General features: G+C 36.4%; 1 protein-coding gene across 1 annotated transcript; it reads left to right on the top strand.

Moving 5' to 3' along the window:
* Positions 1-28,796: 28,796 nt before the first annotated feature.
* On the top strand, positions 28,797-60,016 carry GFPT2 (glutamine-fructose-6-phosphate transaminase 2; the record flags this gene model as incomplete). The annotated part of the gene is made up of 18 exons (XM_044659815.1): positions 28,797-28,908; positions 31,037-31,135; positions 31,773-31,898; positions 34,881-34,939; positions 36,970-37,104; positions 39,195-39,256; positions 44,178-44,257; positions 44,709-44,826; positions 47,799-47,962; positions 49,704-49,799; positions 49,900-49,997; positions 50,585-50,705; positions 51,565-51,722; positions 52,161-52,275; positions 53,202-53,329; positions 56,798-56,965; positions 58,551-58,712; positions 59,157-60,016. Coding segments are annotated over 18 exons (2,046 nt in total), but the record flags the coding sequence as incomplete, so codon positions are not given.
* Between the last annotated feature and the right edge of the window lie 12,073 nt (positions 60,017-72,089).

Genomic DNA, 72,089 nt, shown 5'->3' with positions numbered 1-72,089 from the left:
AGAGACAAATGACACCAATCCTGCCCTAGAGGAGCCCAAGCTTAAGTAAGAGGAACAAGGCATACACACATCAATGTTTCAAGGATCTGTGCTATGCTGCCAGTAGGTGAGTCATCTATCCATTGATGCAGATTGTATGGACTCGATGGCCTTAGTAGACTTTTCTAAAGTTGCTATGGCTGAAAATGTAATGTAAGTACCCTGCAGCCAACATGACCATGATTATCTCTAAATTTAGACTGGTCCTTGGACAACATTCATGCATACAATACATAATAAAGTCCAAGTCTGAAGCCTTTGCAACTTGGGAGGACCTGCTGGGACTTGTGATCCACTGACAGAGTCTTGGAAGAGACAGGACAGCTCCCCACTCTGGTGAGGCATCTAGTGAGTAGAATGGTGAGAGATTTCACTGCAACATACCATGACTGATGGGAGTAGAGAAGGAGAGAGAAATCCCATCTGCTGCCCTTGGGTAGAGGCCCAAGGGGCACATTTCATAATTCTGCTTCCTGCCTAGGTTGACTCAATGCTCTTAGGGACAGCAATCTTTCTTTTAATGGCCACCAGAAGTACAGCCAGTTTTTGGCCAGCCTATGGCAAGCAGTCCTTCTAATTCCATTAAGGAAACATTCATACTTCACAAAGTGATAACAGAGTGTAAACAATCTTTGCATTTCATATAACACCTTAGCATATCATCTTTCTGTTACCTGTCCTTCACTGCATCAACCGGATTGAGAGGCTTGGAGAACCAACCAGCTCCCTTCCCATCCATCTCCACCTGTTGTTGTTCAGTTGTTTCAGTTGTGTCTGACTCTTTCTTACTCCAGTTGGAGTTTTCTTGAGAAAAATACTGGAGTAGTTTGCCATTTTCTTCTTCAGCTCATTTTATAGATGAGAAAACTGAGACAAACCAAGCTAAGTGATTCGCCCAGATTTGAACAGATAATTAAGTGTCTGAGGTCAAATTTGAACTCAGGTCTTCCTGACTCCAGGTCCGGCACTCTATCCATTTTGCCACCTAGCTAGTCTACCCCGACCTACGTAGGAGTTTAGTAGAGGCACATGCACACATGTGTACATATTTGCCTTGAAAAATGAGTAGGTTCATATAACAGAGGAAGAGGAAGATCATTCTGGTGGACACATAGACAGGTAATGATGACACTGGACAGAATAGAATTAATGCTCTTAGATCAATGTAATACAATAAACCAAAGGTTGTTGGAGTTCCGAAGGCAGAAAGAGTGTACCTAGCTGAATACACCATCAAGGAGAATAAACCAGAGAAAAATCTTTTGAATCCAAATAGCTAGGGATATAGCACTGGAATTGGTTGACATGACTTTGCATTTGAAATTGGATGTGTAACAGAAATGGGTAAGATAAAGGGCATTTACACTGAAAAAAGGGCCACACACACCTTAGTTTTTACTCTAATGCTTTCTGTGAATCACCTTGGTGTGTCCTGGGTGTAACAAACTAATACAAATGAGATTTCAGTGAAGAGAGAGAGAGAGACATGAGCCAAAGTGTACCTCCTTACAGGCTATTTACCAAGCTGCTTAGAAACTACCGTTTGGCTTGTTCATTCATTCAAGTGACACAATGTGCTAGGCATTGTGAAGGAGACATAGATGAGGAGTGAGGCACAGTCCATTGCCTTCAAAGGTCTCACAGGTGGTGGGGATTGGGGGGTTGGAGTGGGGAGACATGCATAAAAATAACCATAGGGTAAAGCAAAGTGTGAAAAGAGCCATAGGTTGAGGTTTGGGATGGATTCCCAGAGTGGGAAAAATCACATCTTGCTTCATGATCTGGAAAGGCTCCTGTTGCTCCTTCTGTCTAGAATGGCATTTCCCCTTCTCTCCATCCCCTTCCATTTCAGCGTGTTGAAATCCTGCCCGTCTCTGAAGATACAAAAAATGTTCTTAGTCTTCCTTGAAACCATCCTCCCAAAGATGGGATCATTTGCTACCCCAAATCTCTCTATATACATTTTTTACCACTTTTCTGTATTTATTATGCCTTGCTTTATAACACAGTAATTTGTGCAGGGGCTCCAGAACTTCAAACACATCATTTCTCACTGGCAAACACCAAGAAACAGTTTAAAAAACAAAATCACCATTGTGAAAAGAAGAACATGGCCCTAATTATTGAACTTTATAATAGATGCTTCCTATTTCTGGATATGGACTTGCATTCTGTATTTAATAAATCATACAATTTAAGAGAATTAAAATGGATATTGTTTCAAAATATTTGCAACACCTCTTAAAATATTTAGAGTCTTTCCGGGTGTGGGTCATTGACCTCTGATTTTACTTTGTCAGGATCTGATCTTCTATGGTCCTTAATATCCCTTCTGGAGGTTTTCCTTTCTTGGTTCCTCTCTACTAACTCTGTTTTCTAATTTTATTACATTATATGTTCCATAATCAAGTTCTCTGTAATACCTTGGGAAGAAAGGTTCAGGTCAGGGAACTAAAAGATAAGGAAATAAATGCCTAAGTTAAAATGGCATGAGATCTGTAGAAAATAAAATCTTTGAGTGCAGGAACTATTTTTAATTTCATCTTTGTATCCTTAGAGCTTATCACATCTTATATAGAATGGATCTTAAAAGCTTGTTGGATCATTAGGTCCTAGAATTGTGCTGTGATAATTCCTCGAACAAAGGATTATAATTCTAGAATTGGAGGGGACCTCAAAAGCCACCACATCCATCATTCATTTTACATATGAGGAAATTGAGTCCTAGGAAGGTTAAGTGAATTTCCTGAGGTCACGAAAGGAGTAAGCATGAGAAATTGATTTGGATTCCATCTTTGTATACAATTTACAGTTTTAGCCAACAAGTCAGCAAGCACTTAAGATGTGTCAGGCACCATGCCAAGCACTGGGGATACAAAACAAGGAAAAAGAAAGGCAGCCCTTGAGGAATTTGCATTCTATTGGGAGAAAACAACCCAGAAAAAAGAGCTGAAAAGATGGGGCTGGGGGAGGAACTTCCTGTGTACCTCTTCTCTCTCTCTCTCTCTCTCTCTCTCTCTCTCTCTCTCTCTCTCTCTCTCTCTCTCTCTCTCCCCTCTCTCTTCTATCCACCCCCGTTCTCCCCATTCCTAGCCTCTATCCTTTAACCCCCTCCCTGCAGTTTCTGAACCCTGCTACCTATTTTGTTTTCAGAATCATAAATCTCAGATTGAGGAGGAACCTTAGAAGTCATCTGGTCCAAACTCCCCCCCAGTGTTGCAATTCCCAGTACTATAGCCTTGACAGATAGTCATCCAGCAGCTGCTCGAACACTTCCAGTAGTGAGGGGGGAGGCATTTCCAGTCTCCCCTTGACAGTCCATTCCATTTTGGGGCCTTTCTAATTGTTTGAAAGCTCTTCCTTATGTTGAGCTAAAAATGTACCTCTCTTATTCTTTCCCCTCCCCCACATTGCTCCTACCTCTAGGACTAAACCAACTAAATCTAATCCCTCTTCCACATGAGAGCCCTTTAATCATTGGAGGACAGAGTTCATAGTTCCCTTGTCTCTTCTCTGGGATAAACATTCCATTATTTTCTCACTTTAGTGTCTTTCTTAAAATATGGCATCTGAAACCAGACACAGTACTCCCAGGTTTGATCTGATCAAGGCAAGAGGCCAGCAAGATTCACATCCCTCTTCTGAGTATCAGTTCTGTGAGCACCTAACATTCCATGAGCTTTTTTAGCAGCTGTACCTTACTGTTGGCTCATGTTGAGCTTGTGTTCACTAAAACCCCCAAGTGGCTGGGAAAACTACTTTAGATCCATTTCTGGAAAAGGTTCTGGATCTCTCATTGAGAAGTATCTGGCCTACATTAGGTCCTGAGGGAAATTATTCTTAATAACAATTTTCTGGCACTGAATGATCATATAATTGAAACAGGGTTTCCCCTTTCTTTTTTCATGAGTCTTCTACCAGTGGGGTAGGGGGAGGTGGTGGTTGGCATTCTTGCACTTGCAAAAACTACATTTTCTTTGTCTTTGAGTCCAGTTGCTATAATTAAGTACTAAAAGATAACCTAAAAACTGAGCACTCCAAACATCAAATTGTCATTCCTCTCACCTGATCCTGGGACCACCATCTTCTATGTTCCTCAAACCCTCTCCTGTCTTCCAAAGGAGAGCCATCCCAAACTAGGTAAACTAGGTAAACTGACAGCCTATGAGGCTGCCTAGGGTCTGGGCTTCTGTGAACTCTTTCATACTCCTTGGAGAGAAAATCTCAGAAAAGACAGCAAAGAGACAAAAGTGCAGTGGAATGAATGTGGGTTGGGAATCAGAATATCTGAGTTCATAGTTTATCCTTGCCACTTAATACCTGTGTGTCCTTGGGTAAGTCACTTCCTTTTTCTGTACCTTGATTCTGGAAGAAGATGGGGTTGGCCTAGATGGCCTCTTAATGTCCTCTCCACCTCTAAATTCTTGGTCATTATGCTTCAGTTGCCTTCTCCCTCCAACCATTTGGCTTCCTATCACTGGTGAATTTTCCTGGAATATAACCATCCCTCATTCTCAGAACTTTGCCACCAGGTCCCAAAATGGGTACTCCCCCACCCCCCCAGCTGGTTTTTCAGTCCTCTTTTATATATTTTCTTCTCCCAACAGACCATAAGTTCCTTGAGGGCAAGGACTATCTTTCTTTTTGCTTGTATCCTCAGTCTTAGCACAGTGCCTGGCTTAGAACAAATATTTTAAAAATGCTAGTTGATTTTACTTGACCTCCAGTGGATATTTCTATAGATAGCCACTACTTCATACAATCTGGCTGCTGACAAGATGACCCTGGAAAATCCCCTTCTGTAAATCTCATGTCCTCTCTTCAGATATAGCCTCCTTTGGATGCTCCTCCTCAAGCAGATAAGGTTAAAGGAGAGAACAGCTACAGTTATAACCTCCTAGGCCAGGCCCACAAGCAAAGTTTATTTGAACAGCAGTCTTTCACTATGCAGAAAAGAGTGAGTAAAGACCAGCCAATGGAGAGAAGAGGGGGAATTCTGACAGCTGTAATAAGATTAGTTAGAAACTCCATCACTGCTGATTCTGCACATACCATAGCTTGAAAGTTATACTTCTCAGGATGTCATTGTCACTTGGGATTCCAAAGAGATTGGTGTCATTTGTAGCTTCAGCATTCAGGATGTTTTTTGGTTTGGTTTGGTTTTTTAGGTTACAAGAGACTTTAACCCTGAGAGCATGAGCTTTATTTATTGCACCAAAGAAAAAGGCCCCATAATTATGCAGTGCCAACTGACTCCTATACATTTGCCACAAATTCACCCAGAAGTTCCTGGGACCTCTCTCCATAAAAAATTCAAGAAAAAAATTGCATATTTTATGATTATATTACCAAATTTCCAAATATCTCCCTTTCCCCTCTTCTCAAAGAACCTCTTCTTGTAACAAAGATTAGGAAAGCTGAATGGGAAAACAGTTTTAAGGGTAGGGGGGAAATGATGAGTTCTGCTTGGATTCTGCCCACTAGGTAGATACCATCGCCTTTCAGCAAAGGTTTGGAAAAATAAGTCTAGAGTTCAGGAGAGGGGTCAGGATTGAAGTAGAATATCTTCAGCAGTCCTTTACCTATCACCTAGGTAAAAACATAAATTCCTTTGTCATAGAAAACCCTCTCCCTTAACTTTCCAGCCTTATTTCATAGCATTCCCTTTTGTGAAGTTTGTGTTCCGCCATAATGGAGTACCTGTTCCCAAAACATGGCATACCATTATTTCCCTTCTTCACATCTTTGCATAGACTGTGTCCCATGCCTGAAATGAATTCCTTCCTGCCTCTTACTTTCTTTAAGGCTCAGCCCAGGCTTCCCAAATAAAGCCTTACTTAATCCCATTCCTTTCCCCAGTTATAAATGCTCTCTCCTCCATCCTGAAATGTTTGTATATATTTCTTTGTGGAACCTCCCCCAGTAGAATGCAGATTACTTGGAGGTAGGAACTGTTCCCTTGTCTTAGGACTTACTAAAAGTTGGTTGAATTTAATTGGAATGGTAGAGATGATAGTTGAAGCTACTGACGGATCCACTGTATGGAATATTCATTAGCACTTAGGTCTCACCTAGGTTAGTTAACCATAGAATTTTAGAACCACACCCCCAGGCACCAGAAAATATTCCTAGATTCCTCCTGAATAGAGATGTTTCATTCAGGATGGTTGAAAGAATGAAGGAGTGAATGTAGAATGAATCTGGTATGCATACTATGGAAAACTGGATTCTGGGAGTCTGGAGTCCAGGGCTCTGCTACGTGTTTCCCCATCGGTAAATTGAGTGGGTCTTGCTAGATGACTTCTAAACTGATATTCGGTATGTGAAGTGGGGAGGGGGTGTTAGAGAAAGATGCCCAGAGTAAACAAATCTCTCCATTTGGCCCTACCTAATCTGGAGTCCAAGCGGTGAAAGGAAGGGCTAAAAGAAGTTTCTTGCTTCATTGCCGGCCTTAGCACTGAGTCATGTGCGGGGGCTAGTGAGGGGTGCGATAGATAACGCCCTGTGGGCTGCTGAGCCAGAAACTAAGGAATATTTTCCCAGGGTGGGGGATTTTTCCCCCCAACACCAGACCGGTATATAGTACTGCTACTTTCCAAATCCCAGAGAACTATAAGAAATAGGTGTATTTAAGACAAAATTATAAAAAGATCCGGATGACGGAGGGGGGGGAGAGATTGGAATAGGAAATTCGCCCCCCAATGCTGGTACGGGTTTAGGAAGGTACTTCTCTTCTCATAGTTCCCCACTGCATCCCGCCCCATCGCCCCTCCTAGTCCAGCAGGTAAATGGGACTGACTTCCCAAGCCAGTTCAGCTCTCCCCTTGGGTGGGCTAGCTTTCTGAAGGTGCCCTGGGGGCCTGGTCCCCTCCTCCCTCCCCAGATATGTCTTGAGCTTAATTCCCAGACATTTCATAAATGCCTCCCGGGTCTCACTTCCTGACACCACCCGCCACCCCCCCCACCCCGCCCAGCCGTCCAGCCATCTGCTGTCCACTACAAGCTGCAGCACCGCCAGTGCAGACGCCACCCATTAGGCTCAGAGTTCCCGCTCCCTCTTCCCCCTCCTTGTCTTCCCTTTTCTCCTTCTCTTTCCATTTCCTTCTTTCCCCCCTCCTCTCTTTTCTCCCCTCCTCTCCTTCCCGTCTCCCTCTATTCCCTGTCTTTTCCTCCTCTTCTCTCACCCTCATTTTCAGTTGCAGGCTCTCTTACCCTTATTCTTCAATCCTTCATCTCGCCCCCCCCCTCCCCACTTCTTCCCCTGGGAAATCTTCCCTCCCACCCTTCCACCGTTCCCAAGACAACCTGCAGCCAATGAGGAGCCGGAAAAGGAGGTGCAGCCGCTGTTCTGAGCCTTCACTCCCCAATCCAACACCCCCCCCCCCCAGCACCCCCCTGCCCAACTCCACTGGCTGGCCCTGCTGCACATAAGAGGCGTGCTTCGGGGCGGGCTCGGAACGTAGTGAGGGAGTCGGAGGATCGCTAGGAGGTAGAGGGAGGGCGGGAGGAGCCTGAACCGAACCGAGCTGAGCTGAAGCTGAGCAGAGCTGAAGCTGAGCAGAGCTGAGCAAAGAGGAGCTGAGCCGAGCGGAGCTGACGATCTGACAGGAGACGCACTAGCCATAAAGCCGCCCGCACTAGACAACGAGACCAGACGAGTCAGAGCCCGAGCAGACAAGATGTGTGGTAAGTGAGGCCAAAGCGGACCAAGCCGCGTCAGTGGCGGTGGCTGCTGCTGCCTACGCCCCTGTAGCCCAGTAGCCCAGCCCGGCCCCTACCCAGCTGGTCCCTACCCTGGCCCTGGCCGGGAGCAAGAGTGCGCCGTGGGCTCCTGAGTGTCGAGATCTGCTTGCGGACAGAGCTCTGACCTGCCCAGGCCTTGGGGAGGAAGGAATTCCCAAGCCCCACTATGGAGATGTCTCCTAGCCCCCATGGAGGGATCTGTTAGTCCTCCTCCATACCGAGGAGTCTGCCTCACAGCCTCCGCAGAGGAGTATGTCTACCCCACCCAAATGAGGGGACTGCCCCTAAAAAGAGAGAGAGACCCCCCAAAAGAAGGCTTTGAACCCCTCAGCAGAGCAGCAGAGGAATAAGTCTATCCTTCCAAGCAATGTGAGACCCACCCTCCATCCCCCCTCCAATTAGAGGAGTATATCTACCCACCCAGCAAAAGCTTCTCTCTCCCCAGTAGAGGACTATGTCCAACCCACCAACAAAGGAGTCTGTTGTTCCCCCCACCCCAGAGGAGAATGTTCAGCTCTCCCTGCTAAAGGATTTGGTACCCTCCTGGAATATGTCCCTATACGTCCACCCCTACCGAATAGTAGATATATCTAGTTACAGCCCTCTCCACCTCCCCCAACAGAAGAGGTCTTGCTCTGCTCAACAGAAAGGTCTCTCCCCCTCCCCATAATGGAATACTTCCTTCACCTCTCAAGCCCTATCGCTAATAAAGGAGATACCCCCAAAATGGTCTCTATCTGTAACCAACCCAGTCTGAGGTTTTCCAGCACAAATTCCCACCAAGCCTCTCCCAAATGGGGAGATCCTTCCTACTCTTCACATCCCATGACCAGAGCTGTTGGGATCCAGCAGTGCTTTTCCTTTCTCCCTTACACACGTATTCCTGAGCCTGGAAAGGCATAACTCACCTCTTAGCCTTTATAGTGAGAGCAGTCAATGGACTTGCCCATCCCCCTAGCCTGGGAATCCCAAAGATTCTGAATTTACTCTTGCCTCACCTCTCCCCCACCCCCCACCCCCACCTCCAGAGGTGTTATTGAGCAGCCCTACATGCTGTCATTTCCCTCTTCCTCTTCTTCCTCCTTCTTTCCCCTACACTTTCTCCTCTGAATCTCCCTTCCCTTCAAGCAGGTAATGAGAGTCCCATTTTTTTTTTTTGAGAAGGGAAGCTGAGTTAAGATGAATGTTTTAGAGGCTCAGTTCTTGTTGCAAATCCAGACTTGAAATAACCCTTTTGGTTTAGTACCTTTTCATGTTATTAACATATTGCTAAACAGAGCACAGGAAATATGATGGGGGAGAAAACTGTTTCCTTTTCATAGAGATCTTGTGTGGCATTCCAGGAGGACAGTGATTCCCTTCAGGTGAAGGTACAGAATTTTGTCTCCCTCAGAATTAATAATGTGGTATCCTGGAGACTGAAGGACAGTGAAAGAAGTTCTACTGTCTGAGTTTTGAACATGTCTGTAATCCTTTTAGACTTTCCTCCTGGTGTATCTGCAGCCAGTAAGACCCTCAGGAGAGTAGGAACAGGATAACTCCTGCTGGGACAAAAGGTCACTGTGTGTCTTTTTTTCTAAAGTGGTATAAAGTTACTTAAAACCAGCAAAATATGGCTGAATACCAGGTCAAACTTTTTTAAATTATGAAAGGTCTCTTACTGAGCCTTTTTCAGTAACCTTTGTGGGTAGTGTTGTATTTGCAGGAATTAGATGTAGTGAAGGAGAAAAGGATACTTTATATAAAATGACTACACATTCCCTACTACTCATGTTAAAATGGATTTGAATAAATAACATTACAGATAGAATTTGCACTTAGAATTGTAGAGCTGGAAGGGCCATTAAAAATCATATTGATTCAACTCCCCTTAGGGATAGGATATACAGAGGAATAAAATGAGACCCAAAGAGTTTCGGAGACTTGTTCAAAGTAACATGACTAGTTTAAGGGAACTAAAATCTAAATTTTCTGACCAGTGCTTTTTATATTTTACTCTAGAGCCTTTGAGAAGAAGTATTTATCAATAGATCAAATGGAAACTTTTATATCCTAGACATCCTCAAAAAAATTTCTGGAAGTACCTCTATATCATTAGTCATTTACAAAATAAACAGACCTCTAGGAGTGTTGTATTCCTCTATAAAGAGGCTACTTGGTGAGTTATTTACCCTCATGGAGAAGGAGATTATTTAGAAATAGTAGAACAAAGATACAGAAAGAGTAGTGAAATATAAATGTGCAGCAAGCACATGAATTGAGCTACTGAAATTCAAGCTTATAACAAACATGCCAGTCTTTAAAAATGACTTGTATAAATCAAGATTCCAATTATTATTTTAGGGATGTTTGCTCTTTCTTATATCTTATTTTTCCCCAATGAAATGTAAAAACATTTTTGACATTCATTCAGCACTTGTTGATTAGTTGATTGATACAACTAGAAAATGCTTCAGTGATTAGATTGCCCCCTCATTTTACAAATAAAGGAACTGAGGCTAAGAGAGAGGGAGATTCTTGTATGAGGTTCCACAGGTAACAACGATAGAAGAGGTGAGATTCAAATACAGAATAAAATTCAGTGCTTTTTCCATTATGCCATTATGTTTATCTTCTGCACTCTAAAAAGACCCAACTCCATTTTCTGTTGCTCCTCTTTGAGACAGTTAAAATTTATACTTTATAGCCTAGTATTTAAGGTCTTCCACAGTCTTAGTTCCATCACCACCCTTTCCACTAGTGGGCTGATCCTACTACTCACTGACCGCTCCAACCCAACTATCCAAATCTATTTGCCATTGCTATTCTCATTTAAATATCATCCCTATTTTCCCTATGCCTAAATCGCACTTGGTTTTTAAGGACAAGTCCCATTATCTTTTGGAAAACTTATTTACTTTGCTCTAGTCTTTCATATGAATTAATATAACACAATGTTTATGCCACTTATACTGCCTTACAATATTAATCATCTTTTCTTGATAACTTTTTTGTGCGTATCACAGTATAGTTGACAATAGGTATTTTTTGGTTGACTTACTATATGCTAAGGGCTAAGGAGATTCAAAGATTAGATATGCCATGCCCATCATCATTGGCTTATAGCCTACACTGCTCAATTTATAGTCTAGGAAAGAGTAGGAGGATGTTGTATGACATTTGCATAAATAACTATAATACATAATAAGGGTAGAAGAAATTCAGGGAAGGAAATAACATTATTGGCTTTGGTGGGAGGAGAGAACATAAAGGTTTAATCATGTAGATTCAAAAATACTTATTTGTATTCTCCATAGTATCTTGCCTGTGGGGGTATTGATTCATTGATTCACTCATTTAACAAACAAATATTAAATATCCATAGTTTGCAAGTACCCTTAAAGGCACTGGGAGATAATTATAGAGAACATTTTTATCATACTTTGAGGTTCACAAAGCACTTTGCAAATATCATTTCAGCTTATCTTCACAACAACCCTGGGACTACCCTCTGCATGGATCTGCTCTCCTGGAGAGAAAGGGGCCCCTCTGCCCTTTCCAGGCTCAGAACAAGTATTATTATCCTCCCTTTGTAGAAGAGGAAATTGAAGCAGACAGGTTAAGAGACCTGCCCAAAGTCACTCAGCTAGGAAGAATCTCAGGGAGGGTTTGCACCCAAGGCTCCCTCATTCTATAGTCACGTGGAAATAGAGGAGTATAATATACAAAACTATATGATTAATACACTTAAAATATTAGAAATAAAACCTTAAATGCAGTGTGAACTCTTAGTGGAAGATCAGGGAAGGCTTCATGGAACATATGGCATTTGAGTTGGGTTTAAAAGGAATAGGTGATCAGTGAACTGATGCAAAGTGAAATGAGCAGAACCAGAAGAACATTATACACAGAAAGTAAAACATTGTGGAACAATCCAATGTAATGGACTTTGCTACTAGTAGCACTGCAACAAGCCAGGACACTCCTGAAAGACTTATGTAAAAGAATGCTATCTACATTGAGAGAAAGAACTATGAGAGTAGAAATGCAAAAGCAAAACATATAACATCACATGTTATCACATGTATGTATGGGGTCTAGGCTTTAAAAAATCGCTCTGTAGCAAAAATGAATAATATGGAAATTGGTATCAAGTGACAACATTTGTACAACCTAGTGGAATTGCTTGTTGGCTCTGTAATCCGGGAGGAATTAGGGAAGGGAAAGAAAATGAGTCATGTAAACATGGAAAAATATTCTAAAAATGAAGAAAAGAAAAGAAAAGAAAAGAAAAGGAAAGAAAAGAAGAGAAAAGAAAAGAAAAGAAATAAGTGAGAAACAGGAAAGGGCCTCAAATGCCAGGCAAATGGGTTTAAATATTCTTCCAGAATAGAAGTTGACTAAAGATAATATTTTAAAAAGAAAAGCAAAGGAGGAAGCCAAGTAACACAGTGGATAGAGCACCAGGTCTGAGGTAAGGAAGTTTGACCTCAGACACTTCTTTGCTGCATACCCCTGACTGCCTACCCTTTGCTACTTTTCTGAAATTTAAGAAATTTTAAGAATTTTAAGAAATCTAAGAAATTTCTTTTTAATTTCAAATTTAAGAAATTTAAATTTCAAATTTAAAAGAAAGGCAAAGTATTACCTAGTTGACATGCCTGTGGGGCATCCAAGTGGAAATTTCAAAATTGGCAGTTAATGATCCAGAATTGCAGCTCAGTAGAGAGATGGGGGCTGGATATATATCATCTGCATATGTATGATCACTTAATATGAGGGGGATGATAAAGTAATCAAAGGAAAGGGTATAGAAATAAAAGAGAAGAGCTAAAGTTTGTGGCACACAAGTCCTAAGGGGTCAGTCAGACACAGATGGAGATCCAACAAGAGCCTGAGGAAGAATGGTCAGACATGTAGGGAGAGGACTAAGAAAATATAACATCTAGAAAATCTAAAGAGGACAGAGTATAAATTTATATTTGATACAAATTAGATCTTTAAATAATTCAAATTATGAAATCTCTGCGATTATTTAGAAGATTGTGGCCCTATATAAAGAACATTAGGAGTTAGAAATTTTGGATTTTTAGTCTGTGCCACTGTCTTGCTATTTTCCTAATCATTGGTCCATTGCTACATCCATTACTATACTCCTCCTCTTAAGCCTTCCTTCTCTTCTCCTTTTAATACTGGACTTTAGTTTCCTCATCAGTAAAATATAAGAATTTGACTAAATTATCTCTAAGGACCCTCTAGGTCTGACATTTTATGGCTTTTGTCATTCAGTTCAATAAGGGTGTGCTGATAAATGTGTGACAACCAGGTTCTGGGAGGCAGGGTGGGGAATGCAAACAAACTTTTTAACTTTAATGTGCATCATTAACAATTTCCTAAGTCTAAATGATCAACAAAGCATTTGATTTGTAGTGATTTTCCAATTTCTGAGGTCTATATGCTCATACTGAAAACTTAACAACTGGCTTTCATAAAGTTGGTTAGAGCTAGCTCCAATACCTACCTCCCTGAATTTGACATGCAATTTTAAACATTTATTGTATGCAGAAGGTAGGTGCTGGGAGAAATGCTAAGTTGAATGAGATATGATCCCTGCCCTCATGGAGTTTGAAATCTATTAGAGAGAAAAGATACATAGTCCACTAACATATCACATCATGGTTTTGAGAGATATCCAGCCAAGTGCAATATAAGGTCAAAAGGGGAATGTGTTCACAGTAGTGGGACAAAGAAGAGTCGAAGGAGACTCCATGTAATGGGATAGCATTTGAGACAGGTTCAAAGTATGATTAAGAAGTAAAAAGGTGAAGAGAGAAGGCATGTCATACTTAGGACAGCATGAAAAATGGCTCGAAGACAGGAAAGTGAAGGAAAGAGAACAGAATAATGTAGTTAGAATGTCTGAAGGAGAGTAGCATGAGACTGGAAGGCTAGATTTATCTCAGTTTGCAGGGAAGACCTTGAATACTAAACAAAGGCATTAGAACTTTACCTAATAGGCAATAGGGAATCACCAAAATTTTTGAGCAAAGAAATGGTATGACCATATCTATACACTATTCTTGAATTATTTCCCACTTGGGGTAATATTCCCTCTGCAACAGACTGAAATGATGGATTGACAGTGGTTATTCAGCCTTGACAAATAGATATTCTAGCTCTGTTCCAATACTTCCAGTTACAGAGAGCTCATTACCCTATAAGGCATCCCATATCACTTTTGGACTGCTCCAATTGTTAAAACATTCTTCCTAGGGGGGCAGCTGGGTAGCTCAGTGGAATGAGAGTCAGGCCTAGAGATGGGAGGTCCTAGGTTCAAATCTGGCCTCAGCCACTTCTCAGCTGTGTGACCCTGGGCAAGTCACTTGACCCCCATTGCCTACCCTTACCACTCTTCTGCCTTGGATCCAACACACAGTATTGACTCCAAGACGGAAGGTAAGGGTTTAAAAAAAAACATTCTTCCTAATATTGTGCTAAATCTATTTTTCTTTAGCTTCCACCCATTGGTCTTAATTTTGCCCTCTAGAGATACATAAAATGCCTAGTCCTTTTTCTTCACTCTCTTCCTTCAGTCCTTACTGGATTTCTCTTCTCAAGGATAGGCGTTCCTAGTTCCTCCAAATATTCCTTATAAAAAATGATTTTAAGACCTTTGTGGATAAACTTCACTTTTTCCAGTGTCTCATTTAAAATACAGCACCTAACACTAAATAAAATCTTCTAGGTATGATCTGATGAGTATAGAATAGAGTGGGACTATTAGGTCCTTGTTCCAACTAAGAGACTAAGATTGTATCAGCTTTTTTGGGCAATCACATTAGTGACTCATTGAGTACCAAATTTATATCATCCATGTCTCCCCCTTCTCCCTACTTGTATAGTTAGTTTGTTGAACCTAAAGGATGGATTTTACATTTATCTCCATCACATTTCATCCTACTGCTTTCAACTCATCATTATGATCAATTTGAATCTTTAAAAATATTGATTTTATTGCCAAACATTTTGGTTTTCATTCCCAGCTTTATACTACCTGCAGATTTGATAAGCATGCTTCCTGTCCTTTAATAATATTAAAGAGATTAGGATGATAGACAATCTTGTGATCTGCCACTACAAACCTCTAGAATGAATGAAAGGGCAAGTAGAAATATTGAAAAAAAAATAGAACTTGGAGAAGACCTTACAAATTATGCCTCCTTATCCTACAGCTAAGAAAGAGGGTGGCCAGTCCAAATGATAATAACTGTATACATCCACCTATCTATGAGATAAATATATTCATTAAGTAACTTCCAAATCTTTGTTTCACAAAACCAAACCATAATGTTGATGTCCATAAGTGCAAACATGAGGTTTTCCTATCAATTTAGTACTCCTTAGACTGTGGAGTTTTTCAGCAGTATAGAAATAATTGAGCTTGTTATTTAATTAACTAGAAATATCTAGTTAACAACACAGAATGAAGTGATTAGAATCAGGAGGATATTGTTTGTTGTAATAGCAATATTGTAATGATGATCAATACAATAACCCAAGACAATTTCAAAGGACTTATAATGAAAAATGTTATCCACCTCCAAAGAATAGAATGGGTGAGGTCTTGAGTACAGATTGAAGCATAATTTTTTTTACAGTCTTTTTCTTTTAAAGATTTTTTTCCAGATTACATGTAGATACAATTTTAATATTCATTTTCTGATATTTTGCAGTCCATGCTCTCTCTTTCCCTCCTATCCTTCCCCCCCTCCCCAAGAAGGCAGGTAATATGATATAGGTTGTACATGTACTGTCATATAATACATATTTCTATGTTCGTCATGTCGTAAAACAAGACGCATATTACACTAGGGAAGAATTCAGAGAGGAAATAAAGTGAAGAATAATATGTTTCCATCTGCATTCAGACTCCGTATGTTCCCTCTATGGTGGTAAATCACTTTATTTTTCTTGCTTTTTCTTTTGCAACACGGCTAATGTGTTTTGCATGATTTCACATGAATAATTGATATCATATTACTTGCCTTCTCAAAGAATGAGGGAGGGATTGGAAAGATGGAGAGAATTTGGAACTCAAATTTTTTTAATGTTAAAAAACACATAAAAAGAAATAAAATGAATGAAAAGAAAGATAAAAAAAGAAAAAATAACTAGTTGAAATCCAAAGCTGCCTGAAGACATCACACCCCAAGTGAGACCCTTCCTAACCTGCCCCAATACACTGTGCCTGACATCTCTTCTCTGGGACTCCCCAGCATAACCCTAAGAGGTTTTAGTACCTTTACTCAATGGAGATTTTTGGCACATTATCTTCCCCATCAACTTAATTTGTCATCAAAATTGATTTGAGAGGTGTTTTTTTTGCTGCTTACCTGGGTTGTCAGAATTACTATTAATTACTCTGAAATCTGATTCTTGCGCTCAAGCTCCCTTGTCTTTTCCAAGCATACTAAAGATATATGAATGCAATAAGGTGAGCAACTTGATCTTCTGTAAGTTCCATAGTTTTAGAGAGTTTAACAGAATGGATATTATATATTAATGTTTTATTGGGAATCTCAGTTTCCTCATCTATCAAATGAGGGGATTGGATTACATGAAAATCTTTTCTAAGTCTAAATCTATGATCCTATATTGCTGAAAACATCTCTTTCAGTTAAAGGAGAATTTTGTTGTTATTTACTCATTTCAGAAGTGGCCAATTCTTCATAGTCCCATTTGGGGTTCTCTTGGCAAAGATATTAGAATGCTTTGCCATTTCCTTCTCCAGCTCATTTTACAGATAAAGAACTGAGATAAATAGGGTGAAGTGGTTTGCTCAGGGTTACACAGCTAGTAAGTGTCTGAGACCAGATCTGAACTCAGGAAGTTGAGTCATCTTGACTCCAGGCCCAATACTCTATCCACAGTGCTGTTTAGTTGCCCTAAAAGAATAGCAGGAATAATTTGATGATACAACATTTTCTTTTTCATATTTCTTCTTAGCTTCTTAACTCAACTCAGCATTTATTCATTTTAGAACACTGAGAAAATAGAGCTCATAGCCTTGCCAGTGGGTCCCTGGGAATTAGGAGTTTCCTTTCTTTTTGTTCAAGGGATGATTCTGTTTCTTCTTCTTCATGTATTGCAAAAATTTCCCAGTTATGGGTTCCTTATCTTCAATATACTCTTCTTGAAAGCATTACTTTTCTATTAATAATAGAGAAATCTTAGATACTATAATTTAGATATGTTCTCTCACTGAATTTTAGAGCTAAAAGGGGATCCTTAGAATCAAATAGTCTTTGGAATTCTATTGGTAGTTGAGCTGAAAACAGAAATGAAAAGAGTAAAAGAATTTGTTGGTACTACGGTTACTTAAAATACTTGATTAAACTTTTATGGATCTTATTAAATAAAAATTTAAAAAATTAAATAAATAAGTAAATAAAAAACTTTTGTGGATCTTATAAATGATAGGACTTCCCTAGTGGAAATGTTAAGCTTTCTCTGTTAATTAACATTCTGCCTTTATGGTTGGAACCATCCATGAAAGTTCTAAGGATGAGCTACTCTATGCAGGGTAAAGCATATTTGTTTTGGAACCAGAAAAACTGGATTCAAATCTTGGCTTGACCATTTCTGTTCTGTACAAAGCCTGGTCACTTAACTCTTCTGGATTTTTTTCACCTGTAGAATAAAGAGGTTGCACTAAATGTCTTCCAAAACCCTTTATAGCTCTAAATAGATAATCCTGTCATTCTTAATACACATATAGTATATATACATACACATCTATGCATATATGCACAAATATACTATATGGTTTTTTTCAACTTTTAATAAATTGGATAATAACTATCTAGAGGAAGTCTTGCGTACACTATATGCATTTTCTAAACATTTGCTAAATAATTACATTTGGAATCATCCCTGTGGCTTTGTCTGTCTTTATATAGTTTTGGATAAGGAGGAACGCTCCACATTAAAATCAACTTAATAACCTTATAGCTCAGAAAAAAGGCAAACAACTCAGAATAAAATAGGAAAGTAGGTGCCTGGTAACATGTAGAAATTTATATTTTGATATGGTTTCCCAAATCTTAACAGTCATATGTTTTTTTAGGAGCAATATTAGAAAAATGTGTAGTAGGAATAATATAGAATCGACTCCTCAATACCAAATACAGAAAACAAACTGAATTATGAGCCTATATCAGCTTTTAAATTACTCGAGAGGTTTCATCCAGGAATCCAACTGAAATATAATCTATAAATCGATAGGCCTTTTATTATAGCTTGTGTATATATTTTTTAAGCTCACACAAAGTAAAGCAAAGTTCCATGGAACCATGAGAAAGCAAAGGCAGTTTCATGACAAAGGTAATAAGTGTGCTCTACGAGCAATGGACTAACATAATTTGTTAATAAAGTATTTTTTTAATAAATATTAAATTGGTCTCTAATGTGAGATTTATTATTTAAAAACACCTCTAGGGGGTACCCAAGACTTTAAAACATTAGGTTTTAGGAAGAAAACATTAGAACTCACATACATTTTTTAAACTAAAAAAAGGAAGAAATTAAGTTTTACTAATACTTAATATACAGATTGCCACTAGTGCCTTCATTTGATATGTATTTCAGACAATCATGTGTGATATAAAGAATCCAGGGTGAAGAAGGAAAGAGTGGGAGTTTCATAGTAGGAGTAGGTAGAAAGTGGTGTCCTGATATTCACTTTCATTTACTCTATCATGTGTGTCAAGTTAATTAGATTTATGTGACAGCATGGACAAGTGCCTTAAAAATATGCTGGGAAAGAAATCCCATGCTGAAGATAATGCAACTAATAATGAGGGCACAAATGAACCATAAAATAATGTCAGGACTGATGTTTCTCCTATTTCTAATTTGACTTTGTACTCGGCTACATTAATGAGTAAAAATAACAGCTATCTAACCAGATATGACAATAAACCAGGCAAAAAATTTTACATTTTCATGAAAATTATATGAAATATGAATTTACTACCATCATGTAAACTGATCCAACCATTTTGGAAAGTAATCTGGAATTATACTCAAAGAGTTTTTAAACTGTGTATACTTTTTACCCAGCAATACCACCATTAGGTTTATTCCCAAAGGTGATCAAAGAAAATGGAAAAGAAACTATATGTTCAAAAATATTTACAGCAGCTCTCTTATGACTTCTGTATGTCTACTTCCAGAGAAAGAACTGATAAATAGAAATGACGTAGTTTTAGATATAACATATATCTTCTGTTTTTCTAATCTTTATAACAACAACTTCTGGATTTTATTGGGGACATACAGAAATCCTGATGAGTTTTCTAGATTTTTTTATGAACTATTAGTTTACTTCAATGAATTTTAATTAATTGTAAGGGACCTCAGTAAACCATATATCATTTTTTAACCTTTACCTTACATCTTAGAATCAATACTGTGTATTGGTTCCAAGGCAGAAGAGTGGTAAGGGTTAGGCAATGGGAATTAAGTGTAAGTATATATCATCCACAAATGTAAAATTATGATCATTTCATACTTAAAAAACATCTAAATGGAATTTTCTAACATCTAAAAATCTTCCAAATGAAACCTTTTGATGAGTTTTGAACCTATTTCTTTAAAATATAAAATACAGTGTTTTCCAATTAGTTTGCAAAAACAACTGATTGACAGGAAAGATGAAAATTTGTGAGCTAACATTCAACAAAAAACCTTTACATAACTGGAGCATGGGATTGAAAGATGACTGTCATGATGTAGTTAATATAGTCAACAATTCATTTCTTCCATTTAGGTCTACATATCTTTGTGAGCTATCTTTTTTTTTTTTAAAAGCTATGACAGACATTAAAACCAAAATAAACTAAACTTAGAGCCACAACTCTATATCATAAAGTGTTTAGCCAAGATTTTAAAAAATAATGAAACATTTATACTCATTGCTTATATTACACTATTTGTAGTTAGAGCAAAAAGCTTGTGTACTAGTAATAAAATAATTTAGATTGTTTTCATCTTTGTCTCTTTTTGGATGTTTATCTTTTTGCATGTTTTTAATGTGCATTATGCATATTCATTATCGCAAATTTATTATAAATTTGTATGTTAATTTTACATTTTATAACTTATAAACAACCATATATGGGGAATGCTTTTTTTTTTCTTACTCAAAGAGATACACAACCAAAAAAGTCTAGTTAGCACTAATCTAAAAACCCAGGAATTCCCTGTCCTCAGTTGTTTCTCTGCTGAGTTTAAACTGTATCTTCTACTCTCCTTTTTCCATTTCAGATAAGAATAAGGTACATCTAATGCTTATTCTCTTTACCTCTTCCTCTGTATATGTGGACTTTTTTTTTTTACACACCTCAATTATAAGAAATAGCAGGTAGAGTTTGCTCTGCTTGGTCTCACCCCAGGTTCCGTTACTGACTTCCACCTCCCAGGATTAGGCTTTTCTGGATCTTTGAGGTTCAGAGTTCTGAATCTTCAGTATCCTCCATGTCATCTTAAAACAAGTGCAAGGGAACTCAGGGAACTTAGAACCCCTGTGTGTCTGGGCTATCCAGGACTGAGTGACATTTCTCATTGGTCATTCCTGCTACTAGTGACTTCCAAGATCCCTGCTATAGATTTCCAGCATCTCTGTGTATCTCTGACTACCCAGGGGCTATCCCAGTGGACTCACCTGTTCTTGTTGCATCTGAATCCAGAGTCTTGAAGTCTTCGTGTGTCTCTGGTTGTTCTAGGTTTGCTTCTGCTGAGAATGGCTTTGCTGACAACTCCCATGGACTTTAAGATGAGTTTTTGTGCAGTTCCCAAATGGAAGAATTCATTTATAGCATATTCTTAGTTGATTCCTGGAGAGAATTTCATTTTTTTAATAGAGCCAGATATGGAGGGAAGAGGTTGGCTCTAGACAAACTATCTCCATTCAGGCATCCATCTTGACTAAGAAGCATCAAGTGGCTTCTTCCTCTCAGTCTGCTGACATATTCAGGACTTCCCTATCCTATAAAAAACTTTTCCTTGACCTTGCTACCCTATCTAGCTATTGGTCATTCCTTTCTCTCTCACCCCCTTTGCTTCAGACTTTTTAAAAAAGAAAGACACTCAAAGCAAATTTCTCCCAAACAAGTAGTGAAACAAACAATTGCTAAAAAAAAAAAAAGACTGCAAATGAAGGTCCATAAAACTGTATGCTTCTGTCATTAACCATATGTTAAAAGAAAGGAAGGTTGTGTGCTTTAACTTTATCATGGTTGCACTTTTGCAATACACTGTATTTATCTGGAGGTAAGGGGTATGTGTGTGTGTGTGTGTGTGGTTTAGAATTATGATTATACTGGTGTATATAATTCCCAGGAAGAAAACTCCCTCTCCCAGTTCAATTTGCATCTTAGTCTGTTCTTTATCCCCCAACATATGCGAACTCTCAAACTAGGTTTTGATCATTTTTCATATTTTCTTCATTTACATAATTATATGCAGCATATGTATATATATATGCTTATATATGCATATATATTGATCATTTGATTCTGAGGTTCCGCTTTCTAAACTCTGAATATGCCTTCCATATTTCTTCGAATTAATAAGGCTTTATCCCCATTATTTCTTATGGCACAATAATATCCCATTACATTCACAAGCCAAATCTATCCAGTCATTCCTTAGTTGTTGTACACAAAGTATATTGTCAATTTTTTGAAATTACAAATCATTTTACTGTCAATATTTTTGTATAGTCAGTTCTTTCCTTCTTGTCCCTGACTTCTTTGTCATATAAAAAGAAGAGGGGAAAATCACTGAATCAGAGTGTGAGCATTTTGGTAACTTTAACTGCATAAATCCAAATTATAGTCCAAAACAAGTCAATTCATTTTTCTGTCAGTAGCGAATTTGTGGGCCTCTTTCCCAGTCAAAAATTTTTTTTCATTATTTATCATTTTGGGGGGAGGTTTCTGTGTATTAGGTGATATCTTGGAATTGTTTTAATTTCTTTGAACACTTTTTCAGACATTATTGATAGTTTTCATTTCTATTTTTAACCTGCCTATTCATATCCTTTGATAATTTTATCTACTGGGAAATGTTCTCAGCTTTTTATTCAATAGATTTTATATGTCAGACTTTTATTAGAAATGATAAAATTTGATTAAGAGATGACAAAGTTTAGTGAAAGGATTTTCCCACAAGCTTTAATTAATTCACTTTGTTTTAATTCAGGGTTATTATTTTAAGTTTTTTCCTTCCAGCATATTATATTATATTAATTATTTTTATTGATTTACTAGTATTGATCCAATGATAAATTCTGTAAAGAGGTAGATATCCAAACCCTCTCCTATCCACACAAAACAGATTCCTGAATTCTACTTTTACTAATATGCTGTCAAATCTTCCTTCCCATGAAGAAAGCACAACCAAAAGTACAAAACATACCTTGATTAGAATATGTAAATGAAGACAACAGAATTCAGGTCAGTCAGAATGAACAATGTCTATCCCAAATTGCTACAGTTAAACATATATCCTTTCCATTAACAAATAGCCAATTGCCAAAATAGAAAGTTTATACTTTTTCAGTCACTATTTTAAGCAATTTCTGACATTTTTTAAATGGAAGATATTCTGGTGAGAAGTATAATTTGGTTGGAAGTACTGATGTGTCTAAATTAAATGTATAAATGTTTAAAAACACATCAAACTTCACTGTCTTTCCTTCATTTCTAGAAAGAGGTATGGTGTAGGAATTACTCTTTCTCTAGCCTATCATATGCTAATATCTTCATTAGTTTGAACTTCATATATGTTCAAGGTACAATAATGATCTTCTTTCCTTGGGGTTGTCAATTTTTTACTAGTCTTCTCCTATGAATGTTTTCACATACTACCTAGCCAATTTTTCTGGGGCATTCCTTTTGTAAAAGGGTACATCATAGAATCAATATTCTTTTTACTCTTTAGAGCATGTAAAAATTGAATCACCAAGATTCTGTTTCATGGCTGGTTTGCTCTCAAAAGTTTTGACCTAGTGCTGACTTCTTCTATAGGAATTTTGAAAAAAAAATTGAAAAAAATAAAAATTTTGTAATTTTTTTTTGAAAAAAAAAAGAATATTTTTATCAGGATATATATGTGTATAATGGTACACAAATCTCTATATAAATACACACAAATATATATATATATATATATATAATGGTACACAAATCTCTCTATATAAATACACAAATATATATATAATGGTACACAAATCTATATATGTGTGTGTGTATACACACATATATATGTAATGGTACACAAATCTAATATATATATATACATATATATATATGTCCTGATAAAATATTCTATTTTGTTAGACAAGGCAATATTGGAGAGATAGCCAATTTCCCTTGCTTTTCTTTCTTTTTTTTTTATCAAATTTTTTTATTCTGACTTATTCAAATATCAAATAGGATGAACATTTACATAAACATAGTAAAGTGGAAGAAAAAGAAGATTGTACAGGAAACTGAATCTCTATTATGTATAGTTTAAATTCATCAAGTAACTTTTAAAACTTCCTTGCTTGTTTGTGATTCATTCTCTTCTCTTCTGTGCAGTTAAAAAAATGCTTCAATGACCCTTTTTTGGCTACCCTAACTATAACCTCCATAATTCTCTCATCTACCCCTTAATGTTGCTTTTCAATATATTTCATTCAATTAACTACTTTGTCTTCTAATTATAGATGAGAAATGGCACACAAATCTAACTTGTGTATGCATGTGCATGCATTTAAAAATATCTAATTTATTTCTTACTGGCTGCTTCTTTGTTGTTGAAACTCTGGAGTTTTCCCCCTACATTTCTGAGTGAGTAAAATTTAGGGCTCTTCCTACCTGTTGGCATCCTATGCTTTTTTATTAATCTGCACTTTGCCCTCTGTTTTCAAGACTTCCTATGAAATTTCTTTTGTGATTTTCTGAAGTTTGCTGTAGATGCACTTTGTTACATCTTCTCTGGAAGAACAATAATTTTTAGATTGTCTCACTGAGCTCTTTAGATCTATTACCTTTGTTAAACTCAAATTGTTCTCCAATTGTGCTGTTGTTTAATTTATTCTACTGCCTAGGCAAGTCTATGATCCATCTGGATCATTCTATTCCTCAGAGAATTTTATTAAGATTCTCTGCCAAACATTCCATTGTTTTTAGTCTTGTTTGCCTTTTTTTGTGTTGATTTTAATTCCATCTTTATAGATACCAGATTTTCTTTTATATCTCTTATTGAAATTATTAACCACTAGAGATTTTTGTAATACATTCAGTTTTACACTGGAAAAACCTATATCATATTATTTACCATTTATGGAGGGAGGAGGGGTGAGAAGGAGGAAGAGAATTTGAATTGCAAAATGTCAAAAAACAATTGTTAAAAATTGTTTTTATGTATAATTGAAAAAATAAAAGGAATAGACCAAAAAATACATTCAGCTTTGTTTCTGGAGGTCTTGTGGTATTGTTTTCTTCTTTCCTTTTGTGGTCTTCTCCTTGCTTTTTCCCCCTATAATTATTTATTGTGTATAATGGAACTCTTGTTGTTGTTAACACTTTTTAAAATCATTCTCTTCCCTATTTTGTAAGGTCATTTTCCCCTGGGGATTTCTTTCCTTTCCCTCTCTTTGTTATTCTTTTTTCTTGGTACATGTTGTTATGTTGAAGTAATCTTAAAATCCCTTGATATCATTTATCCAATCTCTGATAAAGAGAACCCCTCTACTTGCATTCATGATCTTATCTTCTCTGATCTCTAGCAGATTGCCTTCTCAGTCATCCTCTCTCTCTCCTTAATCTTTAATCTGTCCCTATTTACTAGCTGGTTTCCAGATGTCTACCAAAATACCCAGGTCTTTCTTCTCCATAATATCTCACTTACCATTACCTTAAACTATTATCCTAAGGGAAAGATAGATAGGTCAGGGAATAGAGAGTCAGGTTTGGATTTGGGAAGTCCTGGATTCAAATTTGACCCCCTATTTCTATTTGAGTTTGAAACTGAGTTAAATGACTTGTCAAAGGTCACAGAGCCAATAAATAGCACATCTGGCATTCAAATACAATTTCCTTGACTACAAACCCAGAATTGCTTCCTTGTTTAAAGTGCTTTTATTTGGGAAATTTTCATTTCTGATCTAATGTAGTTTTTATTTTATTTGGAATTTGTTTTTGCTATTTTGAGCTGATGAAAGGGAGATGATCTTTGATGGTACCTTTAAGTCATCTTGCAGACCTACGCTAGATAACTCCATTAAAGAGAAGTTGTTTTGCAGTCGGAACTGGAACTTTTTATTCTGGGAGCCCTAGACCTACTTATTTGACCCAGGCCTAGAGATAAGACATTCTCATTTTTTTTTTGTTTTTTTTTTTTTTCCAACTCATTTTTGCTGAGCTCAATTCCTATGGGGCAAGGGTATGATTGTTCTTTCCCAAGAACTTTTTGTATCCTTGATATGAGGAAGGGCCATTGTCTTCTGGCCTGACTTAGACTAGGACCTTCACTGTTCTTCAAATTTCAGTGGGTCCAGTGGCAGCCTGGTCATCGGAGTCTCATCAGTCTTTTTATTGGTCGATGAATCTCCTGGGAAAGGCTTCGGACTTTAAAAGCTACCAGCATAGATGATTCTTAAAAGAAATTCCAGCGCTCTAGAAGAATACATAATTAGGAAATTTGTATTTTTTATTAACAAAAACACTGGGTAAATGCTATGTTCATAAAATACTAGTAATGATGCATAATGAGAATTAAGTGTAAAAGATGTTTTATTGAGGAAAGAGAAGCACAGAAGAGACAAGATGGAATAGATGAATCTAGAACTCTTCATTTGGAAGACAGTAGAGATCTGGTAGCCCAACCTCATCATTTTACAGATGGGGATTCTAAGGCCCATGGAGGTTAATTCATGTGCCCAAGGTTATACTGGTAGTAAATACCAGAGGTTTGATTTGAACCAAGATCCTCTGACTCTGGATTCATGGATTGTAGGTGAGGAATGAAATATATGTTGCAGGCAAGACAGTGAGCTAAGTTTTTAGTTTTTGTTGAACTATCCATCTTTGTACTCCCTTTATACAAAGGAAGATTCTTTCGAAGTCAAAGGGTTCTTATTGGGAAATTGGGATATTTATTAAGGCACTAGTAAAAGAAAAATTTTTATAACTTTACATTCAATTGATACCAAATATTGGTTCCAAGGCCAAAGGGGTGGGCAATGGGGATTAAGTGACTTGCCTACATTTACATAGCTAGGAAAAGTCTGAAGCCACATTTGAACTCAGGACTTCCTATCTCTAGACCTGGCTCTCTATCCACTGAGACACCCAGCTGCTCCAAAACATTTTTTTTTAAAAAGCAGAACACTGGAAATCTTGAAATAAGGAGAGAGAATTGGATTGAATTACTGGTTCCAATACTTATATGACTTCAGACATGTCTAGGAGCATTAGTTTTTTTCACCTATAAAATGAGGATCATTATACCTGTACTTCCTAATATAGGATTATTATGAAGAAAATGCTCTACAAAATAATAAATATAAATAAATAAAAGTACAAAGAAATATCTGCAAATAACATATTATAATGTAATATGTAATAACAAAAATTTAGATTTATGTTATAATAATATAATTATATAAAAATAAAAATAAAATAAAGATATATGAATTAAGGTATAAATGTGAGGCGCTTTTACATGAGTAAAGAATACATTATTTAATAGAAAAGAATACTGTTTAATGTTGAAAGTTATATTTGTTACTTTAAAAAAAAAAGGGAGTTTATTTGCTGCCCAGCCTGAAGCTCTCATTTTCATAGACTTTAGTGGCTTTCAAGTCTCAGCTTTTGCTGTGCCGAGGCATAGCTTGAGTTCCTTAGAAACAAGGATCCTTTAACAATTATAGCACACTGGGAACATTGTCAAGGCAAGCCTCCAAAAGGCTGTTTTCTGCAACTCTATAGTCGGAAAGACGCCACATTAAACATACGTGCCTGACATATCTCTATATATATTGTGAAATTTGGCACAGAAATGAGTGAAAGATCATAACTGAGAAGAGTAGTACATCTGCCTTTGGGTGCAGGGAAAAAGTTGTGTTTTTAAATGTTTGTATAGCTGGTGATCATTTATGGTTATTTGCCACTTGTATAGGATAGCAGTTAGTTAATATACAACCTATTTATTGAATTGCATGTAATATTAGGTGTTATTGCCAAGAAACAGATAAGAACATAAACCACTCGTGATACTATAAAAAGCATTTTACTAAGTTCTTTGGTCAGCAACATAACATCTCTCTCCTATAGCTGTAAAAAGATTGAATGCTAATTATTCTGGATCTACTGGAATTCAATTATGGCTTCATTCATTTGTTATCAAGAGACTGAATTTTGTGCAGGGTTTTGTGCTAGGCACTATGAAGAATATGAAGGCCAATAAAACAGTCCCTTGTTCTCAAGAGGCTTATAGTCTAGTGCCTGAATTTACATATCCTTCAATATATGAGAATCAATCTCAATTAATTGTGAATTTGGGAGATTTGGCAGTTAATATATTTATTCAAAATTGAATTGAATGATGCAGCTCGGTGGCTCAGTGGATAGTGGTCAGATCTGGAGATAGGAGGTCCTAAGTTCAAATCTGGCCTCAAACACTGTCTAGCTGTGTGACTCTGGGCAAACCACCTAATCCCAATTGCCTAGCCTTTGCCACTCTTTTGCCTTGGAACTGATTCTCAATATTAATTCCAAGACAGAAGGTAAGGAGTTTTTGTTTGTTTGTTGTTTTTTTTTACTGAATTGAAGGAGGCATAAGACTCTTAATTCTTTCAAGTCTAATCAAGCCACAAATTCATGTGTATAAGATGTACTGTATACAAATATAGTCAAAATCCAATTGTCCAAGTATAGATCATCTGCAAGATGTTTTAAATTCCAAATATAGCCATTTTTAATTCTAAGAGGCAGTATATTGCAGTTGATAGGGTGCTAACCTTGAAGTCAAGAAGACCTAGGTCCAAATGCTACCTCTGACAATTAATAGGTATATGACCCTAAACAAGTCCTGTATCCTTTATGTCTCAGGCAACTTCCTTGGATTTATTTTTGATGAGTCTTTTTTTTTTCAGTCATATCTGACTCTTTGTCACCCCACTTGGGGTTTTCTTGGCAAAGATACTGAAGTGATTCACCATGTCCTTCTCCAGGTCATTTGACAGATGAGAAAACTGAGGCAAACAGGGTAAAGTGACTTACCCAGGTTCACACCACCAGTAAGTTTCTGGGGCCTGTTTTGAACCTAGGACGATGAGTCTTCCTGACTCTAGGCCTTGCCCTCTTTCTACTATACCACCTAGATGCCCACTGTTATCTACCAAGTGGTGAACAGCTTGTCATAAGGTCCTCAATCTAGTTATTGGAAGGAGTACCCACACTAAGAGTTATGAATAAATCCAAATCCTAGATTCTTTGCCTATGCTTCTTTTTTTTTTTTTATTAATAGTCCACATAGTCTATTCTCTGTGTAGTTAGGAAAGAAAAATTCATTTGAGAATTAATGAAGCACAAAGTAATTAGGAAGGGAAACATTTTTAAAATAATATTACACATTCTAGTTTCAGATAATTTTGGAATTAGTTGTGCCAATTGCTTCCCTCTATTAATTCAAATGCATTATAATTGAGAATGCATAAAGCTAATAGGTCCTAGAGTTGGAAAGATCTTAGAAATCTGTTGTTCCAACCCTCTCATTTTATAGGATGAGGAAAAAGTTGCTTAGAGTTAAAAGATTTTTTTCATCCATGTCAATCTCACAGCCATGCCTTTTACAACACTCAGATATAATTTGGAAGTCTAGCATTTGTATTTCAATTCTGATATATGTTCTTCTCTACTGCATTCCTGTAAATATACATATATATTTTGTCTTTCTCCTTTTTCTCTTTTTGCCTTTTGATAGGAATCTTTGCCTATATGAACTACAGAGTACCCCGAACAAGAAAGGAGATTTTTGAAACTTTGATAAAGGGTCTTCAGAGGCTGGAGTACAGAGGATATGATTCTGCAGGTATGACCATTTTCTGTTAAAAATAAACATGAAAATATTTCCATATATTCGTTCCCTTTTCTAAACATTCATTTTCTTGTTCATACTCATGACCCAGCCATTTTCTGGTTTGTTTTTCATTAAAGCTTTCTGTTGAAATATAGTGCTAATGATTTTAGCCTTTAAATTAATCTAATCAATGGCTTAATTACAATCAGAGCATAGAAGAATAATACTTACATAGGTATTATATAGGACTACAAGGTTTGCAAAATACTTTACATGGATTATCTCTTTTGGCTGTCACAATATTCCAGTGAGTTAAGTACCACAGGTTTTATTATTCCCAATTTATAGATGAGGGAACTGAATCTCAGGGAAGGTAAGTGACTTGCCTCAGGTCAGACCATATCAGAGCTGATATTTGAACCCAATTCTTTTCTGATTCAAGGTCCCATACTCCTTACAGTCTGCTGCCTCTCTGGAAATTCCTTCACCTTCAAAACTTTTAAGCAGATATGACAAAGGTATTCCTTCCACTAATACTAATTTTAAAAAAAGACATCCTTCATACCTTAGGAGATCAATTAATCAATAAGCCCCTATTATGTGCCTGCCAGTGATTAAGCGAGGTAATAGATATCCAGAGACAAAAAGGAAACAATTCTTGCCCTCAGAGAGTTTACATTCTGTTGGAGAGATACATCCATACATACGTGTATACAAAATACATAAAGATAAGTTTTGAGGTTTTTTTTTTTAAAGAAAGGGAAACACTAGTAGCCAGGGGGTATCAAGAAAGCTCTCGTGGAGAAGATGGTACTTGAGTCAAGCTTTGAATGAAACTCATGCTGCAAAGACATGGACGTGAAGAAGAGGTGCAGGCCAGGCATGGGGAATGGGAGACAATGGGGAGGTATGACCATGGTCAGCCTGAACAAAATAATGGAAACAAGATTGTTTCAACAAAGTTCGGGACTTTTTAAAAAATTAGACCTGTTATTTTATTGGTTCAAGGTAGCTAGGAAGGTATTCTATAGGGAAGTGCTATGATCTTTTCTGTGTTTTAAGCAGTTTCCTTCCTATTTGTATTCTTAGAGAGTTGCCTGGACCCCTGGACCACTGTGAGCTTAAGTGGTGTAAGATTTAAATTAATATCAAATAATTCCAAGTATTGCATGTTATAAGATTCATTAATAATCACTTCAAGTAGAAGAAATAAAAGGACAAAAGTAAAAGCCTGAGTAAAGAAAAGTTTTCCCAGCCGGGTTCGTGGGAAAAGAGAGAGGGATGGGGTTACACACAAACTTTATCTACTTTATCTCCAAAACATAAAGACCTAACGTGAGAAGGAACATGGGAAGCTGGGATTTAGAGTCCTGGGGAGCAGATTCTAATTATACAGTGGGGTTTTTTTTTCCATGTTTGAGTGTAGAACTTCTTGATTCAAGAGTCCAACTCTCACTATTTAGCCTCTTTTCAATGAGTTACTAAAGTCAAAATATTCGCCATCTAGTGGCCAACTTTTTGTTGATGAGGCCATTCCCACTAAGTCTGGTCCACATAGGACATCAGATTCCTCCTGGAAACTTCTCCAGCTTAGAAAGGTTTTCTAAGAACCTTTGGAAAGTCGATAGAAAGAATTGAACTAGAAATCAAAAATCTTTCTATTAATCTAAAATGTATGAGAGATAAACAAATATCATAAGTGATTAAAAACAATTTTTACAATTATAAATTAATACATTGGTATTACTGGTAAAGAATTTGTAATTCTTTTACTAGATACTCCTGCTTAAATATCATAAAGTTAGTGCTAGAAAACTTATTATTTAAGCCATTGTATGATATGCATTTTACATTATTTTGTGTTAATGGTTTTGTTTCTAAGAAAACTAAGTGAGTTCATGAATGTTCTTATTCTACATATTCATCTGTATAATTTTCACTTATTTTGATGTTGATTATTGTAAATAAATATAGCCTTTTTAATTTAAGTTATTTCTATAAGATGCCTGGCCACCTTTATAGAATGGAAGCACCCAATGGACAAAAAAAGAGTATAACTTTATGTTCCACAAAGTTTTCTGATAATGAATGCTAAGCAAAAAAATTCAATGAATATGAATATAATATATCTAAATTACAGGTGTGGCAATCGATGGAAATAATAATGAAGACAAAGAAAGACACATCAAGTTAGTTAAGAAGAGAGGAAAGGTCAAGGCCCTTGATGAGGAACTTTATAGTAAGTGAAAAAACCTGAATTATCCTAATGAATTATGTTTGAAATATTTTGTTCAATTTATACTTATTATAAGAGATACTTACTCTTATCTAAAAACAGCAAAGCTTGAAGAAATAAGGAACAGATCTATTATCTGCAAAAAATATCTGTTCCAAAAAAAGAAAATGTTTCTGAGACTAAATGAAATTTAGAAAAATTTAGAAAAAGAGTGTTTTCTAACCTAATTGTAATTTTAAAACTTAAAAAAATATGAATGGAAAAAATATTTGAGTTAAAGTCAAAAGATCTCACTTTTAGTCCTAGTTCTATTACTTATTAGCTATGTGACCTTACTCTCTGTGTGATCTTGAGCAAATCATTTATCCTTTTTGGGTCTGAGTTTCCCCATCTGTGAAATGAAATGGTTAGACTAATTGTCCTCTGGGCTACCTTTTAGCTGTAACTCTATAATTGTATAAACTAGGCAAGTCACAGAACTTTTCTCAGGTTCTGTATGTAAAGTAAGGATAATACTTGGCCCTGCCTATTCCACAGGGTTGTTGGGAGCAACAAATAAGATAATGTATATGGCAGTATTTTATATACAGTACAGTGAAATGCAAACATAAGGGACTGCTATTATTATCATTTAATATAGAACAAGATGGAATGGACTTGAAGGTAGAATTTGAAACACACTTCGGCATTGCTCACACTCGCTGGGCCACTCATGGAGTCCCCAATGCTGTGAACAGTCATCCTCAGAGATCAGACAAAACTAATGGTATGTAATTTCAGTAAGAACCTGAAAGGTTTTACTGAACTGTTTTATGATTTGGAAAGGTTGGTAAAATTAGAACATTAGGCGGTTTCATTAACTTTCTTGTTCTTTGTGTTATTCTTACACTTTTCATTTATTCTGATGTTGATTTTTGATGAGTATATCTTGATAAAAATCAAATATCTTGAGTTTTGATGAGTAGTTATCTTACTGGGTGGGTACTACAATCCCAGGTTTGGAGTCAGGAACACTCATTGTCCTGAGTTCAAATTTGTCCTCAGACACTTACTAGGAGAGTGATTTGGGCAAGTCACTTAACAGTGAAACTCTGAGCCCTAGAGAAGAAAATAACAAACTACTCTAGTATCTTTGCCAAGAAAACCCCAAATGGGATCATAAAGAGTTGAACATGATTTATCTTTTTAAAAATCCCAGATAGAGAAAGTCTGTCATGAATATACTTAACTATGTCAAGACCTAGGAAATAAATTTATAGTAAAATCATATGCATTATGCAGGGGTTTGGGAAGAGAATCTTTTCATTCCTCTGGTTAAATTGAGAATTTTGAAAACAAAAATAAAACTTTTTTCTGTATTATCAACCTTACAGACTTCAAACGGTGAAGTAGTAGGTTAGAAATTAATTATGTTAATAAATCTGAATAGTTTGCTATAAAGAGATACAAGGGAGATCTTACCATTTTTGGTAAGACAATTTCATATTAGTTAATTAATATGAGGAAGTAATTGTTAGAGATCAATGTACCTCTGCACCACTAGGCAAAATCAATTAGTCCAAACCTAGAGTCAATCCATGAACTTGGTGTTCAAAGAGACCTCAGAGCCCAGTTAGTCCAGTGCTAAACATGGATTGCCTCTACAGCATACCCAACCAGTTTTCATCAAAGTTCTGCAACTGCAGAAGACACCACTCTTTGGAAAGGAAGTCCATTCCATCTTTTGTTATCTTGGTTTTTAGAATGTTTTTCCTTCAGTGCTGAGCCATGAAGCACTACAACTTTAGCATCTCTCTCTCTCTCTCTCTCTCTCTCTCTCTCTCTCTCTCTCTCTCTCTCTCTCTCTCTCTCTCTCTCTCTCTCTCCCTCTCTCTCTCTCTCTCTCTCTCTCTCTCTCTCTCTCTCTCTCTCTCTCTCTCTCTCCCCTCTCACTTTCTCACACACACAGAAGCATATGTATGTGTTTTGCAAAAGAGGCATTTCTACACAATAAAGAACCCAATGAAGTTTAGATGGGCACACAAAGAAACTATTTTATGTCATTTGCTCCTAGAGAGAATGACCTACAGCAAAGAAATACAACCCTAGAAGATCATGTGACTACATCATTTAATAGGTATATGGATTTACAAAACTGTCTGGGTCCCACATTTAGCAGAGTATCACAGTATACCAGAGAAAGATGGAACACAAGGGGGCAGTGAAGCCTCAGAGATTTTGGTCAAGAGATCATTTTTCTGGAAGATTTAGGACCTGACAGTGTCGTCCTGGATAGGAATTTGGGGTAGACCTTTTCATTAAAGTAAATGGGGAGATTAAAATTGACCTATAATATATATATATATATATATATATATTATCCTCCCCCCTAAATTGCCCAGATAGTGGCTGTTCATTTATAATGGAACAGTGGAAAGAATTCCAACTCTGAAAATGATCTAAGTTCAAATCTTTACTCTAACCAGTACTACCTTTCTGAACCTCAGAAAGTCACTTAAATTCCCTGGGCCTCAGTTTACCTGTCTGCAGAATGAGGAAATTTGGACCTTTAATGCCCCATCCTACCCTAGATCTATGTTACCTACCATACTTGTCAAGAATGTACAGCAACCATGCAGACTGACTGATTCACTGTATCTCTCAATACAAAAACCCTTGTGCAAATGTATAGTTCCTCCCACACTGGGAAAGTATGCCAGTTTCATAGTCTAGATGTTAGATTTTTATAAGTTCTATTGACCAAGTAAATCGAATTCAATCTTTCTTTTTCTTTTAAAAACACCATTTTTAGACATGAAAAATCCTTTTTTGTTATAATTAAAGAAATGGATTTTACCTTTTTTTTAAACCCTTAACTTCTGTGTATTGGCTCCTTGGTGGAAGAGTGGCAAGGGTGGGCAATGGGGGTCAAGTGACTTGCCCGGGGTCACACAGTTGGGAAGTGTCTGACGCCAGATTTGAACGTAGGACCTCCAGTCTCTAGGTCTGACTCTCAATCCACTGAGCTACCCAGCTGCCCCCCTTCTTTTGTTTTAATAGAAAATAAGTTATCTACTCTCTTTTGTTGACATAAATCTATTATTTTTCTTCCTAAAGATGCAGTTCTAAATTCACTTGTGTCATACTATGATCCAATTTTTCCTCAAGTTTTTATTAAATAAAAATTCCCTTATTTGATACATTCTCAAACACTTTTATCCTCTTATTATATACTCTGCTCTAAGTTCTCTATTCTGTTTAGTGACTATTTTTCTGGGTTTTTTTTAAACTCCAGTACAAGATAGTTTTTTTTTTTTTTTTAAGTATTTTTTTTTTTACCCTTAACTTCTGTTTATTGGTTCATAGGTGGAAGATTGGTAAGGGTGGGCAATGGGGGTCAAGTGACTTGCCCAGGGTCACACAGCTGGGAAGTGTCTGAGGCCGGATTTGAACCTAGGACCTTTCGTCTCTAGGCCTGGTTCTCAATCCACTGAGCTACCCAGCTGCCCCCGCAAGATAGTTTTTTTAATTTGAAATATAATATACTTTTAACAAATGTAGCTGAAACTTAATTTATAGTTTCATAAATTAGATTTGCGTTATATTAGAACAAATGAAGCTTCCTTTTAAAATATAATGTTTCTTCTAATCAGTTATTTTAAATGAGATAACTTGTTTTCTTGGGGAAATGTTCTGAGAATTACTCGAATATTATGTTATTTATTGTAGTTCATTCATCATTACATTTTAAATTGTCTTTTTCTTTCAGAATTTGTTGTTATCCATAATGGAATCATCACAAATTATAAGGACCTAAGGAAATTCCTGGTATGTCATTTCTAATCATTAGCTTAGAAGTTAAAACATTAATATACTGACCATTCTTTCTCATCATAGGTTTAGAGATAGGGACTAAAGTGAGTAAGATTCTCCTAGTTTACAAATTGTTTCTTTTGAAGAAAATTAGGAACTCTGGGAAAATGAAGGACTAGTAAGTAAAGGACTACTTAGTAAAATGAAGGAGTTACCATACTATCCTAAGATCAGTATCAACCACTAGTTTAGGAGTAGTGCTTCCAAATCTGGAATTTTGTTTATTTCACTGAAAACTTGTTTACATTCTCAACAAATACAAATAAATAAAATGTAGATTTGAATTTCACATAAAGACACAAATATGAATTATTTATAAGAATCACCCCTCTCCAAATGACTCCCATACTTCTTTTTCCATTCCCAACCCCTCCTCTGTTCTAGCCTCATATCCTTAACTCTACCTGAATGTCACATTTCCATAACTGATCTCATCATTTCCCCCCAGAAACCTGCTATTTCATTTCTCTCTTTCTTTTGATGTTACGACAACTAACCCAGTTATCTAGACTTGTAATGTGAGTGTCATCTTTGATTTTTCCCCTTCCCTCATTTTTTTCATATTCAGTCAGTTGCCACAGCCTGAATTCTACTTCTACAATATCCTTACACCCATTTCTCACTCTTTTTTACTATTTTAACCACCATAGTTTGAGCTCTTACCTAGACTTGAAGCTAGGGTATATAGAGTATTCAGAGAGGACCAGTACCTCTGATATAAGTGCTTGCCAAGGCATTTTCAGGGCTATACATGCACCTTTGGCATCCACTTTTACCCAACTCTCACTTGTATCCACAAGAAGCTGTAGCATACCAGTAGCCACATCTCAGTAAATCATCACAGGAGGTGGGCTAAACCAGGTTCAGTCTTCAAAGAGGTTTCAAACCCATCAGCAACTTTGGGGCATAACTACTGTTCCCCTACTCCTGCTGAAGCAGGCACTTTGGAGCACTTACAACTTGGTCAGACATGAAGATGCCAAGATCATCCAAAGGAGTTGATGAGGTCACCCAGAGAAAAAAAATGATATGACTCAGGAAGAAAGAGAACCTTGGGGATACAACCACAACTGGGATCAGATCTGGTTGATAATCCAGCAAAGATTGATTTAAATGGTCAGATAGGTAGGAAGAAATCAAAGAAAAAGTAGAGTAAAAAAACCCCAAAAGGAGTCAGTGTCTAGGAGGTGGTCAGCAGTGCCCAATGCTGCAGAGAGCTCTAGAAAGAAGAAAATAGAGGAAAAGCCCAAATAAAAGCATTAAGAGACCAAAAGATTGGTCGTTATAGAAAAAGCCATTTGAATTGTATGATGAAGTCAGAAGCCATTAAAGTCAGAAATCATTGAAAGGGGCTTTCCCCATTTTTTCCTTTTTAAGAAAGTGGAGGTAATGAAGACTGAATATAGACAGCTTTTTCTAGGACTTAAACTGTGAAAAGGAAGAGAGAAATGGATTAGAAATTTGAGGGCAAAGATCTGGTAATAATCTCTGAGAGTTAGCACGTAGTAGGAAAAGAATTGGATTTGCACTCAGAAGATCTAAGTTCAAATCCCACCTCTGCAATTTATTTCATATGTAACCTTGAATCCATTTAACTTCTCTGAATCTCTGTTTTCTCATTTATAAACTGAGTGTGTTGAATAACATAAACTCACTTCCATTTCTGTTTCTTTTTTTGCTATGAACTTAGGCTGGCATACAATAGACGATAGTCTTTGACTGGTCCTAAACTTAAAACCTTTCCAGTTTTGTAGATAACTCCAGAAATTGGTGGTCCTCTGGTGTGAGTTTCAAGTCCCTAAATTTATTTCTGTGCTAGATAATTGTACCAAGCTTAAAGAATATATTTATTTTTACCTAAAATCATTCTAAACTAATGTAAAGCAAGGTGGGGAGAAGGAAGTCCTGGCAAATCTATTATGATAATTGAGTTATGGAATGTATCAAAATAGTTATAATGTTGTATATACAATTAAATATTTCAGGAAACCAAAGGCTATGAGTTTGAGTCTGAAACCGATACAGAAACAATTGCAAAACTGATTAAATATGTGTATGATAACAGAGAAAGTGAAGACATCAGATTCTCAACCTTGGTAGAAAGAGTCATCCAGCAGCTGGTAAGTCAAGATGCACCTGTGTGCCATTAGTCATGCAGATACAGGCCTTTCTATCCACAGAAAATATCTTAAAATACCTCCTGTATTATATAAGATGATTGCTCATATAGGTGAGTAGCAAGGGAAGTCCTGGGAGATCAATCTGAGAAGATCCTGAAAAGATACATAGGCCTCCATTATGATCGATGGAATTTCTTCTCCAATGTGAAGTTTTAGCATACATTTGTGTTTCCAAAGTAATATTCTCACAAAAAGAAATTACTTCGGTAAAAAAGAAACATTAGCGTCTTTCTGCTCCTTTGCTAAATATGCCTAGGTTATATGACTTGTAAGAGCCTACTCTACACTGGTAAATAGGTTTAATTCAATATCAATAAAAATGTTATTGATAAAAGAATTATAGAATCATAATTGATCAATAATTATTTCAGTCTTAACTTCCATTATTCTATTAGAAATAACAATACTAGGAAATCCAAAATTAATCATGACGTCAAATTTTAGTGTCTTCAATCTTTTACCTAATTAATAGCTAAACCCTTTGGAACACTGCTGTCCTGAAATAATTCTCCAATTTGATCCTGCTTCTTCATTTAGCTAATTATTGAATCTCAAAAATGAAAGAAATCTTTCTTTTTAGAACTACAAGTAAAAAGCTAAAAATGTAACGATCACAATAAGATTTTGATGACTTTGTTCAATTGAAATCTACCTCTTTGCCAACAACCACCATTGATTAAATATTTGTTTCTCTCTTGGGTTTGGAAGAGGAAAAGGTATACCTACATTTTGGAGTACTTAAGTACGACTATCATTTATGCCTTATAATTTGGAAATTTCAATGAAAAGAAGCTTTGTTTTTGGTGAACAAAAAAAATTAACCCTTAAAAAAGAAGCTAAGGAGTGAGAGAGTAGGAATGCCAGCATAGCCAACAAATCAATATTGAGCACTTATTTTATTTTGAGCACCTTTTATGTACAAGACACATAATTGGTTCTGGAACCTATAGTGAAGGCCAGGGTATCTGGAAAGCAGAGGCCTCATCTTTTTCTTGTCTTCCCCTACTCCAGACACAACCCAAAAAGTCAAGAGTCACCCGCTTATTTTATAGATAAGCAAACTGAAGCCCAGTGAGAAAACACTCATCTAAGGTCATAGAATGGTAAAGCTGAGAGAGATAGGATGTTTGGTTTTTTTAAAACCCTTAGATAGATCATGAGTCATCAATGGTAGGTATCTCAGTACATGCCCATTGAAGAAGATACTTTAATCTCAATGAATACAGCTCACTTGTAGTCAGAGATAAGGCTGACCCTGGTAATCTTCCAGAGTCTTGTAGCCACGTTCTTTTTTTAAGGCTCTCTAAACAAAGAGGGCTTAACTATTCTCATAGTCGATGAGGTGAAGTCATTTCTACCCCAGCAATGTCATAGACTGTTTCCAGGAAGGTTTTTGGTTTGGGTTTGTTTTGTTTCCCATCTTGTTGCATTCAAACTGGGAATCCTTTTCAATCTTAGCCTTTTGCCAGCTTCTAGTTTGATAAAGCCAACACATTAAGGAAAGTTCTAATCAGAAACAGGCTGTCCCAGAACTCATTTTTTCCCGTGTTTCTGGAAAGGATAGTTTAAACTTGGGAACCTATCTGAGAACTCCAATTTCCCATCACATCTTGCTATTTAATTATGGTAAACGGGAATAGGATAGAATTGTAAACACTTAGAAACCTAAGTAGTCAACTTTTAAATCGCATGTAGAAATCTTTGGTAAATATATATTGCTTAGTTTAGAATTGAGGTGTTTTCCTGTCCTTTAATACATTCAAGATATTATCAGCAAACATCTCTTTTATGCTTATACTCAGCACAACAGCATGGTAGGCATACTTCATTAATAATATTTATTATTATTTATCAGATTTTATCCATCTCTTGACAAAGATTGCTTCAGTGATTTCTAGGAAATATTGATGTATCTACATGTGAACTAGAGGCTAATTACAAGATCTATTTCAGGCACATGCAGGTGATGCAATGTGACTCTTTTTAGCTATCTATGCATTTTCCTCCAGTCCTGTTATGTATAATTCCAGGAAGGAGCTTTTGCACTGGTTTTCAAGAGCATCCATTATCCAGGAGAAGCTGTCACTACCAGGTTAGTTTGAAAATTGCATTTCTATCTTATGTTGTAAAAAACAAATAGAAATTTGGGAACTTGATTGTATCACTTCAAAATTGTGCATTAAGTTTTAAACAACAGATCCAGTGTGGTCTTTTGTTCTTTTTTTTTTTTTTTAGGGGAAAGTGTTTGAGAATTAACACATAAATAAACTCGAGTAAAAATGCTTTTATTCATCATTTGAAAATGTATGTTTAAATTTGAATATGACCAACTTGAAAACCAGCTTTGGTTTTCTTTTTTCTTTCTCTAGCAATAGGACATCGGGAAGGGGAAACCAATGATAATAACAGGGCTGATGTACTGGTTGAGATTTGTTTAGGTTTCATTGTTTTAATGTTTAAAAAGTATTCTGCTCCTGTACATCTTACACAATCACATTTCTTTGATCTTCCGGCAAAATAGAAGAGGAGAGGGAATCACTCCTCTCCTTACCTTTATTGTGGCTAGAACCCTGTGGTTAAGGAAAATTGGTGCGAGAATCCTTTCTCTTTTTTTCCTGTGACTTTTGAGGGATAAGCCTATGATAATGAAGGAAGAAAAGTACTTATTCATGTCTGTGTACTGATCACCTAAATACAGAAGAGTAGCTATTGTTCAGACTGGCATTGCAACCTCCTTGGCCCTGGGACAATGTTTCTTCCCCCCAACTCATAATAATTTTGTTTTGGTTGGACCTATGATTTCATTGGTATAAAGAACTCCCAGTGAGAAAAATCCCACTTCGGGTGCAGATTTGAAGCTATTCTGCACCTTCTGTTTTAGGAGATTGTGAGAGGGCACTAAGAGGCTATGTGACCTTCTGAGAGTCACACGGCATATATGAGGAACAGAATTTGAAGTCATATTTTTGGCTTTATCTACTATACCATATTGCCCCTTTAAAAATATATCACCACATATTTAATAACGTGTTGAAGCTTTCAAAATATGTTTACAAATAAGATCTTCTCTCCTAATCTATGAAAGAAGGTCTTTTGTGTTGTCTGGTGTTACTCATCTAGAAGCGATAGAGCCAGGACCAGAATCCAGGTTTTCTGAAAGTAGAGAAAATGTTAATAATACAGATTAAACTTAAAAATGTGTCTTGCAAACATATTTGTAGATCTGATTGCTAAATATTTGCAGGCACTCTACTAGTCACATCCCACCTATTAAATTATAAATTTCTTCAGAAATTTATTTGTGTAACCCTTATGTGACATAGACTCCTACTACTATATTATCTATTTATGGGGTGCCTGAAGCCCATAGTTATAGCCATTCACCCATCATCTCTCTAGGACAGGTTGTTCAATCCAACCTGCCCTCACACAAGCAACTAATATAGTATCCCTGATGGATTCCCAACTACGCTTTGATTTTTCTCAGGGTCCTAGAGGTTAGTCTTTTGGGAAATATATTCCCAGTACTCAGCACTGTAACTTCTGGGCCCCAACTGGTGTGCTTTCTAAATCAGTCATTCACAATGATGACAACATTAAGTCTTAAATATAAAACATTAGCTTAGCAGTAAGGCAAAATCAATAATAGTCATAACATCATAGTTACTTGGTATAAAGCAAATGCATGAATAATAAATCACAGTTTCCACATAAACCCGGTTTCCCGCCAATGAATACGGTATCCATGCAAAAGAGTTGTCACAAATTTTACAGGAACCTAACGAAGAGACATGAGTGACAACAATTGATGAGCTTGGTGCAATTCAGCGGCTCTGCACAGCAGACCTCCTTGGTTCATCCATGAGTCATATGCACCACAAAAAGCCAATTCTGCTAACTGTTCTCCTTATGGTCCTTTCCATTCTCCTGATGTATCCATCAAGGTACATCCTACTCCTCTTCTACTATCAAGCTGCTAAAAAATAATTACAACAAACTCACACTTTAAGTAGATGGTATTGGAGAGCAACAAGGTAGAATTAGCTTCTCTTCCAAAGATTTTCATCCTTTCTTCAGCCAATTAATAACATCCACCATAGCAACTGAAATCCTACTGTCAGCTAACTGCCCTGACTAGGATATTCTCATTCCCTTCCTGCTGCCTTCAGAATACCTATACTGCTGAGTTTTCCCAAAACTTTCAGAGGATCAAATCAGAGCTTCCTTGTGCTTATGACTCATTTTTCTTTATGAGTTAAAATACACAGAACCCACCTTTCTGTTAGTTATGAAACAAACGGCGCTTACTTAATCATCCTAAATTGTCAAAACAGTAACATGATTTGTTACTTTGTGTTTTAACTTCTCAAACTCTAAAAATAGTCACTTGTAATTGAGTGGAAGGACCACAACATTTTGCAGTCTTGGTCATTTCTATGCCCTCAAACAAGTCCTTTTAAATTCTCCAACAGATCTTTCTGTTTGAGTCCTCATATGTAATTTTTTAAAATTTTCTATTTTTTTAAGTTCTTTCTCTACCCTTATTTGCAACTTAAGTGTTTGTAAGTAAGAAGGAAAGATATTTTATATCCTTCACAAGTTGATTTAATTCTTTTATCTTTATGCATAAATACATATCTCCCCAGAGTTCATTTTTCTGTCCATTTATGCAACAAAACTACTTACACATGAAATGGGCACAACTTTACATTTTTATGCCCAGGACTTAACTTATTGCCTTGTACAAAGGAATATGGCCTGGACCTATGTTTTCCTAGATATAGTAAACTCTGAAACGAGGTAACTTCTTTTACCAGTAAAGGTTGCCTCCTTCTTTGCAGTTTATATTTTTAGTTTCCTAGAACATTCAATTAGTTGCCTACTGTCACAAAGCCAGTGTATGCCAGAGGTAGGACTTAAATCCAGATCTTCCTGTCTTTAAGGCCAATTCTCTATCCACTTTACTATATTGCCTCTTAACCATTTACAGAATAGAAACTTAATACAATTTTGGATATATTGTTGAATTTAACAACTTTTGGAGGGAGTACATTAGAGAATCAACACCAAATGCAAATATTGTTATCTTTACTATTTTATGGGATAGTGACTACAGAGGAGAACTGATTAGTCTGGGTTCACCATTTAATAATAATAATAATTAACAATCAATTGACATTTATTAAAGGCTTCGAATGCTGAATGAATATTTGATCCTGGAGGACATAGGGAACTCCTAGAGTTGATTAAATAGGGGACTGACAGGATCTGGACTACACTTTAGGAAAATCACTATGGTGGCAGAAATCTGGGACAAATTGGAGGGGGAGAGACTTGAAGCAGGTGGTCCCACCAACAGTCTATTGCAAGAGCCCAGATGTATGAAGATAGGTGTCTGTACTACAGTGGTAGTGGGGTCAGAGGTGGGAAGGGGACATATAAAAGAAGTTGCAAAGGTGAAATCAAGAGGTCTTAGCAACATATTGGATATGGTGGAAGAGAGAAAGGAGTAAGAGATAATGAGGAATTAAGAATAAATAACAAAGGAACTGGAAGGATGGTGTTCTCCTCTATAGTAACAGGGAAGGTAGGAGAGGAGAAAGATTCACGGGGAAAGAGAATGAGTTCTCTTTTGGATATGTTTGATTTAAGATGTCTAGTAGACATCCAGTTAGAGGTATCTAAAAGGCAGTTGGAATTACTGTCACCAAAGTCTTGTTAGAGCTTTGTTGGTTGATTTTAACAGATCAAAAGGAATGTATGTGGGCTACATTCATGTGGCATCAAAACAGTGAATAGTTTATTCATGCAAGTTGCTTAGAAGCCTTCAAAACAAATATCTTACACAAAAGCTGCCTTGGAGTTCATATTACTAAAAATAATTCTTGATAGACTTTTAAATATTCGTCCTCTCTTCTACAAAGATAATTTTTTTAAAACTTCATATATTTGTTAGACAACTGAGATTTTACTCTGATAGAAAGATTTTTGGCTAAGAATTATGTGGCTGTTATGAATCCTGAATTCACTTTGAGTTACAAAGTGAAATGTTCTTTTCTCATGTGTATTCTGAAACATGGAATGGGTCTAAAAGCTGAAACTAATAAATATGAGTGTGGGTTAGATTGTTGTATTAGGGCACCATAAAATTAAAAGGATATTGGGTTGAAACTAACATTTCTCCAGATGAATATTGCCTCTAAACCAGAAAAATTGTATTGGCAACAATAAACAAACTGAGTCGAAAAATCCCTTCCCTAAGAAGTTCTGAAAGAACTGGGGGAATATTTTTTTCATATATTGAAATAAGTCGAAAGTAAATAAGACCTAGATTGGGGGATGTAGATAAGCTTGTCAAACAAAACTACTAGTATTCTTGAACTTCCATAGAAATCTAAAAGTGAATCTGACTTCTCTTATGAAATGAATTAGTGGGAGCAAGTAGGCGGTTTAGTGGGTTGAGACCCAAACCTAGAGACAAGGAGGTCCTGGGTTCAAGTGTGACCTCAGACACTTTCTAGTTGTGTGACCTTGGGCAAGTCACTTAACCCCCATTGCCTAGCCCTTACTGCTTTTTTGCCTTGGAACCAATACACAGTATTAATTCTAAGACAGAAGGTGAGGGGTTAAAAAAAAGAAATGAATTCCAAACATTCGTTATTTATCTGCTTTAGAACAGATGTGTACTATTACTGAAATCATAGATTTGTAAAGCATTTTGAATTACCTTATTGGGGCTATGAAAATATCTACATAAGGTCAAAGGGAAAAAATCCATTAGCTTTAGTGCATTGGACTGCAAGCTTTATATATGAAATAGCATTTTTATAGAACCTGAATTGGATAATGAATAGAAGGTGTTATTTCAAGCACTGTTTATCACGGTGCGGCATCCTACTCTTAGAACCAGAGCATTTTCCCCCAAATTCAAAACTTATCTTTTGTTGTCTCAGTATAACTTTTTTGCAAAATATTTTTTGTGTAATGTTATTTATCCATTGTTACATTAACAGGAGAGGGAGTCCACTGCTCATTGGAGTTCGTAGTAAATATAAACTTTCTACTGAACAGATCCCAATATTATATAGGACATGTAAGTTACTTATAAAGCATGTGAAAGTTACAACTGTTGGCCAGCTTTTTAAGACTCAGCAGATAAACTTAATGCATGCCAGCTCTTTGGGGAATACAGAAGCCTCTATGTGTGGTGAGGATGAAAATGGAAAGAGATGGAATGTGTGTGTGTGTGTGTGTCTAAAACTTCCTACTCTCATTAGGTGACCTGACAGGCATGACCTAGTTTTTCTGAATCTCATTCTGTCGTAGTTTAAATATTTCTCTAGAAAATTTTGAGATTTATGAAAAGATTCAGAATTCAATCAATGCTGAAGAAATTAATGTTTCTCCCACAGTATCAACCCCTTAAAATAAATGAATTCAAATTGAAATCGGTACCCAAACTAATGCATATTATTTCAATTTGATATTTTAATACACTGAATCGTTAGACATGAAATCAGTGAGATTATTTTATTTATTTGCAGGCAATATTGAGAATGTGAAGAATATATGTAAAACCAGGATGAAGAGACTTGATAGCTCAACCTGTCTTCATGCTGTTGGGGATAAAGCAGTAGAGTTTTTCTTTGCCTCTGATGCAAGGTAAGGCGAGACTTTGGGCTTTACTTCTTAGGACTAGCAAAGATTTCCAAGTTTTCCTGACATCATGGCTATCTTATGAATAACTAAATCTTATTATGTCTTGTGTTTTGTTTTAACCCCCTCCTAGAAGATCTATGAGATCAGGGATCTTTGTCTCTAAACTTTACATCTCCCCCAGTATTTATTTAATAAATGTTCATTGTTGTATGTCTTCTGATTCTAGCTATCCTCTCTGACTCTTACAAAATAAAGACCATTTTGTTATATGTGCTAGTTGGTAGCTTTGTATTAGCATGGTCCTTTCTCCAGAACTATATTATTATAAATCTTAAATGTATTATAAATCTTAAATGACTTCTGGCCTTGTCGCCATTTCTCTAATGATCTGTGAATGAAAGTCACTTTATTTGTGACAATATACATAGTATGTTTAACAGAAATGTTATAGATGTAATCAAGTAGCCATGGTAGCATTTGTACAATAGCTAGCTTATAATTATTAGTTTATCACCTTTAAAAATTTTAATTCCTAATTGGGAATTTAAGTAAATCCCATTTCACTTCCATTTTAGGGGGGAAGACCCCAAATGAAAATTATTGTAGAAGTACCATCCCCCTACCCCAGAAAAAAGGCAACTACATTACAAAAAAAGTCAGCTTTATATCACTCATTGCTTTTTCATTTCTTCTCTCCATTTGTCTATTGTCATTTTTTCTGCCTCTCTCTTCTTTCCTTCCTACTTCATTATTCCTGTTATTATAATAAGAAAGAAGTTTCTGGTATTGGATTACACCATACTAGTCTTTGGTTGATCTTGTTCTCTTTATCTTCAGTGGACATTCGTTTAAAAATGGGGAGATATAGGAAGATGGAGCTCAGTGAAAGAGTGCAAGTGGAAACATTTTCATTCTCCAGTGAAATTAGCTTTTCTGTATGTTTACTTCACAGGAAGTTATAGAGGGTCCAGGTAGAGGACAGGATCTTTCTTGTCTTCATAGGCATGTATAGTACATATCAGTAGGATATGTACCCTGGAATTTTTTTTTCATTTTTTAAAAGGTGAACATTTAACTCAATCATAAAGGGCATTCCTTTTATTGATCATACTAAAGAAATTAAAACTTAACCAAATTTAATTTTTAAATTAAAAACTAAGCTTATTTTTAAGAATACAGACTTTGGAAAGAGCTTTTAATATGATTCTTTTTCATGAAATTTTAAAATTAATATTTATTTCCTCTCCTTCCCACATTCCCCCACCCCCATATCCACTGGAAGAAAATGAAAAAGAAATTTTTTCTAACAAATTTGCATAGTGAAGCAAAACAAACTCCCACACTGGCCATGTCCAAAGATTTGTGTCTCATTCTGCATATTGAACCCATTGCTTCTGTGCCAGGAGATGAGTAGAATTCTTCATCATCATTCTCATGGAATCATGGTTGGTCATTACATTCATCAGAGTTCTTAAGTCTTTCAAAGTTGTTGTAGTAGTATATAATGTTGTCATAGCATAAATTGTTCTTGTGACCCTGCTCACTTCACTCTTCATCAATTTATATAATCTTTCCATTTTTCTCAGAAGCTGTTTCATCATCTTTTATAGCACAATAGTATTCAATTACATTCATTTACCATATTTTTCACCCATTCCCCAATGTAGAACAATCCTCTTAGTTTTCTGTTCTTTGCCATTAGAAAAAGTGCTGCTAAAAATATTTTTGTGTATATGGGTCCTTTTCCTTTTTTTGATCTCTTTGGAGGTGTTGCTGGGTCAAAGAATATGTTTAACTTTTTATGGTTTTGCAAATTGCTTTCCAAAATGGCTGAATGAATTCACAGTTTTCCTCTCAACTACTACCAACTGATAAATTGTCAAAAGATATGGACAGGTAATCCTCAGTAGAAGAAATCCAAGCTATCAATAGCTACATGGGAAAATACTCCAACACTAATCATTAGAAAAATGCAAATTAAAGCAACTCTGATATATTGCATTACACTCATGAGATTAATAAAATACACCTCCCCCCAAAGACCTTCTTTTAATAAACTTTTCTTTTACCACCAAAATACATACACATCTTTTTTGGTTTTGCTAAAAAAATTCATCTTTCTAACTGGACTTTCCTGTCCTATCCCTGCAATTAGCCATTAAGTGCCAGGTTTGACAAACTGGTAACCACAGGTGCATCCTTTCAAAATTTCAAATTTTAGCTCTCTGCCTTCCTTACCATTACCAGGCAAAGTCCCAGGGCCACATACGTATCCCCTGAGCCATAGAAAACAAAGTGACCAGAGAAGTCAACAGAAAAAAAATCTAATTAAATTTTCCCCTGACTCTGCTTCAGCCTAATAGAGTATAAGAGCAAGAGGCAGATTCCTAGGAGTAGGAAGAAGGAAAAAAAGATAACCCACTTGATTCTACTAGAAAATGGGTTTATGGGCACTGCCATGCAGAAGCACTATCAGAGCCAGTGAGGCAGTACCATAGCAAGAGTCTAGAAGAAGGTCATGGAGGAGCCAAAGAACATGAGGTGACCAAGTAATTAGATTTATCTTTTTCTTCCTTCTGCATCAGAACCTCACAAAAGTGGCAGAACAGAAGCAAGTAGGAAATGGAGCAAGGAAGCAGAAGTAGTACTGGCTATAATTACCAGGGAGCCCCCAAACCTGGAAAAACAACCCCAGTTCCCAAGCATCTCCACCGTAACAAAAGGGTTTCTGGACACTAGGCTGTGTCTGAATATACCCAGAACACTACACTCCATTTGTAAACCTGTGGTTCATCTTCTAGACAGTCTCCTCTCTACATTAGAATATTTCTCTCCCAAATTTTATTCTTATTTCTATATTTTCCTTAAAAACAGTGCTAATGGGGCACTGCTTTTTTTTTCCCAGTGAGTAACTGAATTAAGCAGCACTTGTTCTGAGATATTAGAGTTCTGAAGCCTATTTCTCTTCTTTTTAGTGCTATTATTGAACATACCAACAGAGTAATTTTCCTTGAAGATGATGACATTGCAGCAGTGGCTGATGGGAAACTCTCTATTCATCGAGTGAAACGTTCAGCTAGCGATGATCCATCTCGAGCCATCCAGACTTTACAGATGGAATTACAGCAAATTATGAAAGGCATGTATATTAGCTAAAGTCCCACACATCTACCCTGATTAATGATTTGGTATATTTTACATATATCCTTCCTGAATAACACATGATATTAGGATTATTAGAGGACAAGGCTCAGAAGAAATAGTGTAAGGCCTTTTTTTCCCTCCATATAACTCCCAAGTGCTCATGGGAAAAATAAGCCACAAAACAGCCTTTTTTATTGCTTCTGGAATTCTCTTCTAAGCTGTTAAAATAGAACTTGGGGCCAGCTAGGTATCACAGTGGATAATGTCAGGCCTGAAGTCCAGTAGACCTGGGTTCAAATCAGGCCTCAGACACTTCTTAGCTATGTAACCCTGAGCGAGTCACTTAACCTCAGTTACTTAGTCCTTCTGCTATTCTGCCTTGGACTTGAACCCTAGTATCAATTCTAGGACAGAAGGTAAGAGTGTTGGGTTTTTTTGTTTGTTTGTTTTTTAAACTCTTACCTTCCGTCTTGGAATCAATACTCTGTATTGGTTCCAAGGCAAAAGAGTGGTAAAGGTTAGGCAATGGGAGTTAAGTGATTTGCCCAGGGTCACACAACTGGGAAATGTCTGAGGCCAGATTTGAACCTAGGACCTCCTATCTCTAGGTCTGGCTCTTAATCCATTGAGTTACTCAGCTGCCCCCAGTAAAAGTTTAAAAAAAAAAACAAAGAAATGGAACTTGGAACTTTGCTTTAACCTAAGTCTCTTAGGCAAACACCCTCCATATAAGCAGCAAGGTACAGTGGAAAAAAATCACTGAGTATAAAATCAAAAGCTGAAACTCAAATTCCAATGCAGCTGCTTACTATAGAAATGGCCTTGGGAAAGTCACTAAGCCTCTCTCTGGTTCTTAGTTTCCTTATTTTAAATGGACTCTAAGTTATTTTCTACCTCTAAATCCTACTCCTCTTGCTTTTATATTGTTTTTCCATGCCTAAGTTTGATAAAGATTTCTATCCTTCTTTTCAAAATATTAGCTGTAACTTTCTTTCTCTGCTTCAAGATTTCTAGATGTATATTTTATTATCTTAATCATGTGATATTTTCGTGCAATATTTTCTCATTCCTAATTTTTTAATAGTTATGATGCAGATTGTTAAAATGAAAAGTATTGAAGAATTAGAAAACAAAATGCTATATTCAGAAATGGTATTTGAGTGGGTCTTTAAAGGACAGGAAGGAATTTAGCAGTTGAGAAGCTAGGTACCTCGTCATGATGACTGTAATCTGTACCACTAGAGAGGCTGGGGCTATGCTTGGGACTTCTGAGCTGCAAAAGAGTTAAAGTTGATTTAATGGCTACACTAAGTCTTGGAGCATATTCTACTAATATGTCTTATACATGCTTATGAGATGAGAAGCATCCTACCCTTACCTGAACTCTCCTTCTCCAAATAATTAAACAATGGAGCTCTGGGCTCCTCAAGGTTTCCAGGTTCCAAATAAGGGAGAGGCAAAGGCCTGGACCATCCTGGGGTTCTAAATCAGGAGACATGCTCTATGTTCAGCACATACTAATAAGGAATTTTTTTTTTATTTTCTTGGGCATACTTACTTCGTTCTTAAATGTGTGTGATTTAGGAGAATTGTTCTTGGTTCTTTTTTGTCTCAACTAAGATCCTAAATTGTTGGTCCCCTTTATCATCAACATCAATATAAAAATTTCTTTCCTGATAGAATTAAAATTAGGAAAAATTATTTGTTAAAGACTATCCCTGTTTGTTTGTTTCTAGGTAACTTCAGTGCCTTTATGCAGAAGGAAATCTTTGAGCAGCCAGAATCTGTTTTCAATACCATGAGAGGCCGAGTGAATTTTGAGACAAATACAGGTGATCTAGATATTTCATAATAAAAATTATAATTACAACCTTCAATACTGGACATAATCATTTAAGTAAGAGAATTGGCTCTGATTTTTGTGTTCTATAGTTTTGTTAGGTGGCTTGAAAGATCACTTAAAAGAAATAAGAAGATGCAGACGTCTGATCATCATTGGCTGTGGAACTAGTTATCATGCTGCAGTTGCTGTAAGTCACCATGACAAAAATTAGAATAAGAAATTATTCTCAAATAATTATTCTCTGAAAGAATCAATGGAGTCCAAAAGCACACCAAAGCATTTTTTAAATTTTGTTTATTTTTCTTGGGTTATTTTTGGGGAGGATGGTCTATGTTTTCTTTGTCAATATGACTAAAATGGAAATATGTTTTGAATGACAGTACATGTATAATCTATATCAACTTGTTTGCCTTCTCAATAATGGGGGAGGAGAAAGAAAGAAGGCAAAAATTTGGAACTCAAAAAATTTTAAAAGATATTAAAATTGTTTTTAAATGTAATTGAAAAAATGTTTAATAAAAAATTAATCTCTGAATTTCCTTCAATATATGGCATCGGATCCTAGTCACATAAGCAAAAATACATTTCCTTCCATCCATTCCCTTGGCTTATCACTGCAAAATTGAATCAGTCCCTTTCTTGGATGTCATATTAACTACACTTAAGTAAAATCAGTGTGGCACAGGCACAAATTAATTATTAGATTTTGCATCAAAAGTAGCCTCTATCATTTGATTTCAATTCTTGAGGTTAACACATTATTTTTACTTTTAGACGCGGCAGGTGCTAGAAGAACTGACAGAATTACCTGTGATGGTTGAACTTGCTAGTGACTTTCTGGACAGAAATACACCTGTTTTCAGGGATGATGTTTGTTTTTTTATAAGCCAGTCGGGTGAGTGTTGTCAGTGTCATGATTTGTTAATAATTATTTAAGCACACAAATTTAATAGGCAAGGACCTCTCATTTGTTGGCTTTGGTCACTTTCATTTTCCATTTTGAGCCGTGAATCACATGAAAGCACACACATGTGCATATGTGTGCACACATGCATCCATAACATATCAAGAACTTTAGAATGGCAAATTTTCCTTTTATTTCCCCTGGCTGAGGCTATACCGCATTACACAGAACATTGTGCTCGAAATGGGCATATGTAGCTTAGCAAAGCATCAGGATCGTGGAGTCATTGCTTTATAACTAAGCAAATACCCAGCAATGCATGCTTAGCCCAAAGATGTGCAGAACCTCCACAGTTTATAGATCAGGCAAATGGGCATTAGGCAGTATTCTGTAGGAGTGGTAGTCAGTGTGGTATTGTGGAAAGAGCAAAGGACTGGGAATCAATCCTGAGTTACGGTCCAACATCTGCCACTACGTAACCTTCTTCAAGTTACTCTTTCCTAGGTCCTAGTTGATACCTAATTTTCCTTGTCTGTGAAACAAAGTGATTGTATATTGCTCAGCTTCATTTCAGTTATGATATAAAGAAAATCCACAGAAGGGTGCTCCTTTCATATATGGGACTGACTGGTTGGTCCTAGAATCTTATTCTAAGGAATTCTGACTTTTTACACTTTGAATCTAACTGGGAAATAGTATGGGAACATGAACATTCTCGTAGTAAATGTATTATCTCTAAATATTGCATTAGATCAAAGTAAGTTTCATGCATGAGTCATATAGAATAAAAAATCCTAAGTGAAATACTTTTGCATATGAAGTGTTGATGTGAAATGGTCTTACTTTGCAGGAGAAACAGCTGATACAATTATGGCTTTGCGATATTGTAAGGATCGCCGAGCTCTAACTGTTGGTATTACAAACACAGTGGGGAGTTCCATTTCCAGAGAGACTGACTGTGGTGTACATATCAATGCAGGGCCTGAGATTGGTGTGGCAAGCACAAAGGTAATGACCGTTCATTCCGGCTCTCGTATCTTTCTTTGGTTTTTATTATTTTATTCTTTTCTGATTAATCAAAGTCTGGGACAGGAAGACATCCTAAATGTTTGATCGATGAGGCGACTAATTTGTGTTAACGGTTCTGTTAACCATGAGAATTGGATATTACTTTAATACCATTTTCTTAGAGACCATGGCATAATAAAATTTTAAAAGCTGAACCTAAGATATTGGAAAATCTAGATTTTAATTCTAGCTCCATTATATGACTTTAGGCAAGCCAGTTTTCCTGTCTTGTATCATTTTCTTCATATCTAAAGTAGATATGATAATATTAGATCTGTTTATCTCATAGAGTAGTTTTGAAGACAAAATTAGGGTAATGTGTTGCACTTGACTATAAATCCTTATGCAAATGTGAGGTGGTATTCCTGTTATCTACAGGCTTACACCAGTCAGTTCATCTCCTTAGTAATGTTTGGCCTGATGATGTCTGAAGACCGAATTTCATTACAAAGCAGGAGACAAGAAATCATCAATGGACTAAGATGTTTACCTGGTACGTTAATTATATTTAAAACATTTTAAAATTTCCTGTCATATTTGTGAACAAACTTTGGAAATCAAATTTTTAGACGTGGGCAGCTAGTGGGAAGGGCAGGTAGGTGGCACTGTGGCTAGAGCATCAGATCTCGAGGCAGGAAGACCTGATTTCACATATAACTTCAGACACTTTCTAGTTGTATGACCATGGGCAAGTAACTTAACCCTGTTTGCCTCAGTTTCTCATCTGTAATAAAAAGACCTGGAGAAGAAAATAGCAAACCATTCCAATATCTTTGCCAAGAAAATCCCAAATGGGGTCCTAAAGAGTTAGACACAACTGAAATAACTGAGCAATAACATCAAATTGGGAATGTGGGAGGGTTTACTAGTATACTGCCATCAAATTAGTGGGCATGCTCTCTGACTCACCTCCCAGAGCTATCTCTGGCCATGTACAGCTAGAACTAAGCTCACATTCAGACCACTCCAGTAGATCTCTACCCAAGTATAGAATAGGGCTAAATTCCCATCCTCTTTCTAACACTAGCCTCATGCAAGACATGGACAAAGGTTGAGGGTTTTCTTTCTGTTACAAGGCAGGAGGAAATGAGTTTATTTTTAAATATAATCCTCTTTAGGTGAAGACTACACTTGAAATTTCATTTGAAGTGATGTTTTTAATACTATAGAATACATAATAAGGAAATCACTTTGTTAATATAAATCCCAGATTTGTCATGACAGATTTTAGTTTCACAGGCAAAATTTTTCTGATTTTTCCATAATGTGATCCTAAATCATGTTCGAAATAATAATAAAAAAGACCAAGTTCATCAAAGTGTTATTGATTTCTTTACAATTTCAAATTGCCACAATTTTTCAATTAGCAGCATTTAGAGAAATATGAATAATATTTTTCCTTTTCTCTGCATATTCTAGAAATGATTAAAGAAGTTTTGTCTTTGGATGAGAAGATCCATGACTTGGCCCTGGAACTTTATAAGCAACGATCACTTTTGGTGATGGGCCGTGGATATAACTATGCTACTTGCCTGGAAGGAGCTTTGGTAGGTCTTCTTGGTTATAGGTCTTTTTCTTCCTCTAAGCATATAACACTTTCAGTATGATGCTTCATACCACTTTGTATTTATTGATTGGCTGTCCAAATGATTCCCTTGAGTTCTTTTGGTTTCGAAAGTGTTGAAGCAGCAGCTGCTGTTAAAAATGCTAATCCCTCCATGTTTTCTTATCTTGGGGTCATTGTTTTGGAACTGGAAGAGACTCCTGAAGACTTGTAGGTCAACTCCTTCATTTGATATCTCCAAATACTTAGCTGGACTGATAAATGATAAATACAATTTCAACGAGTACTTGGGACTATAGTAGGCCATAGTTCTTAGTACATGCTGTGATACTATGTGGAAAATTCAGGAAATATCTTATCCATAGTGTAGGGGGAAACATAGTGAAATAAGATGGCAGATCATTCTGGTGCTATCAACCCAAAGTCACTATTCTGTAGGATATATCCAAAACTAGTAGTCATGAGCCAGGGTAACATGGCTCTTGTGTTCACATTTGGCAGAAAGACAAAAGGTAACCTTAGATACACACGATGAGATATTCTTTTCATCAAAGTACCACCAGATGTATATGTCTTAGCATTAAGTGATGAATAAAGGTGACTGGAGAGACACAGATCCAGGGTTCTAAGAGCTTAGATTGTAAGAGTGCCCTCATACAAGCTAGCATGGGACACATACATACAGTTTAAGAACATTAAAATTAAAGATAGCAATCAACAAACATTTATTAAGCACTATGCTATATGGATTATATGTTGTTATATAGATGGGATTAATACTTTGATGGTGTTCTTAATATGAATACCCCAAATCTGAATGCAAACCCCTCAGTGTCTTCTTATCTAGAATCATTGATTTGGAACTAGAAAAGACCCTAGAGGTCCTCTCTTCTAAACCCTTTATTTCATAGATGAGGAAACTGAGGCAAAAAGGTTAAGTGACTTACTCAAGGCCAGAGAGATAGTAAACATGATTGCTATCCTTATCTCTCTAAAAATCTTCCATAAAGGATTTGTCCAATTTGGAAGAGGCCTTCCTTGGATTATTTATCATCTCCAGGGTATTGATGCAGCATTTGGGAGGTCAGATTGTCATTTCTCATTCCTACTATATAACTGTTCCACTTCCTTTACCCATTGGATGTGTCTCAGTGATATCATTTATTCTACTTATCAGATGCTTAAGTTTTCTTAACTAAAATGCCAAAGTATAGACACACTTACCATGTGTCTTTATATAACCACTTTTTAACCCTTTGGAGATTTTTACATCGTATTTTGCCCCTTAGTATCACTGGAAGGATGTTAGTGTTAAAGAGATTGGTGTTTGCATCATTGAGCAGTTTGGTATCATTGAAAGCATGACACAGTTTCTCAAATGCCCTTATTCAAATGATTCAGACTGACCTCCTGCTCAGTTCTGGGAACAATTTACTGTCTATCTACCAATGCCTGTCCTAGATAAGTGGTGATGGACTCTCTATCCACCTTTATTCCATTGTTTGTATAATCTGCATTACTCTTTTTTTGCAATTACATGTAAAAACAATTTTTTACATTTCCTTTAAAATTTTGAGTTCCAAATTCTCTCTCCTTCCCATCCTCCCCTCAATGATAAGGCAAGCAATTTGATATGGGCTATACATGTGCAATCATGCAAAACATATTTCCATTTTAGTCATGTTGGTAAAGAAAACACAGACCCAAAAAACTTCACAAAAAATAAGCTAAAAAATAATATGTTTCATTCTGCATTCAGATTCCCAGCAGTTCTTTCTTTGGAGATGGATAACATTTTTCATTATAAGTCCTTTGGAATTGTCTTAGATCTTAATATACATTATTCTTAAACTTTGTGTTTTTCTTCAGTGTGGATGGTTAAGCTAATTTCTTGTTTATTGCTATGTATTTCATTTAGAGGTAGTATAATTAAAATTATCTCAGAGATATATTAAATTATAATTATTTATTAGTAAAAGAGAAAGAAAGAAAAATATCATTAGGTCACCCTAAATACCAAAGTCTCTAGCTGCTTTTACACATCTTTAGCTCCCAGTCCCCAGTTAAAATGACAGGGGGAGGGGGAGCCAGCAAGTCAGATGGCCTGGCCAGAAATATTGCACAGCCATAGAAAAATTTGAGAAGTTTGCACAGGTTAGTAACTCTGGGATCATAGTTCCAAATTGTTTTCCATAATTGTTGTGCCAATTTACAGTCCCATGACTCTATAAAATGTGCCTATTTTTTTTTTTTTGCCATTTCCCCAACATTTTAATTTTCCTTTTTTTTGTCAACTTTGCCAATATGAATGGGTATGAGGTAGTACCACAGGCTTGCTTTGATTTACATTTCTCTATTGATTTAGAACATTTCTTGTTATGGCTATTTTTTTAAACCCTTACCTTCTGTCTCAGAAGCAGTACTGTATATTGGTTCTAAGGCAGAGGAACAGTAAGGGCTGGGCAATGGGAGTTAAGTGACTTGCCCAGGGTCACACATCTAGGAAGTATCTGAGCCCAGATTTGAACCTAGGACCTCCTGTCTCTAGGCCTGACTCTCAATCTACTGAGCCACCTAGCTGCCCCCTGTTATGGCCATTGATAGCTTAGATTTCTTCCTTAGAAAACTGTCTTTTGATATCCTTTGACCCATTTTCATTGAAGCCTCTTGTGCTTATTAATTTGAATCAGTTCCTTATATATCTTGGAAATGTGACCCTTATCAGAGGAACTTGCTGCAAATCTTTTTCCCATTGATCAATTTCCCTTTGAATTTTTACTGAATTGGTTTTGTTTCTGAAAAAGCTTTTCAATGTCATATGATCAAAATTGTCCATTTGATCTTCTTTGATTTTCTGTATCCCTTCTTTGGTTATGAACTCTTCGACAATAGCCATAGTTCCAAAAACCAGTTTCTTCTTGCTTCTCTACTTTGTCACATTTCCCTTTTTCAAAGAAAGAGAAGACCTTATTGTATATTTTCAACAGACTTTCTGAAATGCTTCTTATGTACCAAAGCATCAACTGTCTGCATATTCAAGAAGGTTACTATAATAATTACATTAGTTTTCTGTTTAATGATTTCATCCATGTTACTTAGCCAATAATCTATAAACATTTATTAAAATTTTAAAAGGAGAATTTGAGGAATGTTCTCTAATATACTCTGATCAGGTGACCCAATTTTTTTGATAATTTAAAATAGGATTATATATACTTTGAAGTTATTAAAAAAATAACGAGGTTAGAAATAGAATGAAAACAATTAATGCTACAAAAGGGAACTCACTTTATAGAAATGAGGTGGGGTTGTCTAAAGGAAATAACAATGTTGGACTAGTCTGAAATAATAGTATATGATTTTAAATTATTGGTGCCTTAAACAAAGGAAATATGTGACAGGTGGTTAATTGAAATATAATATTCATTTTTCTTTTATATTCACTTAATAGAAAATCAAAGAGATCACATATATGCACTCAGAAGGCATCTTAGCGGGAGAGCTGAAACATGGACCCTTAGCCCTAATAGATAAGCACATGCCAGTTATCATGGTCATCATGAAAGATCCTTGCTTCACTAAATGTCAGAATGCCCTGCAGCAGGTCACTGCTCGACAGGTAAGTAATTACAGATTCTACCATACACTGAGTTTACATTTGTTCCGTCCTTCACATGGGAACATGGCCTTGCTAATGCTCTCTCTGGTGATTTATTTTGAAATGGACTGAAATGAACCGTCTACACACTCTCCCTGTCCTCTTTATTGGAATAACAACATACATTTGGGGAATGACTAACCAAGGTTAGGGATGCAATCTGTCAAGATGCAAAAATAGAATATCTGCTTAAAATGTGGCACTGTGTCTCGGGAAGTGCTTTTGCTAACAAATTATTCTACAGCCCGTTAAGAACTCATAAACAAAGTAACTAGATTCAGATTTCACCAGTTTAGGCACACAAGATAAATTATGGCTACGTAAGGGGACTTCCCCTCAGTATGTCAACTTGGGTTTGACATGTGAAGCTTTTACAAATTTTACAAATTTTACAAATGTGGGTGAAACCCAAAAAGAGGTTATATTTTATAGAGTAAAAAGACAAATGCCCCGAATTTCAATAGACATAAAAGCAATAGAAGGGATAGAGTTTAGCAAGTAAATATGAATCTTGTCAAAGATGCATGGATTTTGAGTGAGGGAACTGGTATTGGTGTCAAAATGGGGTTCAAATCCCAGCTTTCCTGCTTGCTATCTGGATTACTCTAAGCAAATCCTTTCTTTGAGCCTCAGAAATCTATTCTATAAAATGAAGGGCTTATATCAGAGGAAAGAAAATGGGGTGTAAGGGGAGGTGAGGCACTAAATGTGTTAGTAAGGATATTTTGAGGACATGTCAGGAAAGATGGGAAATTGAAACCCAAGAAGTCCCTACACACTGAAAGATGTCTGATTATTTTTTCCCATAAATAGAACTGCAGGGGGCAAAACCACAGTAATAGCCATGTCAAATTTAACTTAAAAGAAATTGAGAGTAAAGAAGGAAGGAAGGAAGGAAGGAAGGAAGGAAGGAAGGAAGGAAGGAAGGAAGGAAGGAAGGAAGGAAGGAAGGAAGGAAGGAAGGAAGGAAGGAAAGGAGGGAGGGAGGGAGGGAGGGAGGGAGGAAGGAAAGAGAAAATATGCTTCAATTTGCACTGAGTCTATCCACTCTCTATCTGAAGATAGATAGTATATTTCATCACAAGGCCTTTGGAATTCTGGTTTGTCATTATATTGATTAGAGATACTATCTTTCAAAGTTGCTTATCTTCATAATATTGCTCTTGTTTACATTATCCTTCTGGTTCTGTTCTGGAAGGAAGGAAAGGAGGGAGGAGGAAGGGAGGGAAGAAGGAGGAAGGGAAGAATATAGGAAGGGAGGGAGGAAAGAAGGAAGGAAGAAAGGAGGAGAGGAAGGGAGGAAGGAGGAGAGGAAGGGAGGAAGGAGGTGGAGGAGAGAGGGAAGACATTTCTTAAGTTCCTCCTATCTACTAAGTACTACTTGAAGCTGTGTGGATACAAATATGAAAAGCAAGACAGGCCTTGGTCTCAAAGTGCTAACATTCTAATAAGAGAAACAACATACAAAAAGGAACTACATTTTATATTTAGGGTGTCTGCTGCTAGTAGAAAAAGGTGTTCATGGTATCATTTATATTTGTTTTAGGGTCGACCAATTATATTGTGTTCAAAGGATGATACTGAGAGCTCAAAGTATGCATATAAAACCATCGAACTGCCACATACAGTTGATTGTCTCCAAGGAGTCTTGAGTGTTATTCCTTTACAGCTCCTTTCATTCCACCTGGCTGTTCTCAGAGGATATGATGTAAGTCTAATCTATTCTTAGATTTCCCAATTAGGGCAGTTAGGATGATGGCACTCGTTAATGCCTTTCTCTTCAGGCAGAGAGGAAATGGTCTACTTATAAGATTGAGGCAGTGATTCTATTAAAGTTATTGTATTAGACTTAAATTTTTGAAACTCTTCTCTGGTTTTTCAAAGATACTTTTGGCATCAAAATCTATATCGTAATGGGTCTTAAGTACCTATATTTTAGGACACGAACCATGTTCTTCCAATAGAAAGAACATTCAGTGATGGTCTTTTGCATAAACAATATTGTGGTAATAACTAGAATTTCATTTGCTTTTGAATTAAGAGTTATAGGAGAGGACTGTTAATATATTTCCATGACTTTCTGCCATGCTAATATGTAGAGTAGATTGCCATAATATGTTATCTACTATGACCCTATGATTTCTCTTTCTAGGTGGACTTTCCTAGAAACCTGGCTAAATCTGTAACTGTGGAATGAGAACATGAGATTTGAGAGATATACATTCGTCACCCAAGTATTGCAAAGCTCTTCAAACTCTAATGTTTGTAGGTTACATGCCTGTCAATAGAATGAGAAGATAAACTGGAAAGAGAATATGTCCTAGAGTACAATGTTTAATTGCAGCTTTAAAAGCTCTCGATGTGCCTTGTACCCAAGTGCTTTTGCTTATAGCAAATACTGTTTCTAGATGTCCTGGAATTGCCAAAGGAGAAGGAAAATCATTGTTTACATATGGTATACAGGATGAACTTTTCTACTACTGTGCAATATATATATGTATGTATGTATGTATGTATACAGCTCTCTTCAGAGTAACTGTGAACATTTTTTTAGCCAATACTTTAGTTTTAAAAGACAAAGTATTTATATCTACAATTGTATAGCTTCTAAGTTATTTTTTTAGTATTTTGCTTGTCCATAGCAGTGGTATTGCCCAGCCTGTAAATCCTAAATGTGCACCAGGTATTTGTTTGTTTGTGAGCACGATCCACTAAGGTGTAATTCACAACATAGCTTTGAATGGAAAAGTGTCACTTCGCTTCCCTTCTTCCTTGACCTAGATCTCTACCACGTCTCATACCATTGCAAAGCTCCCGTATCTTTTTGTCATTCTTTGGCAATTTCCCTACTACCTATCGCTGAATTTCCTCAAGTTCTCAAACTTCAGTCTTACCTAACAATAGTTCTCCCAAAGCCAAAGCAATGTTTTGGTTCACTAAACTGCTTGAAATGATTTCCTTTAGAACAATTTCAAGTGGGCTACCTTGCTCTCTATTTATAAGAGTGTACAATTAAATTACTATGCAATCAAAATAAAGATATTGCAATTTTTTTCCTTGTGTGGTCTTTTACCCGGTTCTTTTTGTACCTTTAAAACAAGGGATGCAAACAGCATCTCTGGGAGTTGGATAGAACCCTTTCCCAGGGACTTTTCTAATAAAGGTTTTGTGGGCTGTGGATACTCACAGCATAAAAATGAGAACTTTCTTGGGGAGAAATAAGACTTCATTCACCTGAATGTGGGCCTTACAACATGGTGGAGCAGACTGAGAGAGAGCACTCTTGGATCATGCAATAGCTATTGGCCAGCAATCTTATTACTAACAGGGAGATGGGATGGGGATGGAAATAGCCAATTATTTCTCTACATCTGTATATATCAGCTCTAGAACTCTTCTTTCTCCTGGACTATTGCCATGTCTGCATTTTTTTAAAATATCTAAACTTTAAATCAGGTTGTTTTGCTAATAGGAATGATAACCAAAGTTAGCTCAAAACTGACACATCAAGAATCATCCCAGGTAAGCAGGAACACAGACAGATCTGCCACTGTGTTATCAAAAGCTCCCATTGTGCAATAGAAAGAAGACTAATCCTAAGTCCTAACCCAGCTCTGACACTAACCAGTGATGGAACGTCCAGTAAGTCATCCCACTTTTCTGATCCTCTAAATATACAGAGAATTTTCACCCTGCCTAGGTCAAGTTATGAGGCTGAAGTGAGAGAATGCGTAGGAAACCATTTTGTAAACTATAAAACATGGTGCACATTGCAAAAATCACTATTATTTGTACCCTACGTCCTACCAGTCACTTCGCTTCATCACTGCCATTGGGGGCATGAATGAGAGACTTTACTATATATCAGCATTTACAAATGGTCACAGCATTCTGTGAGGGCTGAAAAGAACTGAGGTTCTATACTTCATCTGTATCCTTCATGATCCAGATCCAACAATTTCTCCATGAACATATTTCTGACTTCTCCAGCCAAAAAGGATCTTTCCCTCCTCTAAAGTGACTGCACCATTTTATGACATTTATTACATCCTGTTTAGTACCATAGTTATTTGTATACAAGTTTTATCTTCCTTAGCAGACTATATGATCCATTTCTTTTCCTTCTTCCAGACATGTAGCACAAGTCGAACTAATGGACAAGAGAGTGTAACTATTATCTAATGCGACCATTGAAGATGAATACCACATCAGTTAAATGGAATTCTAAAAATAATTTTTGCTCCAAAAATCATATAAATATTAAATATCTACACAGGGAGAGAGATTCCCTATAGATTTTCCAAGTGTTTCTATTTGTGGATGTTATACAGATTGCATTAAGCCTCAGTACATTATAGGACTTCTTTGGTGAGATCCTACACATTTGTAAAATGTATCCTTCTATAGGAATATTAACTAAAAACATTTCTGGGAAATTGGCAGTAAGAGGTTACCTGGGATCCTGACTCTTCATGATCTCTGGCAAAGGTAACAATAGAAATTCCAGTTAGACAAATATGGATATCTCAGAGAAATCTAGAACTCCTGTGAAATGTTAATACCATACTGTCAGAATTAAAGGGCACATTCTTCCAATCTATTAACAATCAACAAAGTAATTTTTTCAGGAAATGCATTTCATAAGGTGGTTTGAGAGTTTGTTGGGAAGTGTCTTTTTTTTTCTGTGAAAGGAAGTAAGAAAAGAAGGAAGGAACCAAGTACAGATGACTTTTTTAAAGTTTTAGATTTAAAGGGGTAAGGAGATATGACAATATTAGGGAACGTAAGATCAAGGGAGGTTTTTTTTTTAATGAGTTAATCATTCCATTTATTTATTTATGCTTCTTTTAATTAATTAATCGATTGATTTAGAGTCTTTTTCCATGGTTATATGATTCATGTTCCTTCTCTCCTCTCCTCCCCTCCCCCTCCACTGGGTTTTACATGTGTCATTGATCAAGACCTATTTCCATATTATTAATATTTGCAATAGAATGATCATTTAGAGTCTATGTCCCCAATCATATCCCCATCAAACCAGGTGATCAAGCAGTTGTTTTTCTTTGGTGGTTCTACTCCCACAGTTCTTTCTCTGGATGTGGATAGCGTTCTTTCTCCTAACTAAGGAAGGGTTTTTTGTTGTGTTTTTTTAATTGAAAATTTTTATCTAATTAATTGTTTTAGAATATTTTCCCATGGTTACATGATTCATGTTCTTTCCCTTCCTCTCACCCTCCCATAGCCAATGAGCAATTCCACTGGGTTTTACATGTGTCATTGATCAATACCTATTTTCATATTATTAATAATTGCATTAGAGTGATCTCTTAGAGTTTACGCCCCTAATCATGTAAGGAAGGGTTTTTTTAAAGAAGGAGGTAGAATAGAAATATTTGTAGGCCCCAGGGAAGAAGCCATTAGTTGAAGAGAGGTTAAGTCTGAAGGTAATGATGAAAGTGACAGCAATTTGTTGAAGAAGATGAAAAAAGGGGCAGCTGGGTGGCTAAGTAGAGAGAATATTGAGCCTAGAATCAGAAAGATCTGAGTTCAGATACAGATGTTTACTAGCTGTGTGACCCTGGGTAAGTTTCTTAGCCTCTAACTGTCACATCTATCTTAGTCTCCTCAATCACAAAATGGAGATTATAGGGAGCAGCTGGGTGGCTCAGTGGATTGAGAGCCAGGCCTAGAGATGGGATGTCCTAGGTTCAAATTTGGCCTCAAACACTTCTCATCTATGTGACCCTGGACAAGTCATTTAACCTCCATTGTCTGGCCCTTACTGCTCTTCTGCCTTGGAACCAATACACAGTATTGATTCTAAGATGGAAAGTAAGTTTGTTTTTTGTTTTTGTTTTTGTTTTAATGGGGAATATAAAACTATCTACCTCACATGGGTGTTGCGAGGATCAAATAAGATAATATTTTTTTTTTAAGTACTTAGCACATTGCCTGGCATACAAGGGTGCTTAATAAACATTTCTTTTCTTCCTTTCTTCCCCTGGTTACTCCCTTTTTCACTACCTTAAGAGTCTCTAACATTTCTCCTTCTTTTCCAGGCTCAATAGTCACTTTTCCATTTCCTTTGCTGGTGCCTCATCCTCTTCTTCTTAACCTCTTAATGTGTATGTTTTCTAAGTGTTTGGTCTTTGTTCTCTCTTTCAATTCTCTCTCTCTCTTAGCATTTACATTCACTCATGAAGAGAATGAGATTCTCCTCTGTGAAGACGACTTCCAACTTTCCATTTCCTGTCCTGACCTCTCTCCTGCATTCCATATCTGTACTTCTAAAATGCCTTCAGAATATTTCTACATGGCTGCCCCATAAGCACTGCAAATTCAACAAGTACAAACATTAAATTATTATCATTGAGGCATCCAGGTGATTCAGTGGATAGAGAATCAGATTTTGAGATAGGTAGTCCTGAGTTCAAATTTGACCTCAGACACTTCCTAGCTGGGTAACCCAGGGCAAATCTTTTAACCCTCATTGCCTAGTCCTTAGTTCTCTTCTGCCTTGAAACCAATACTTAGTATCAATTCTAAGACAGAAGGTAAGGGTTTTTTTTTTTAAATCATTTTCATCACAAAATCCTATACATGCATATCTCATTATATCAACTTATCCAGATACCAGTGGGAGCTAGATCCAGAAGAGGACCCTTTCTTTCTCCTTTCCTTTATCCAGCCACTCACAATCCATCTGGACACTGGAGGTCCTCTCAGTGTCCTTCTACCCCATCCTTCCTTCCAGTGCATCCTCCCCCATACTGACTAGACGTTGACCCTCCCATCCCTACCTCTACAGAAAAGAACCCTACACTTCTGTTCTACATAGATTCTTAGGCCTATTCCCCCTTTCCCAATGAATGATGATGTTTCAGCTCTTCAAGGCTGCATTCTGCAGACATGATTGCTCATATACTTGGATGTCTAGTGTGATAATTAGATTAAATCTACACTGCCCATCTTTAAATTTAATCACAAAAGGTGAAAACATCTCCATTTTTGGGTGGTCTGTAACCCACATGTACTAAAATAACAAATCAGAATTTATTGACTGCCTCATGGGCAGTCCTAAGAAAAGCATCTGTTGTGATTGGACACTTAAACTTAGAGGAGGCCACAGGAAGTGACACAAAAGAGGCCCCTTTAAAAAGAGATCTCATTCAGCTGGGCTCAATCTTTTGGCTCTTCTGGTTCTTGGAGGAGTGCTGGCTGGGACCCTGAGACCTTAGTGAAACTGTTCTTAAATCTTCCTTAATTCCACGTGGTGAGTGTAAAGACTGAATCTTCCTGAACTTCTCTTAAGGAACTTCTCTTTAATAGAGACTCTGTGACTGAAGCTTTTGCTTCATTCGCCTCCCAGCCCTTTGGCCCTCTGGGCCTCTGGCCCTCTGACTTTCCTCAGCTGAGGGGTAATTAGCTCTACCTGGATTAAACTAGGGAATCGGAGCAAATTACATACTGTGTTGGATTCTTATTTCCTTATTTCTTCTTCCTCTTCTCAATTGTAAATAAATTTCCATAAAAGTCATTTTAACTTGAGGTTATTCCTTAATTGGGGATTTTCCCCCCTGGTGACCAGTCTTTTAATATTCAACCCCAAAACCCCTTTTCCACATTACACTAGGGAGCCACTACCTATAATCCTTCTAACAAGACAGAGGATCACCTGGCCTTGACATCTGCCTGTCATTGCAACTTTAAGTTCTTCTAGACCAATGGATCCCAGACTTTTTTTGCCTACCGCCCCCTTTCTAGAAAAATATTACTTAGCCCCCTGGAAATTAATTTTTTAAATTTTAATAGCAATTAATAGGAAAGATAAATGCACCTGTGGCCATCATCGCCTCCCTGGACCACTGCAGCACCCACCAGGGTGTGGTAGCGCCCACTTTGGGAATCACTGTTATCTAGACTTTACCATTTTACTCTACTTTTCTACATCCTCTAGATGCTCAGGCACTGCCATTTGACTTGGCAATAGATTTTTTAAAAACCCTTATTTTCTGTCTTAGTAACAACTTTAAGACAGTAGGGGCAAGAGCGAGGCAAAATGAGGTTAAGTGACTTGCCCAGGGTCATACAGCTAGGGAGTGTCTGAGGCCAGATTTGAATCCAGGACCCCCTGTCTCCAGGCCTGGCTCTCTATCTACTGTGCCACCTAGAACTTCCCTAACAATATATTCTAAGGACCCCAGAGTCTTGCTATCTACTCTGCTATATTATCCTTAAGACCTGCAGTTCTTCCTATTCGACCTTTTGCTAAAACTACATACACACACATATTGTTATCTCCACTTAGAGTATAGGTTCCTAAAGCAGACATAATCTTGGTTTTCTGCTTGTATCTCCAGTTCTTGACATACAGTAATTACTTAGTAAATACTTATCCATTCATTCATTCATTCTCTTTTGAACTTGCTATTGATCCAGTGGACTAGAAAAAACCTTATTAATTCTATTTTACAAATGAAGGAATTGAAGCTCAGGAAAGTTAAATGATTTACTTGTGCAAATGCAACCATGTCAGAGGAGGGATATGGACCCAGTGTCTCTTGAGTCTAAGTCCAGCCTTCCTCCTAAATCTGCTCCTCCCTCTGACAATAGAGAGGCCTATTGTATTCCAAGTCCATGGATCCAATACATAACAGAGAACTTCCCAAGAATTACTGAAGCAGCTAAGTCCCGCCCATTTTCTGGTAATTCACACAGGCACAAATGACACTTCAAGAAGGAACTGAAAATATATTACCGATGCTTATGTAGTTTTGGTCCAGAAACTGAGGACTACAGGAGAACAAGTTTTGTTTTCTTCCTTGTTGTTCACAGACAGCAAGGGATGCAGAAAAGAAAATTTAGTTTGGAGAAATGAACATCTGGCTGAGAGGGTGATGTCTGGAGGTTCCAGGAGAAATGCTATCCCTTCCTCCTTATTTTAGCAATTCTGTTTCTTTTGAATAAAGTATGTCTGTTTATAACCATTTCCATACATGAGTTTTATCCAGTGACATGCTGGTAAATATTTAACAATTTTATATATGAAAGGAAAGTATATACAATACACTTTTAGTTCAATCTGCATTATTAACATTTCCTATATTCTTCCATAAGTATGGACTAATATGAAAAAAATATTTTACATGATTGCACATGTAAAATCTATATATCAGATTGATTACTTTCTCAGGAAGGATGAAAGGAGGGAGGGTCAGAAGAAGGGAGATAATTTGGAAGTCAAAACTTGAAAAAAAAAAAGAATGTTAGGAGAGAAAAGAGAAGTGTGTGGACTGAAGCAAAGCTGATAACAGAGGATGAACTCACTTTTACTCTCCCCTCCATATCTCTCCATATCCAATCAATTGTCAAGTCCTTTTATTTCTACCTTTGTGACATCTCTTGTATTAGGCCCCCTTTACTCCTCTCCCACTACAACCACCTTAGTGCAAGCCCTGATCATTTCATCATTTAACTTACTGGTTGGTTGGTCTCTTTGCCTCAGATTACTCCATGTCCATCCATCTTCCAATCCAGTCTCCACTCAGTTGTCAAAATGATCTGCCTAAAACATAAAACTGACCCTATCACACACATCCTCATTCATTAAACTCCCGTGCTTCCCTATTGCTTCCAGGATCAAATATAAAATTCTCTTTTTGGCTCTTGAAGGCCTATAGAACCTGACCCCTTCCTTCCTTTACAGTCTTCTTATATCTCACTCCCCTCCATAGCCTCCATGCTGTTTGTAGTATACGATACTCTTATTTCTCAACCCCAAGCATTTTCATTAGCTGTTTCCCATGCCTGGAATATTCCCCCTCCACTTCTCCACCTAGCTTCCCTGGCTCTCTTCATATTTCAGCTAAAGTTCCACCTTCTTTAATCTTACTGCCTTTGATAACCTCTGAGACTATCTCCAATTTATCCTTTTATACTATTCTTATGGAGATGATGGAGAATTGTGTATTAAAAGATAATTCAATCAAATGGATTCAGCACTAATTGGAGGAATGCACTGGAAAAGTAGATGTTAATGGTTTAGTGGCATTGTGGAAGGATATCTCCAATGGAATGCCCTAGGGATCTGTGCTTGACTGGTAAGCATTTTTTATCAATGACATGGATAAAGGCATAAATGGCAGACCTGTCAAATGTGCTAATAACACAAAGATGAAAGGGAAGGTAATGTAGTGGATGACAGACTTGGTATTCTAAAGGAACCTGAAAGGTTAGAGCATTGAGCTGAACCTAATAAGATGAAATCAATAGGAATAAATGTGACATCTTGGAGTTGACTACATAAAGCCATCTTTACAAGTATAAAATGAGGTAGGCATTGTGAGACAGTGATTGTTCTGGAAAAAAAAAACATGCGGCATGGCAAATATGTTTTCCTAGTTGAAAGAAAATAACTTCCTTCCTTTAATAGAGAGGTTGGGAAGGTGGTTTCTGAATGTAGTATATGCTATCAAAAACTCTGTATCAGTTGGATTTGCTTAAAACTTTTCCTTTGTGACAAGAGAGCTTTATGATCATCAGGACTAGCTGTAACAAAAGACATTACAACACTTTCTATAAAAGACACTTCTTTCTCTACGTTGGCTTATTATCCATTATCCTCATTGCTGGGGTCATCAATCATATCCCTCCTTTTATCTTCTTTTTCATCTCAAGACAACCTTAAAAGTTTGTAAATGTTAAAAATTATTGTTATGTATAATTGGAAAAAACACATGTTAAAAGTTGTGGGGGGGAACTGTTTTACTATCTTTAGCAGTCATCACGAACTTTTACCTCTGGCACTCCTGATATTCTGACATTCTGACATATGTCCCTCTTTTGTATTTATCTACAGTTATTTTCCCTTATTTCTATCTTCTAAACAGTCTTCTTTCATCCCAGAAATAAGTTTATCTTAAAAATGTGAACCACTAATAAAAAGTAATCAAACATGCAGAGTGAAATAAGCAAAACCAGGAGAACATTATACATAATAACTGGAATATTGTGGGAAGATCAAATGTAACTGACTACTACTAAAAGCAATGCAATGATCCAGGACAATCCCAAGGGACTTATGAGAAAGAATGCTCTCCACCTCTAGAGAAAGAACTGTGGGAGTAGAAATCCAGAAGAAAACATATGATTTATCACTTGTTTGTATGGGTATTTGATTCAAGGTTTGGTTTTAAAAGATTATTACAAATATGGAAATAGAACTCAATTGATAATATATGTATAACCTAGTGGAACTGCTTATTAGCTACAGGAGGGGGGAGGAAAGAGAGGAAGGAGACAAGAATCATGTAACCTTGGAAAAATTTTTAAAAAGAAAAATTTAAAAAAAGAAACTAAAAAAAGTAATCAAATAAACATGCAAAACGAGACATAATAACTTATATAAACTCAACATTTATCACAGTGGGTACCAAATTAACAGCAAAACCCAAAAATATATTTGTTCAGTATTCCCTTATGATGTCCTCCTGAAGCTTTGCTAATTTTGGTTTTATTTTCCTCTTCTAAATTATAGTTGTGGCAATTAGGTGCCTCAATGGAGAGAGAGCCAGCCCTGGAGATGGGAGGTTCTGAATTCAAAAGTGACCTCAGACATTTGTTAGCTATGTGATCCTGGGCAAGTCACTTAACCCAATTGCCTAGCCCTTACCACTCTTTTGTCTTCCATCCAATACTAAGTATTAATTATAAGATGGAAGGATAAGGATGTGTTTTTAAATTTTTACAGTTGTTATTAATGTTATTTAGAAAGTGTTTAATAAATACTTATTGAGCTATCTGCCTATCTATCTAACTATCTATCTATCTATCTATCTATCTATCTATCTATCTATCTATCTGTCTGTCTGTCTAATTATGAGCAATAAATATTTCTCATATTGCTCTGGCTGTGATGATTTTACTTTGCTTCATTCTATTTGGGACTTTCTATATTTTCTCATTTCCTTATGCTTATTATTTTTGTGGTACCATAATACATCATGATATTGGCATACTACAATGTGCTTAGGAATTCTTCAATCATTCAGATATGAATGTATTTTCTAGGTTTTTGCCATTACAAATAAAGAAGCTAAGATTATTTTTGTAGTTAAATTTTTTTTTCATGATATTTTAAAAATAAAATCCTAGCAATGGAACCAATACATCAAAGGGTATGATTGATGTTGGATTAGTTACTGTCATAATAAAGATAGAGTTTGGACCTTTCATTTCATTGGTACAGAGAGTTCCTAGACAAGAAAACTTCCTCCATCAATGCAGTTCAGCACAATCTCTGCGATTTATAATCTTAGGGTTTTCCCTAGAGCACTGAGAGGTAGAGCATCCCCTCCCCCCCAGAATTACATGATCAATATGTGTTAGAGGTGGGACCTGTAACCAAACAGTCTTCCCAGCTCTAAGACTATCTCCCTAACTGTTATGTCATATTGCCTATGCTTATCTGATTGTTCTCTCCCAAAAATTGGTACCCAATCTGCAATACTTTCAAAAATAGAAAATAATACATTTCCCCTCATTCCCACCAGTGCTGAATTCTGCCATTTTTGTTTTTCTATTTTTGTCTTTCTACTAAATATAAGATTGTACACAAATTTTACTTAACTGGGTTGTTCGGTGGATAGAGTGTTGGACCTGGATTCAGGAAGACCTTCCTTCAAATCTAGCTTCAGACTTACTAATCAAATGATTCTGGGCAAGTCATTCAATGTTTGTTTAAATTTCCTCATGTGTAAACGGGGTTTATAATTGCACCTATTTCCCAAGTTTGTTGTGAGGATAAAATGAGATAATTTTTGCAAAATACTTTGAAAATTTTAAAGCTCTATATAAATGCTAGCAATTATTGTCATGTATGTTATTATTGTTGTGTGCTCTATATATATTTTAAGGTCATCTTGATTATGATTAAATACTGTGCTAATATGTATTTCCCTAATTATTAAAAATTTGTCCCCATTTCACTATGAGAAATATTTATTGCTCATAATTAGACAGACAGATAGATAGATAGATAGATAGATAGATAGATAGATAGATAGATAGATAGTTAGATAGATAGGCAGATAGCTCAATAAGTATTTATTAAACACTTTCTAAATTACTAGTATGTTAAGTCTTGGAGATACAGGAATTTTTAAAAACCAGTGCCTAACTTTGATGAAATTATTTTCTTTTGGGGAAACAACATATATACATAAAAGTTATGTGCAAAATATATACAAGATAATTTTAGGGACAAGCACTTGTACACGGGGGGATCAAGAAAGACTTCGCATAAAAGGTAGGATCCATTTGAGCTGAACTTTGAAGGAAACTAGTGATTCTAAGTGTTGGAGATAAGGAGGCAGTTCATTGAAAGCAGAAGGACAGCTTGTACAAGTGCACTGAGGTAGAGAAGGAATGTTACATGTCAGGAACAGTAAGAAGGCCAACTTGGCTAAACCATTGAGTACATGAAGGTATCTAGAAAGATAGATTGAGGCCAGGTCATAAAGGTCTTTTAAAGCTAAACACAGGAGAGGATATGTGATTTTAGATGGTAATAAGGTTCCATTGGAATTTACCGAGTCGAGGAGTGAGAGAGTTAGGCCTCTGATTGAATAAAATCACTGGCATCTGTATGGACAATGTATGTATTGGAAAGGGGAGAAATTTGAGGATGGAGACCAATTAGGCCACTGTAATAATTGAGACCCTTAAAGACTCTGGATAGCAGACTTTTATCTCGTGTATTTATTGCAAATATTTTTCCTATCATTTTTCTTTTAATTTTAGAGAAATTTCTTTTTGCATAAGTCATGTCATCAATAAGCATTTATTAAAGTGTATATGATATGACAGGCACTGTGCTAAGGATTGGAAACACAAAGATAGACAAAAGTCAGTTCCTATTCTAAAAGAGCTCATAGTCTAATGGAAAAGCAAAAGGCAAATAACTATGTGTATGTATAAAAAATTTATATGTACATGCAAGATAAAATGCAAATAATCAATAGAGAAAAGCACTAGCATTAAGGGGGATTGGGAAATGCTTCTCACAGAAACTGGAACTTTAACCGGGACTTGAAGGAAGCCAAGAAACCAAGGCAAGGAGGAAGAGAATTCCAGGTATTGGAAGCAACTAGTAAAAATATCCAGAGATAGAAGACGGCAGAGAGTGTCTTGTGTAAGGAACAACAAAGAGGAACAAAATCCTTTTACCTTTGCTCTTATAAACTTTTACTTTTTCAATGAGTTTCACATGTAGTTACACTGATCTCTTCAGATACCTTTTTTTCTTCCTCAAAATCATTTAGATTTATTTCATCAGAATTTTACTCTTGGGAGCACTACAACCCTCTAGAGATATCTTTTCCCATAGGCTTTTATTTAGTATAGGGGATCCTGCCAATTGCTCTCTGTAAATTCTTTGAAATTTGTTCTTACAAAATCTAGGATACATATTGAACCATCTCATTCCTCATTATCTGTCATAAACTCCAAAACAGAGTAATTATTTCCTTCTAAAGTTTTCATTTGGTCTGAAACTGGCCCAGAACACCAGATTCCACTACTAATTCCTTTATCTTTTGAAGAATGAAATAATCATTTAAAGATAATATTTATTTTTCATAAACCCAAAGAGCCCAATTTTGGGGACAAAAATCCACTATTTGACAAAAACTGTCAGGAAAATTGGAAAACAATATGGGAGAGATTAGGCTTAGATGAACATCTCACACCCTACACCAAGATAAATTCAGAATGGGTGAATGACTTGAATATAAAGAAGGAAACTATAAGAAAATTAGGTGAACATATATAATAGTATACCTGTCAGATCTATGGGAAAGGGAAAATTTTTAAACCAAGCAAGAGTTAGAAAAAAATTTCAAAATGTAAAATAAATAATCTTGTTTATATTAAATTAAAAGGTTTTTGTACAAACAAAAACAATGCAACCAAAATCAGAAGGGAAACAACAAACTGGGAAAAAATCTTTATAACAAAAAACTCTGACAGAGGTATAATTACTCAAATATACAAGGAGCTAAATCAATTGTATAAAAAAAAAATCAAG

The sequence above is a fragment of the Gracilinanus agilis genome, chromosome 2 (genome assembly GCF_016433145.1).
Source record: "Gracilinanus agilis isolate LMUSP501 chromosome 2, AgileGrace, whole genome shotgun sequence".
Taxonomy (NCBI): domain Eukaryota; kingdom Metazoa; phylum Chordata; class Mammalia; order Didelphimorphia; family Didelphidae; genus Gracilinanus; species Gracilinanus agilis.
Note: the sequence above shows the minus strand (reverse complement) of the source record. Positions and strands in the feature narration are given on the sequence as shown.